The sequence below is a fragment of the Urtica dioica genome, chromosome 5 (assembly GCF_054948205.1).
Source record: "Urtica dioica subsp. dioica isolate 48M chromosome 5, U.dioica_male_clone48M_v1_H2, whole genome shotgun sequence".
NCBI classification, from domain to species: domain Eukaryota; kingdom Viridiplantae; phylum Streptophyta; class Magnoliopsida; order Rosales; family Urticaceae; genus Urtica; species Urtica dioica.
The window spans coordinates 16,012,788-16,084,876 of NC_142760.1; positions in this window are offsets into that span (position 1 = coordinate 16,012,788).

Here is a 72,089-nt window from a genome sequence, read left to right on the forward strand (position 1 = left end):
AGCGAACTGGACTCTAGGAGCGAGCTCGACTCGAGGAGCGAACTGGACTCGAGGAGTGAGCTCGACTCGTGGAGCGAACTGGACTCGAGGAGCGAGCTCGACTGGCGGAGCGAACTGGACTCGAGGAGCGAGCTTGACCCGAGGAGTTACGTGAAGAGTCGGTACGAGGAGTAACAGTCGACTCGCGTACTCGGACCTCGACTCGATGAGCGAACTGGACTCGAGGAGCGAGCTCGACTCGAGGAGCGAACTGGACTCGAGGAGCGAGCTCGACTCGAGGAGCGAACTGGACTCGAGGAGCGAGCTCGACTCGAGGAATTGCGTGAAGTCAACATGAGGAGTATCAGTCGACTCACGGACTCGGAGCTCGACTCGAGGAGCGAACTGGACTCGATGAGCGAGCTTAACTCGAAGAGCGAACTCGACTCGAGGAGTTGTGTGAAGAGTCGGCACGAGTATTAGTCGACTCGCGGACTCGGAGCTCGACACGAGGAGCGAGCTCGACTCGAGGAGCGAACTGGACTCGAGGAGCGAGCTCGACTCGCGGAGCGAACTGGACTCGAGGAGCGAGCTCGACCCGAGGAGGTACGTGAAGAGTCGGTACGAGGAATTTCGTGAAGTCGGCATGAGGAGTATCAGTTGACTCGCGGCCTCGGAGCTCGACTCGAGGAGCGAACTGGACTAGAGGAGCGAGCTCGACTCGAGGGGCGAACTGGGCTCGAGGAGCGAGCTCGACCCGAGGAGCGAACTGGACTCGAGGAGCGAGCTCGACCCGAGGAGTTATGTGAAGAGTCGGTACGAGGAGTAATAGTCGACTCGCGTACTCGGCGCTCGACTCGATGAGCGAACTGGACTCGAGGAGCGAGCTCGACTCGAGGAGCAAACTGGACTCGAGGAGCGAGCTCGACTCGAGGAGCGAACTGGACTCGAGGAGCGAGCTCGACTCGAGGAGCGAACTGGACTCGAGGAGCGAGCTCGACTCGAGGAATTGCGTGAAGTCAGCATGAGGAGTATCAGTCGACTCACGGACTCGAAGAGCGAACTCGACTCGAGGAGTTGTGTGAAGAGTCGGCACGAGTATTAGTCGACTCGCGGACTCGGAGCTCGACACGAGGAGCGAGCTCGACTCGAGGAGCGAACTGGACTCGAGGAGCGAGCTCGACTCGCGGAGCGAACTGGACTCGAGGAGCGAGCTCGACCCGAGGAGGTACGTGAAGAGTCGGTACGAGGAGTAACAGTCGACTCGCGGAGTCGGAGCTCGACTCGAGGAGTGAACTGGACTCGAGGAGCGAGCTCGACTCGAGGAGCGAACTGGACTCGAGGAGCGATCTCGACTCGAGGAGCGAACTGGACTCGAGGAGCGAGTTCGACTCGAGGAATTGCGTGAAGTCAGCATGAGGAGTATCAGTCGACTCACGGACTCGGAGCTCGACTCGAGGAGCGAACTGGACTCGATGAGCGAGCTTAGCTCGAAGAGCGAACTCGACTCGAGGAGTTGTGTGAAGAGTCGGCACGAGTATTAGTCGACTCGTGGACTCGGAGCTCGACACGAGGAGCGAGCTCGACTCGAGGAGCGAACTGGACTCGAGGAGCGAGCTCGACTCGCGGAGCGAACTGGACTCGAGGAGCGAGCTCGACCCGAGGAGTTACGTGAAGAGTCGGTACGAGGAGTAACAGTCGACTCGCGGAGTCGGAGCTCGACTCGAGGAGCGAACTGGACTCGAGGAGCGAACTAGACTCGAGGAGCGAGCTCGACTCGAGGAGCGAACTGGACTCGAGGAGCGAGCTCGCCCCAGGAGCGAACTGGACTCGAGGAGGGAGCTCGACTCGAGGAGCGAACTGGACTCGAGGAGCGAGCTCGACTCGATGAATAGCGTGAAGTCGGCATGAGGAGTATCAGTTGACTCGCGGCCTCGGAGCTCGACTCGAGGAGCGAACTGGACTAGAGGAGCGAGCTCGACTCGAGGGGCGAACTGGGCTCGAGGAGCGAGCTCGACCCGAGAAGCGAACTGGACTCGAGGAACGAGCTCGACCCGAGGAGTTACGTGAAGAGTCGGTACGAGGAGTAACAGTCGACTCGCGTACTCGGAGCTCGACTCGATGAGCGAACTGGACTCGAGGAGCGAGCTCGACTCGAGGAGCGAACTGGACTCGAGGAGCGAGCTCGACTCGAGGAGCGAACTGGACTCGAGGAGCGAGCTCGACTCGTGGAGCGAACTGGACTCGAGGAGCGAGCTCGACCCGATTAGTTACGTTAAGATTCGGTACGAGGAGTAACAGTCGACTCGCGTACTCGGAGCTCGACTCGAGGAGCGAACTGGACTCTAGGAGCGAGCTCGACTCGAGGAGCGAACTGGACTCGAGGACAGAGCTCGACTCGTGGAGCGAACTGGACTCTAGGAGCGAGCTCGACTCGCGGAGCGAACTGGACTCGAGGAGCGAGCTCGACCCGAGGAGTTACGTGAAGAGTCGGTACGAGGAGTAACAATCGACTCGCGGACTCGGAGCTCGACTCGAGGAGCGAACTGGACTCGAGGAGCGAGCTCGACTCGAGGAGCGAACTGGACTCGAGGAGCGAGCTCGACTCGAGGAGCGAACTGGACTCGAGGAGCTAGCTCGCCCCAGGAGCGAACTGGACTCGAAGAGCGAGCTCGACTCGAGGAGCGAACTGGACTCGAGGAGCGAGCTCGACTCGAGGAATTTCGTGAAGTCGGCATGAGGAGTATCAGTTGACTCGCGGCCTCGGAGCTCGACTCGAGGAGCGAACTGGACTAGAGGAGCGAGCTCGACTCGAGGGGCGAACTGGGCTCGAGGAGTGAGCTCGACCCGAGGAGCGAACTGGACTCGAGGAGCGAGCTCGACCCGAGGAGTTACGTGAAGAGTCGGTACGAGGAGTAACAGTCGACTCGCGTACTCGGAGCTCGACTCGATGAGCGAACTGGACTCGAGGAGCGAGGTCGACTCGAGGAGCAAACTGGACTCGAGGAGCGAACTGGACTCGAGGAGCGAGCTCGACTCGAGGAGCGAACTAGACTCGAGGAGCGAGCTCGACTCGAGGAATTGCGTGAAGTCAGCATGAGGAGTATCAGTCGACTCACGGACTCGGAGCTCGACTCGAGGAGCGAACTGGACTAGAGGAGCGAACTGGACTCGAGGAGCGAGCTAGACCCGAGGAGTTACGTGAAGAGTCGGTACGAGGAGTAACAGTCGACTCGCGTACTCGGAGCTCGACTCGATGAGCGAACTGGACTCGAGGAGCGAGCTCGACTCGAGGAGCAAACTGGACTCGAGGAGCGAGCTCGACTCGAGGAGCGAACTGGACTCGAGGAGCGAGCTCGACTCGAGGAGCGAACTGGACTCGAGGACCGAGCTCGACTCGAGGAATTGCGTGAAGTCAGCATGAGGAGTAACAGTCGACTCGCGGACTCGGAGCTCGACTCGAGGAGCGAACTGGACTCGAGGAGCGAGCTCGACCCGAGGAGTTACGTGAAGAGTCGGTACGAGGAGTAACAGTCGACTCGCGGACTCGGAGCTCGACTCGAGGAGCGAACTGGACTCGAGGAGCGAGCTCGACTCGAGGAGCGAACTGGACTCGAGGAGCGAGCTCAACTCGAGGAATTGCGTGAAGTCGGCATGAGGAGTATCAGTTGACTCGCGGCCTCGGAGCTCGACTCGAGGAGCGAACTGGACTAGAGGAGCGAGCTCGACTCGAGGGGCGAATTGGGCTCGAGGAGCTTGCTCGACCCGAAGAGCGAACTGGACTCGAGGAGCGAGCTCGACCTGAGGAGTTACGTGAAGAGTCGGTACGAGGAGTAACAGTCGACTCGCGTACTCGGAGCTCGACTCGATGAGCGAACTAGACTCGAGGAGCGAGCTCGACTCGAGGAACGAACTGGACTCGAGGAGCGAGCTCGACTCGAGGAGCGAACTGGACTCGAGGAGCGAGCTCGACTCGTGGAGCGAACTGGACTCGAGGAGCGAGCTCGACCCGATTAGTTACGTTAAGAGTCGGTACGAGGAGTAACAGTCGACTCACGTACTCGGAGCTCGACTCGAGGAGCGAACTGGACTCTAGGAGCGAGCTCGACTCGAGGAGCGAACTGGACTCGAGGAGCGAGCTCGACTCGAGGAATTGCGTGAAGTCAGTATGAGGAGTATCAGTCGACTCACGGACTCGGAGCTCGACTCGAGGAGCGAACTGGACTCGATGAGCGAGCTTAACTCGAAGAGCGAACTCGACTCGAGGAGTTGTGTGAAGAGTCGGCACGAGAATTAGTCGACTCGCGGACTCGGAACTCGACATGAGGAGCGAGCTCGACTCGAGGAGCGAACTGGACTCGAGGAGCGAGCTCGACTCGCGGAGCGAACTGTACTCGAGGAGCGAGCTCGACCCGAGGAGTTACGTGAAGAGTCGGTACGAGGAGTAACAGTCGACTCGCGGACTCGGAGCTCGACTCGAGGAGCGAACTGGACTCGAGGAGCGAGCTCGACTCGAGGAGCGAACTGGACTCGAGGAGCGAGCTCGACTCGAGGAGCGAACTGGACTCGAGGAGCGAGCTCGACTCGAGGAATTGCGTGAAGTCAACATGAGGAGTATCAGTCGACTCACGGACTCGGAGCTCGACTCGAGGAGCGAACTGGACTCGAGGTGCGAGCTCGACTCGCGGAGCGAACTGGACTCGAGGAGCGAGCTCGACCCGAGGAGTTACGTGAAGAGTCGGTACGAGGAGCAACAGTCGACTCGCGGACTCGGAGCTCGACTCGAGGAGCGAACTGGACTCGAGGAGCGAGCTCGACTCGAGGAGCGAACTGGACTCGAGGAGCGAGCTCGACTCGAGGAGCGAACTGGACTCGAGGAGCGAGCTCGACTCGAGGAATTGCGTGAAGTCAGCATGAGGAGTATCAGTCGACTCACGGACTCGGAGCTCGACTCGAGGAGCGAACTGGACTCGATGAGCGAGCTTAACTCGAAGAGCGAACTCAACTCGAGGAGTTGTGTAAAGAGTCGGCACTAGTATTAGTCGACTCGCGGACTCGGAGCTCGACACGAGGAGCGAGCTCGAGTCGAGGAGCGAACTGGACTCGAGGAGCGAGCTCGACTCGCGGAGCGAACTAGACTCGAGGAGCGAGCTCGACCCGAGGAGTTACGTGAAGAATCGGTACGAGGAGTAACAGTCGACTCGCGGACTCGGAGCTCGACTCGAGGAGCGAACTGGACTCGAGGAGCGAGCTCGACTCGAGGAGCGAACTGGACTCGAGGAGCGAGCTCGACTCGAGGAGCGAACTGGACTCGAGGAGCGAGCTCGACTCGTGGAGTGAACTGGACTCGAGGAGCGAGCTCGACCCGATTAGTTACGTTAAGAGTCGGTACGAGGAGTAACAGTCGACTCACGTACTCGGAGCTCGACTCGAGGAGCGAACTGGACTCTAGGAGCGAGCTCGACTCGAGGAGCGAACTGGACTCGAGGAGCGAGCTCGACTCGAGGAATTGCGTGAAGTCAGCATGAGGAGTATCAGTCGACTCACGGACTCGGAGCTCGACTCGAGGAGCGAACTGGACTCGATGAGCGAGCTTAACTCGAAAAGCGAACTCGACTCGAGGAGTTGTGTGAAGAGTCGGCACGAGAATTAGTCGACTCGCGGACTTGGAACTCGACACGAGGAGCGAGCTCGACTCGAGGAGCGAACTGGACTCGAGGAGCGAGCTCGACTCGCGGAGCGAACTGTACTCGAGGAGCGAGCTCGACCCGAGGAGTTACGTGAAGAGTCGGTACGAGGAGTAACAGTCGACTCGCGGACTCGGAGCTCGACTCGAGGAGCGAACTGGACTCGAGGAGCGAGCTCGACCCGAGGAGTTACGTGAAGAGTCGGTACGAGGAGTAACAGTCGACTCGCGGACTCGGAGCTCGACTCGAGGAGCGAACTGGACTCGAGGAGCGAGCTCGACTCGAGGAGCGAACTGGACTCGAGGAGCGAGCTCGACTCGAGGAATTGCGTGAAGTCGGCATGAGGAGTATCAGTTGACTCGCGGCCTCGGAGCTCGACTCGAGGAGCGAACTGGACTAGAGGAGCGAGCTCGACTCGAGGGGCGAATTGGGCTCGAGGAGCTTGCTCGACCCGAAGAGCGAACTGGACTCGAGGAGCGAGCTCGACCTGAGGAGTTACGTGAAGAGTCGGTACGAGGAGTAACAGTCGACTCGCGTACTCGGAGCTCGACTCGATGAGCGAACTAGACTCGAGGAGCGAGCTCGACTCGAGGAACGAACTGGACTCGAGGAGCGAGCTCGACTCGAGGAGCGAACTGGACTCGAGGAGCGAGCTCGACTCGTGGAGCGAACTGGACTCGAGGACCGAGCTCGACCCGATTAGTTACGTTAAGAGTCGGTACGAGGAGTAACAGTCGACTCACGTACTCGGAGCTCGACTCGAGGAGCGAACTGGACTCTAGGAGCGAGCTCGACTCGAGGAGCGAACTGGACTCGAGGAGCGAGCTCGACTCGAGGAATTGCGTGAAGTCAGCATGAGGAGTATCAGTCGACTCACGGACTCGGAGCTCGACTCGAGGAGCGAACTGGACTCGATGAGCGAGCTTAACTCGAAGAGCGAACTCGACTCGAGGAGTTGTGTGAAGAGTCGGCACGAGAATTAGTCGACTCGCGGACTCGGAACTCGACATGAGGAGCGAGCTCGACTCGAGGAGCGAACTGGACTCGAGGAGCGAGCTCGACTCGCGGAGCGAACTGTACTCGAGGAGCGAGCTCGACCCGAGGAGTTACGTGAAGAGTCGGTACGAGGAGTAACAGTCGACTCGCGGACTCGGAGCTCGACTCGAGGAGCGAACTGGACTCGAGGAGCGAGCTCGACTCGAGGAGCGAACTGGACTCGAGGAGCGAGCTCGACTCGAGGAGCGAACTGGACTCGAGGAGCGAGCTCGACTCGAGGAATTGCGTGAAGTCAACATGAGGAGTATCAGTCGACTCACGGACTCGGAGCTCGACTCGAGGAGCGAACTGGACTCGATGAGCGAGCTTAACTCGAAGAGCGAACTCGACTCGAGGAGTTGTGTGAAGAGTCGGCACGAGTATTAGTCGACTCGCGGACTCGGAGCTCGACACGAGGAGCGAGCTCGACTCGAGGAGCGAACTGGACTCGAGGAGCGAGCTCGACTCGCGGAGCGAACTGGACTCGAGGAGCGAGCTCGACCCGAGGAGTTATGTGAAGAGTCGGTACGAGGAGTAACAGTCGACTCGTGGACTCGGAGCTCGACTCGAGGAGCGAACTGGACTCGAGGAGCGAGCTCGACTCGAGGAATTGCGTGAAGTCGGCATGAGGAGTATCAGTTGACTCGCGGCCTCGGAGCTCTACTCGAGGAGCGAACTGGACTAGAGGAGTGAGCTCGACTCGAGGGGCGAATTGGGCTTGAGGAGCGAGCTCGACCCGAGGATATACGTGAAGAGTCGGTACGAGGAGTAACAGTCGACTCGCGTACTCGGAGATCGACTCGATGAGCGAACTGGACTCGAGGAGCGAGCTCGACTCGAGGAGCGAACTGGACTCGAGGAGCGAGCTCGACTCGTGGAACGAACTGGACTCGAGGAGCGAGCTCGACCCGATTAGTTACGTTAAGAGTCGGTACGAGGAGTAACAGTCGACTCGCGTACTCGGAGCTCGACTCGAGGAGCGAACTGGACTCTAGGAGCGAGCTCGACTCGAGGAGCGAACTGGACTCGAGGAGTGAGCTCGACTCGTGGAGCGAACTGGACTCGAGGAGCGAGCTCGACTGGCGGAGCGAACTGGACTCGAGGAGCGAGCTTGACCCGAGGAGTTACGTGAAGAGTCGGTACGAGGAGTAACAGTCGACTCGCGTACTCGGACCTCGACTCGATGAGCGAACTGGACTCGAGGAGCGAGCTCGACTCGAGGAGCGAACTGGACTCGAGGAGCGAGCTCGACTCGAGGAGCGAACTGGACTCGAGGAGCGAGCTCGACTCGAGGAATTGCGTGAAGTCAACATGAGGAGTATCAGTCGACTCACGGACTCGGAGCTCGACTCGAGGAGCGAACTGGACTCGATGAGCGAGCTTAACTCGAAGAGCGAACTCGACTCGAGGAGTTGTGTGAAGAGTCGGCACGAGTATTAGTCGACTCGCGGACTCGGAGCTCGACACGAGGAGCGAGCTCGACTCGAGGAGCGAACTGGACTCGAGGAGCGAGCTCGACTCGCGGAGCGAACTGGACTCGAGGAGCGAGCTCGACCCGAGGAGTTATGTGAAGAGTCGGTACGAGGAGTAACAGTCGACTCGTGGACTCGGAGCTCGACTCGAGGAGCGAACTGGACTCGAGGAGCGAGCTCGACTCGAGGAATTGCGTGAAGTCGGCATGAGAAGTATCAGTTGACTCGCGTCCTCGGAGCTCTACTCGAGGAGCGAACTGGACTAGAGGAGTGAGCTCGACTCGAGGGGCGAATTGGGCTTGAGGAGCGAGCTCGACCCGAGGATATACGTGAAGAGTCGGTACGAGGAGTAACAGTCGACTCGCGTACTCGGAGCTCGACTCGATGAGCGAACTGGACTCGAGGAGCGAGCTAGACTCGAGGAGCGAATTGGACTCGAGGAGCGAGCTCGACTCGAGGAGCGAACTGGACTCGAGGAGCGAGCTCGACTTGTGGAACGAACTGGACTCGAGGAGCGAGCTCGACCCGATTAGTTACGTTAAGAGTCGGTACGAGGAGTAACAGTCGACTCGCGAACTCGGAGCTCGACTCGAGGAGCGAACTGGACTCTAGGAGCGAGCTCGACTCGAGGAGCGAACTGGACTCGAGGAGTGAGCTCGACTCGTGGAGCGAACTGGACTCGAGGAGCGAGCTCGACTGACGGAGCGAACTGGACTCGAGGAGCGAGCTCAACCCGAGGAGTTACGTGAAGAGTCGGTACGAGGAGTAACAGTCGACTCGCGTACTCGGAGCTCGACTCGATGAGCGAACTGGACTCGAGGAGCGAGCTCGACTCGAGGAGCGAACTGGACTCGAGGAGCGAGCTCGACTCGAGGAGCGAACTAGACTCGAGGAGCGAGCTCGACTCGTGGAATGAACTGGACTCGAGGAGCGAGCTCGACCCGATTAGTTACGTTAAGAGTCGGTACGAGGAGTAACAGTCGACTCGCGTACTCGGAGCTCGACTCGAGGAGCGAACTGGACTCTAGGAGCGAGCTCGACTCGAGGAGCGAACTGGACTCGAGGAGCGAGCTCGACTCGTGGAGCGAACTGGACTCGAGGAGCGAGCTCGACTGGCGGAGCGAACTGGACTCGAGGAGCGAGCTCGACCCGAGGAGTTACGTGAAGAGTCGGTACGAGGAGTAACAGTCGACTCGCGGACTCGGAGCTCGACTCGAGGAGCGAACTGGACTCGAGGAGCGAGCTCGACTCGAGGAGCGAACTGGACTCGAGGAGCGAGCTCGACTCGAGGAATTGCGTGAAGTCGGCATGAGGAGTATCAGTTGACTCGCGGCCTCGGAGCTCGACTCGAGGAGCGAATTGGACTAGAGGAGCGAGCTCGACCTGAGGAGTTACGTGAAGAGTCGGTACGAGGAGTAACAGTCGACTCGCGGACTCGGAGCTCGACTCGATGAGCGAACTGGACTCGAGGAGCGAGCTCGACTCGAGGAACGAACTGGACTCGAGGAGCGAGCTCGACTCGAGGAGCGAACTGGACTCGAGGAGCGAGCTCGACTCGTGGAGCGAACTGGACTCGAGGAGCGAGCTCGACCCGATTAGTTACGTTAAGAGTCGGTACGAGGAGTAACAGTCGACTCACGTACTCGGAGCTCAACTCGAGGAGCGAACTGGACTCTAGGAGCGAGCTCGACTCGAGGAGCGAACTGGACTCGAGGAGCGACCTCGACTCGAGGAATTGCGTGAAGTCAGCATGAGGAGTATCAGTCGACTCACGGACTCGGAGCTCGACTCGAGGAGCGAACTGGACTCGATGAGCGAGCTTAACTCGAAGAGCGAACTCGACTCGAGGAGTTGTGTGAAGAGTCGGCACGAGAATTAGTCGACTCGCGGACTCGGAACTCGACACGAGGAGCGAGCTCGACTCGAGGAGCGAACTGGACTCGAGGAGCGAGCTCGACTCGCGGAGCGAACTGTACTCGAGGAGCGAGCTCGACCCGAGGAGTTACGTGAAGAGTCGGTACGAGGAGTAACAGTCGACTCGCGGACTCGGAGCTCGACTCGAGGAGCGAACTGGACTCGAGGAGCGAGCTCGACTCGAGGAGCGAACTGGACTCGAGGAGCGAGCTCGACTCGAGGAGCGAACTGGACTCGAGGAGCGAGCTCGACTCGAGGAATTGCGTGAAGTCAACATGAGGAGTATCAGTCGACTCACGGACTCGGAGCTCGACTCGAGGAGCGAACTGGACTCGATGAGCGAGCTTAACTCGAAGAGCGAACTCGACTCGAGGAGTTGTGTGAAGAGTCGGCACGAGTATTAGTCGACTCGCGGACTCGGAGCTCGACACGAGGAGCGAGCTCGACTCGAGGAGCGAACTGGACTCGAGGAGCGAGCTCGACTCGCGGAGCGAACTGGACTCGAGGAGCGAGCTCGACCCGAGGAGTTATGTGAAGAGTCGGTACGAGGAGTAACAGTCGACTCGTGGACTCGGAGCTCGACTCGAGGAGCGAACTGGACTCGAGGAGCGAGCTCGACTCGAGGAATTGCGTGAAGTCGGCATGAGGAGTATCAGTTGACTCGCGGCCTCGGAGCTCTACTCGAGGAGCGAACTGGACTAGAGGAGTGAGCTCGACTCGAGGGGCGAATTGGGCTTGAGGAGCGAGCTCGACCCGAGGATATACGTGAAGAGTCGGTACGAGGAGTAACAGTCGACTCGCGTACTCGGAGCTCGACTCGATGAGCGAACTGGACTCGAGGAGCGAGCTCGACTCGAGGAGCGAACTGGACTCGAGGAGCGAGCTCGACTCGTGGAACGAACTGGACTCGAGGAGCGAGCTCGACCCGATTAGTTACGTTAAGAGTCGGTACGAGGAGTAACAGTCGACTCGCGTACTCGGAGCTCGACTCGAGGAGCGAACTGGACTCTAGGAGCGAGCTCGACTCGAGGAGCGAACTGGACTCGAGGAGTGAGCTCGACTCGTGGAGCGAACTGGACTCGAGGAGCGAGCTCGACTGGCGGAGCGAACTGGACTCGAGGAGCGAGCTTGACCCGAGGAGTTACGTGAAGAGTCGGTACGAGGAGTAACAGTCGACTCGCGTACTCGGAGCTCGACTCGATGAGCGAACTGGACTCGAGGAGCGAGCTCGACTCGAGGAGCGAACTGGACTCGAGGAGCGAGCTCGACTCGAGGAGCGAACTAGACTCGAGGAGCGAGCTCGACTCGTGGAACGAACTGGACTCGAGGAGCGAGCTCGACCCGATTAGTTACGTTAAGAGTCGGTACGAGGAGTAACAGTCGACTCGCGTACTCGGAGCTCGACTCGAGGAGCGAACTGGACTCTAGGAGCGAGCTCGACTCGAGGAGCGAACTGGACTCGAGGAGCGAGCTCGACTCGTGGAGCGAACTGGACTCGAGGAGCGAGCTCGACTGGCGGAGCGAACTGGACTCGAGGAGCGAGCTCGACCCGAGGAGTTACGTGAAGAGTCGGTACGAGGAGTAACAGTCGACTCGCGGACTCGGAGCTCGACTCGAGGAGCGAACTGGACTCGAGGAGCGAGCTCGACTCGAGGAGCGAACTGGACTCGAGGAGCAAGCTCGACTCGAGGAGTGAACTGGACTCGAGGAGCGAGCTCGCCCCAGGAGCGAACTGGACTCGAGGAGCGAGCTCGACTCGAGGAATTGCGTGAAGTCAGCATGAGGAGTATCAGTCGACTCACGGACTCGGAGCTCGACTCGAGGAGCGAACTGGACTCGATGAGCGAGCTTAACTCGAAGAGCGAACTCGACTCGAGGAGTTGTGTGAAGAGTCCGCACGAGTATTAGTCGACTCGCGGACTCGGAGCTCGACACGAGGAGCGAGCTCGACTCGAGGAGCGAACTGGACTCGAGGAGCGTGTTGTCAATGGTGCCCACAAGAAGAGTAGTAGTGTCTATTTTTGTACATTTTATGTCATATAGTCTTACGAAGACTCTTGCTTGTAATTGCTTATTCATTTAATAATACAGTTGAAACGTTCATTCATTCTTTCTTTGTTTGAAGCTTTATGATAAAACCTTAGTCTTTTAGTCCATAAACAAACTTAACAACTTACGAAGAGACAAATGTAGATTTGCATGAACAAACTCTTCGTAGTTTGCTTAAAACGATATATTCGCAATCTTAGGGTCAAAGGACTATTAACCTGAGTACGATTGTTAGAAGAATCTATGATGTCTGGTTATGAGGCATTGAGAGTTGGGGACTCTATTGTTCTTCTAGGTATCTTCCGAAGGTACTGAATTGACCAGTGCACTTCTAGAGACAATATAAGAACAAACCATTTAACCTCTTATGTCTCGAAGTCACTATGTATGAATTGCTTCATGCTTACCTTAATCCTGAAATGAGACATGCCATTTCACACCTTAGTATTCTCATTTGAGAAAGTCAAAGTTCGGACTCACTATGTGATTCCGAACAAGGCCTATTGGTGAAGTACTAAGTTGTGAGTCTGTCATGAGTAACTTTGTGAAGTTCTCATAGATATGGAATTCATGTACAAGATTGCTGAAATGCAATGTATGTCACATCATGCTTTGTTCCTTGGAGTGTGAATAAATGAACTGGCCAGTGTCCAAATTGAGTCCTGACTCTTTTGGATGAAACAATGTGACTTGTTAGCTCCTCGTCAATACATTGTTTCTAACTTATTCACAAGCGACAAAGGAGTTGAGGAAATAACAGCTAGAAGGGTAAAATGGTAATTTAATAAATCCCGACTAGCTGATGACATTCATGAAGGGTAAACATAGATAATATTCAGTGGATCCGCTCATCATAATTTGGTTGAATTCTTGAGTAGAAAATAAATTCATTTGAACCGAGAGATTTTCAGTGTCAACTCTTTAGTGGAGTCAGTTGGCATTAAGCTAAACTTGGAAAAGGTTTGTGAAGTTTTGAGTCCAAGTGTTTAGCTCAAGCTTTGTTCATTTGGATCCATGAGGTCACTGTCACGAATCACATCGATTAGGAATAGTTAAACTAGAAGCTAAGTCAAAACAAAAACGAGACAAGTTTTACGAAAATTGTCAAAAGGGTATTTTAGTCTTTTTGGACATAGGACGAAATGAATGTCAATAAATTATTTTTGACATTGTCATATGATGACAAATGAAATAAATATTACTCAGCCAAATTAGTGTAATTGGGCCTTGAGGATTAATTTCATTTCATAGAATTTTACTTGAAAATTCTTAATGGGCTTTTCTTATGTTGTCATGAACAATTGAAGAAACATCTAGAAGCTCCTTCTAGAAGCTCAAATTTCGTCCAACCCAAGGAAAATAAGGCTGAATTTCGTTCATGCCATAATGGGAAAGAGAGTTTATTTTGTGCATTGATGTATGAAGATACTTGCCAAAAGAAAAAGAGGAAACAAATTTCCTTTAGAAGGAATGTGCATTTTCGGCCAACTAAGAGAGAACAAATGAGGAAACAAATCCAAGGACTTGCATGACATGTCATGAACGTCCAACATGGGTAGAAAAGAGGAAATAAGATTTGCTCATGCCTCCCCTATAAATAGAGGCCTCATTCCTCTCATTCTAGTCATCCCACATAAGTTAGAGATTGAGAGCTTCTCTCTCTAGACCTTCTGGCTGATCCTCTCTCTCTCCCTCTAGTTATTTTCGGTTTTTGTTTTGGCACCTAGGTCCTCATTTGACCTAGTGGTTTTAGCTCTTCGACTCTGAGACTTGTTCTCGAGTCGTCGTGTTTAAAAGTGCCCACTCACTAATTCCTTTATTTCGAGTGATTTAGTGATAGAAACTTTCGTGGTTGCTTGAGGTGCCGATGAAAGGAAGAGAGACGTGCTGCGAGGGAGACGAGCGTTGCAACTTTCCAAAAGCTTCTCAAAATTCAAGCTTCAAGAAAGGTTAGTAAACTTCTTAGCTCATATTAGTTTTTAATTACATGTACTTGCACTTGTCTAGGTTAGTAAAACTGTTTTTACTTGAAAAAGAAAATTTTTAAAATTCCGCCGCTTCCCGAAGCGTTAATTATTTTTTTAAACCCTAGATCGATTCCAACAAATGGTATCAGAGCTATGGTCAAAGATTAGCATGTACATGTTTTTAAAATTATGAGCTTGAAAATCGTTTTCGAAAGTTTACTAATTTTGTGACAAGTTAGAATTGTAATCTTACATTTTTTTTAATTTAATGGTCTTGTCTTTAAATTAAGAAGCATGTTGATTTTCTATGAGTTTGGGATGTTTTTAAAACACAATAGAATCAGTTCTAAAAGTTTTTATTTTCTTATATTGAAAAACGTGTTTTAAAGGTTTGAGAAATTTCGAGTAAAATTTTGTGACTAGTTTTGATATCTTGCTAGTTTCTTATTTTTACTTGAATCGTTTTATGCATGTTGTTATTTCTTTTATTCTATGTTATTACCCTGCTAATAAAACACAAATAAAAGCTTTAAACAACATCTTAAAAAGTTCCGTTACACTCGATTCTTTTTCGCATCTAAAAAGGACCAAACTTTAATTTATTTCTTTTTCTTCGAGCTGGATTAAACCCGCATTAAAAGTTGCATAACTCTCTGCTCAGAAATCGAAATTTAATGATTCTTAAATCAAATTAAAGCTCTGTCTATCCTCTGTCCAATGCCACCGGTTTCGGCTCAAAAGGACATAGGAGCCGCTAGATATGGCGATTTTACTCCTAGGTGCGCGGCTGTCTGAAACTCCAGTTTTTTAGAAATCCGGATTTTAAAACCCCACTACCATGAGTTATAGAACTCTAATGAGAAAATTTTCTTGAGTAAAAATGTTTTTCATATGATTATAAACATGATGTGTAAGATTAAAATGTTTTGATTTTTGAAAGTTTAATTGAAATTGAATTTTTACAAAACTAGTTTGAATTTTGAAAAACCGTTTTCACTTTCAAACTTGAAAATATTTTGTCATCCAAATCAAATAAATTTTCAAAATGTTTTCAAAACTATATCTATATCACATATGTTCAAAATCTATATGCTCTTGAAAATTTGAGTGGGAGGTCTCTTTGTAGACAAGCCGAAAAATAAAAAGATGTTTAATCTCAAACTTTCAAGTGTTCGAGTGAGTTGAAGTTCACACTTCCCTCATGCACTTTCCCGAAATAGAAAATAGGAAAAGATCGAGTATGTACCTTGTGCCTTTATGCACTAATACTACTCTGAACATGTCGATCTAGGATTCTCTTCTAGTTGTCCGCTCTGTCGCTCTCTAACTAGGAAATCTGTTTCCGAACTTATAAGAGTCGATGACCCAACTCCAAAAACTAAGTGGGAGGGTTATACTTGTTGTTTGTAACCCACGATCCCCAACACTAATGAAAAGTGCAAGTGTCGCCGGACTAAGAGTCACCCTCGTGGCCCTCTCTTAAATGAGAGTACTCAAGGGCGCTTTGCTCTGATCATTGCTCAATGAGCTACGTCCGTGAGTGAGACGATGATGGCAAGGCCTCCCCTTGGGGGATTGTTTTTCAAAGTCGATCTTTTGGACTAAGTGGTTGGTTACACACTTAGACTCAATCCCTAGTAATCCTCCCTCGAGGCCCTGCGAAAGGATGTGAGTGATCAAACCAATTTACAAGGTGGCTAGTCAAAATAGATGTATTGACATCTTGGCTTAGCATTAATGATGTGTCATTTACTTATAAAAGGAGATTTTTTGCGGCCTTCTCTTGAGGGAGTAAATTATCGTTTGGTTTATAACACCTTTGGATTTTATAAAAGTCTTAATAAAACTTAAATCCTAAACCAAAGACTAATCATAAACTTGTTTCAACTTTTATAAGCAATATGTCTCTCAACCATCTCTCTATCTTTCTTTCCTCGATCAAACTAGAAAACGAAAACTACGTAGATTCGAAACGTAACCTCGACATAATACCTACCGTTAACAAGCACAAATGGGTACTCACCACCCTGTGTCCTCCTCTGACGAATGATGATTCAACTCAAGAGGACAATGACGCCTTAGCGGCCAGGCTTCGATCCGATTAGATTGTGAGGTGCTATATCTTGGCATCTATGAACAATATGCTGAAAGAGCAACATCGTGACATCGAGACTGCCGCTGACATGCTCTACAATCTCCTTGAGATGTTTGGAGGGCAAAGGCATCAAACAAGGCTACAAGCAGTCCGACAGTTTATGAACTGTCATATGCAGGCTAGGACTCCTGTTGGAGACTTCATGATACTGATCATTAGTTTTCTGAATAAAATGGAAAGCCTAGGATCTGAGATTGATGGGAAGAATATCATAGATATGAGCTTAGAAACTCTCCCCGTATCTCTTGATACCTCCAAGATGAACTACTTCATAAACAAGCTAGAGTACACTGTTACCAAGCTTCTGAAGGAACTTCACACTGCTGTAGGTCTCACTAAGAGAAAGAGGAATCAAGGAGAGGCACATGCTACTGAGCAAAAAGCCTCCGCCTCTAGAACTGAGAAAAGACCTTACAAAGTAAAAAAAAAAAGAACTGTCCTGCCAATCTCAAAGCAAAGGAACATAGTATTGTACTAGTTACCGAAGCATGCTTAGTAGCTGATAATGTATCAACGTGGATTCTTGACTCCGCTTCTACTAACCATATTTGTTGTTCCTTGAATGGTTTCAAGAAAACCAAAAGCTTAGAGGAAGGCGAGTTCTGTTTCAAATGGGGTGATGGGAGCCTGGTGTCTGCGAAGGCTGTGGGATCCGTGACGCTGTCTTTTGAAGACCGCACTTTAAACTTGAATAATGTTTATTTTGTTCCTACCTTTGGGAAGAACTTAATACCCGTTGCTCGTCTTCGTGAGCAAGATTATTGTTTAAAGTTCATTAAGAATGGAATTCGTATTTCGTTTCTGTTGGAATCGATCTAGGGTTTAAGAAAATAATTAACGCTTCGGTAAGCGGCGGAATTTTAAAAATTTTCTTTTACAAGTAAAACAGTTTTTACTAACCTAGACAAGTGCAAGTACATGTAATTAAAAACCAATATGAGCTAGAAGTTTACTAACCTTTCTTGAAGCTTGAACTTTGAAGAAGCTTGTGGAAAGTTTGCAACGCTCGTCTCCCCTCGCAGCACGTCTCTCTTTCTTTCCTCGGCACCTCGAGCAACCACGAAAGTTTCTATCACTAAATCACTCGAAAAGAAGGAATCAGTGAGTGGGCACTTTTAAACACTACGACTTAAGAACGAGTCTCGAAGTCGCAGAGCTAAACACTAGGTCGAGTGAGGACCTAGGTGCCAAGACAAGAAAAATCGAAAATAAACTTAGAGAGAGAGAGAAGAGGGGCGGCAACCACAAGTTCTAGAGAGAGAAGCTCTCAATCTCTAACTTATGTGGAATGAGAAAAATGAGAAGAATGAGGCTCCTATTTATAGGAGAGGTCTCACCTTCAATAAGGTAGTTTCCTCTTCTATAGAATATCACATATTCATGAGCCAATTTCCTCTTTTCCTCTATGATGCACTCGGCCAAGGTAGGCTTCATTAAGCTTTGGATTTGTTTCCTTTTTTGTTCCTTGCCTTGCTTCTTTCTCAACTTGGGCGCCTACCTCTTGTTTCCCTTAGAGGAAATTTGTTTCCTCTTTTTCTTTTGGCAAGTGTCTTCATACATTTATGCACAAAATATTCTCTCTATCTCTTGGGTATGTTGGGCGCCTATAGCCTTCTAGAAAAGGCTTCTAGAAGCTTTTCCATTTGTTCATGACAACATGAAAAAGGCCCAATAAGAATTTTCAATAAAATTCTTATGAAATGAAATTAATTCACAAGGCCCAATGATCAAGTCATGGCCGAGTGAAACATGTCATAAAATGACCTTGTCAAAAATTTATTGACATTCATTTCATCCTTTGTCTCAAAAGACAAAAATACCCTTTTAACTATTTTCGTTCTTGTTTTGACTTAGCTTCTAGTTTAACTATTCCTATCGATGTGATTCGTGACAGTGACCTCATGGACCCAAATGAACAAAGCTTGAGCTAAACACTTGGACTCAAAAGTTCACAAACCTTTTCCAAGTTTAGCTTAATGCCAACTGACTCCACTAAAGAGCTGACACTGAAAATCTCTCGGTTCAAATGAATTTATTTTCTACTCAAGAATTCGACCTAATTATGATGAGCGGATCCACTGAATATTATCTATGTTTACCCTTCATGAATGTCATCAGCTAGTCGGGATTTACTAAATTACCATTTTACCCTTCTAGCTGTTATTTCCTCAACTCCTTTGTCGCTTGTGAATAAGTTAGAAACAATGTATTGACGAGGAGCTAACAAGTCACATTGTTTCATCCAAAAGAGTCAGGACTCAATTTGGACACTGGCCAGTTCATTTATTCACACTCCAAGGAACAAAGCATGAGGTGACATACATTGCATTTCAGCAATCTTGTACATGAATTCCATATCTATGAGAACTTCACAAAGTTACTCATGACAGACTCACAACTTAGTACTTCACCAATAGGCCTTGTTCGGAATCACATAGTGAGTCCGAACTTTGACTTTCTCAAATGAGAATACTAAGGTGTGAAATGGTATGTCTCATTTCAGGATTAAGGTAAGCATGATGCAATTCATACATAGTGACTTCGAGACATAAGAGGTTAAATGGTTTGTTCTTATATTGTCTCTAGAAGTGCACTTGTCAATTCAGTACCTTCGGAAGATACCTAGAAGAACTATAGAGTCCCCAACTCTCAATGCCTCATAACCAGACATCATAGATTCTTCAAACAATCATACTGAGGTCAATAGTCCTTTGACCCTAAGATTGCGAATATATCGTTTTAAGCAAACTACGAAGAGTTTGTTCATGCAAATCTACATTTGTCTCTTCGTAAGTTGTTTAGTTTGTTTATGGACTAAAAGACTAAGGTTTTATCATAAAGCTTCAAACAAAGAAAGAATGAATGCACGTTTCAACTTTATTATTAAAGAATAAGCAATTACAAGCAAGAGTCTTCGTAAGACTATATGACATCAAATGTACATAAATAGACACTACTACTCTTCTTGTGCGCACCATTGACAACAAACTCCCACTTGACTCAAAGAAGATGTGAGTAGTCCTACATGCTTAATCCCTCTCGAAGTTGGTCGAAGACCATGTTCGCTAGGGCCTTGGTGAATGGATCTGCCAGAGATCTACTTCACCTCCACGTCTCCGCGTTGCGCGATCTCTCGAATCAAATGGTATTTCCTCTCAATATGCTTAGAGCGCTTATGGCTTCGAGGTTCCTTTGAGTTAGCGACAGCCTCACTATTATCACAATAAAGGGTCATGGGCTCGTCGACGTTTGGAACAACTTCCAAATACTTAAGGAACTTTCTAAGCCATACAGCCTCTTTGGATGCTTCACAAGCAGCCACATATTCTGCTTTCATTGTGGAGTCAGCAATGCAAGATTGCTTAATACTTCTCCACACAACAGCTCCACCATTAAGGATGAACACAGATCCCGAAGTGGATTTCCTGGAATCCTTATCCGCTTGAAAATCGGAGTCGGTATATCCCGTCATAGTCAGGTCAGTACCTGAGTATGTAAGCATCAAGTTCCTAGTTCTTCGAAGATACTTAAGAACATGCTTAACAGCAATCCAGTGCTCGGGTCCAGGGTTTGATTGGAAACGACTAACTACGCTAACGGTGAAACAGATGTTAGGTCTAGTGCAAAGCATGGAATACATGAGGCTTCCTACGGCAGGGCGTAAGGAATTTTCCTCATGTCTTCAATCTCTTGTGCAGTCTTGGGAGACTGGTCCTTAGAGAGTGAAACTCCATGCCTAAAGGGTGTTTGACCCCTCTTGCAGTCTTGCATCGAGAAGCGATCCATCACCTTATCAATATAAGATGCTTGAGAGAGCGACAGGGTCCGGTTTTTCCTATCTCGAAAGATTTGGATTCCCAGAATGTATGCGGCTTCTCCTAGATCCTTCATATCGAATTGCTTTGCTAGCCAGACCTTAACCTCAGATAACTTACCCACGTCATTACCAATGAGTAGTATATCATCGACATATAGTACCAGAAACACAACTTTACCTTCGTGTATTAACTTGTAAACACAAGGCTCATCTATTGACTGTTCAAAGCCAAAGCTCTTTACAGTTTCATCGAATCTAATATTCCATGACCTAGATGCTTGCTTTAGTCCATAAATGGATTTAAGCAACTCACAAACCTTGGTCCCTTGACCTTTTTCCATGAAACCGTCTGGTTGAGCCATGTAAATGCGCTCATCAAGATTGCCATTCAGAAAGGCTGTCTTGACATCCATTTGCCAGATCTCATAGTCGAGAGCTGCAGCTATGGATAGGAGTATGCGGATGGATTTAAGCATCGCGACTGGCGAGAAGGTTTCTTCATAGTCAATCCCTTCTTGTTGGGTATAACCCTTCGCCACAAGTCATGCTTTGAACGTCTCGACGTTCCCATCAGGACCCCTTTTCTTCTTGTATATCCACTTACACCCTATGGGTTTAATCCCTTCAGGAAGGTCTACAAGTTTCCAGACTTTGTTGACATACATCGAACGCATTTCAACTTTCATGGCGTCAAGCCAAAGGTTTGATTCAGAACAAGCCATGGCTTGGCTATAGGAAACAGGGTCATCCATGTCGGAGACGGCTACGAGAGAGTCTCCATAAGACATGTACCTGTCAGGCTGTTGAACAGCCCTCCCACTACGTCGAAGTACTAGTTGACGAGATTCTGATGAGTTAGGTTGTGTTTCAGTTGGGGTAAGAACAGTTCTTACAGATGAGGTAGAAGCTTCCTCACCCAACTTTTCTTCAAGCACAATTTTGCTTCTAGGTTTCGCATCCTTCATAAAGTCCTCCTCGAGGAAACGAGCATTCGTGCCAACGAAAGTCTTATCGTCCTCGGGACTATAGAAAATGAAACCTTTAGTTTCCTTTGGATATCCCACAAACAGGCACAATTCTGACCTACTAGCCAACTTGCTAGTCTTTTGCCTTAGCACATGTGTAGGGCAACCCCAAATTCGGATGTGGCCCAAACTTACTTTACGGCCAGTCCATCTTTCATAAGGAGTACCAGGAACCGTTTTGGACGGAACTTGGTTCAGAATGTAAGCGGCTGTTTCGAGGGCATATCCCCAAAAGGAAAGCGGGAGTGATGAGTAACTCATCATCGATCTAACCATCTCCATAAGAGTTCGGTTTCTTCTCTCTGACACTCCGTTTTGTTGAGGTGTGCCAGGTGCGGTAAGCTGAGAAGCGATACCTTCTTCTTTAAGAAAGTCATCGAACTCTCCAGACATATACTCACCACCTCGATCAGATCGAAGGGTTTTGATCACTTTGCCAGTTTGCTTTTCCACTAAAGCCCTAAAGACCTTAAATACGTTAAAGGTCTCGGATTTGTGTTTGAGCAAATAGACAAACCCATATCGTGAGTAATCATCAGTGAAGGTAACGAAGTATTCGTATCCTCCACGTGCCTGTTGGCTGAGCGGACCACATACATCAGAATGTATTAGTTCCAGCAACTCAGTGGCTCTTCGACCTTTATCAGAGAAAGGTCGCTTAGTCATTTTTCCTTCTATGCAGGATTCACAAGTAGGTAGTGAACCTATTGCAGAGGCTTGGAGTGGACCATCCCTCACAAGTCTCTTAATCCTTTCTAGACTGATATGACCAAGTCTTAAGTGCCATCGGTGTGTTGATTTTGTTACATCGGAGGATTCAGAAAGTTTGATCCTCTTTGGCTCCCTAATTAGATCATTATCTATTTCGGTGTCTAAAAGAGAAGGTTGAGTGGGATAGATGTAGAAAAGAGCATTCTTCATACATGCATCAGTGACAAAAGAATTATCAGGAAACGAAATACGAATTCCATTCTTAATGAACTTTAAACAATAATCTTGCTCACGAAGACGAGCAACGGATATTAAGTTCTTCCCAAAGGTAGGAACAAAATAAACATTATTCAAGTTTAAAGTGCGGTCTTCAAAAGACAGCGTCACGGATCCCACAGCCTTTGCAGACACCAGGCTCCCATCACCCCATTTGAAACAGAACTCGCCTTCCTCTAAGCTTTTGGTTTTCTTGAAACCATTCAAGGAACAGCAAATATGGTTAGTAGCAGCGGAGTCAAGAATCCACGTTGATACATTATCAGCTACTAAGCATGCTTCGGTAACTAGTACAATACTATGTTCCTTTGCTTTGAGATAGGCGGGACAGTTCTTTTTATCGGCCTTGTAAGGTCTCTTCACAGTTCCAGAGGCGGAGGCTTTTTGCTCAGTAGCATGTGCCTCTCCTTGATTCCTCTTTTTCTTAGTGAGACCTACAGCAGTGTGAAGTTCCTCCATAAGCTTGGTAACAGTGTACTCTAGCTTGTTTATTGAGTAGTTCATCTTGGAGGTATCAAGAGATGCGGGGACAGTTTCTAAGATCATATCTATGACATTCTTCCCATCATTCTCAGATCCTAGGATTTCCATCTTATTTAGAAAACTAATGATCAGTATCATAAAGTCTCTAACAGGAGTCCTAGCCTTCATATGACAGTTCATAAACTGTCGGACTGCTTGTTGCCTTGCTTGACGCCTTTGCCCTCCAAACATCTCAAGGAGATTGTAGAGCACGTCAGCGGCAGTCTCGATGTCACGATGTTGCTCTTTCAGCACATTGTTCATAGATGCCAAGATATAGCACCTCACAATCTCATCGGATCGAAGCCAGGCCGCTAAGGCGTCATTGTCCTCTTGAGTTGAATCATCATTCGTCAGAGGGGGACACGGGGTGGTGAGTACCCATTTGTGCTTGTTAACGGTAGGTATTATGTCGAGGTTACGTTTCGAATCTACGTAGTTTTCGTTTTCGAGTTTGTTCGAGGAAAGAATGAAAGAGAAAGAGTTGGGAGACATATTGCCTATAAAAGTTGAAACAAGTTTATGATTAGTCTTTGGTTTAGGATTTAAGTTTGTTTAAGACTTTAGTAAAATCCAAAGGTGTTATAAACAAAACGATAATTTACTCCTTCGAGGGAAGGCCGCAAAAAATCTCCATTTATAAGTAAATGACACATCATTTAATGCTTAGCCACGATGTCAATACATCAACATTGACTAGCCACCTTGTAAATTGGTTTGATCACTCACATCCTTTCGCAAGGCCTCGAGGGAGGATTACTAGGGATTGAGTCTAAGTGTGTAACCAACCACTTAGTCCAAGAGATCGACTTTGAAAAACAATCCGCCGAGCGAAGGCCTTGCCATCATCGTCTCACTCTCGGACGTAGCTCATTGAGCAATGATCAGAGCAAAGCGCCCTTGAGTACTCTCATTTAAGAGAGGGCCACGAGGGTGACTCTTAGTCCGGCGACACTTGCACTTTTCATTAGTGTTGAGGATCGTGGGTTACAAACAACGAATATAACCCTCCCACTTAGTTTTTGGAGTTGGTTCATCGACTCTTATAAGTTCGGAAACAAATTTCCTAGTTAGAGAGCGACAGAGCGGACAACTAGAAGAGAATCCTAGATCGACATGTTCAGAGCAGTATTAGTGCATAAAGGCACAAGGTACATACTCGATCTTTTCCTATTTTCTATTTCGGGAAAGTGCGTGAGGGAAGTGTGAACTTCAACTCACTCGAACACTTGAAAGTTTGAGATTACACATCTTTTTATTTTTCGGCTTGTCTACAAGGAGACCTCCCACTCAAATTTTCAAGAGCATATAGATTTTGAACATATGTGATATAGATATAGTTTTGAAAACATTTTGAAAATTTATTTGATTTGGATGACAAAATATTTTTCAAGTTTGAAAGTGAAAACTGTTTTTCAAAATTCAAACTAGTTTTGCAAAAATTCAATTTCAATTAAACTTTCAAAAATCAAAACATTTTAATCTTACACATCATGTTTATAATCATATGAAAAACATTTTTGCTCAAGAAAGTTTTCTCATTAGAGTTCTATAACTCATGGTAGTGGGGTTTGAAAATCCGGATTTCTAAAAAACTGGAGTTTCAGACAGCCGCGCACCTCGGAGTAAAATCGCCATAACTGCCGGCTCCGATGTCCTTTTCAGCCGAAACCGGTGGCATTGGACAGAGGACAGACAGAGCTTTAATTAGATTCAAAAATCATTAAATTTAGATTTCTGAGCAGAGAGTTATGCCACTTTTAATGCGGGTTTACTCCAGCTCGAAGAAAAAGAAATAAATTAAAGCTTGGTCCTACTTAGGTGCGAAAAAGAATCAAGTGTAACGGAACGTTTTAAGATGTTGTTTAAAGCTTTTATTTGTGTTTTATTAGCAGGGTAATAACATAGAATAAAAGAAATAACAACAAGCATAAAACGAATACGGTAAATAAAAGAAACTAGAAAGACAAACTAACTAGTCACAAAATTTACCGAAATTTCTCAAACCTTTAAAACACGTTTTTCAATATAAAAAATTAAAAACTTTTAGAACTGATTCTAATGTGTTTTAAAAACATCCCAAACTCATAGAAAATCAACATGCTTTTTAATTTAAAGACAAGAGCATTAAATTAAAAAAAATCTAAGATTACAATTCTAACTTGTCACAAAATTAGTAAACTTTCGAAAACGATTTTCAAGCTCATAATTTTAAAAACATGTACATGCTTATCTTTGACCATAGCTCTGATACCATTTGTTGGAATCGATCTAGGGTTTAAGAAAATAATTAACGCTTCGGTAAGCGGCGGAATTTTAAAAATTTTCTTTTACAAGTAAAACAGTTTTTACTAACCTAGACAAGTGCAAGTACATGTAATTAAAAACCAATATGAGCTAGAAGTTTACTAACCTTTCTTGAAGCTTGAACTTTGAAGAAGCTTGTGGAAGGTTTGCAACGCTCGTCTCCCCTCGCAGCACGTCTCTCTTTCTTTCCTCGGCACCTCGAGCAACCACGAAAGTTTCTATCACTAAATCACTCGAAAAGAAGGAATCAGTGAGTGGGCACTTTTAAACACTACGACTTAAGAACGAGTCTCGAAGTCGCAGAGCTAAACACTAGGTCGAGTGAGGACCTAGGTGCCAAGACAAGAAAAATCGAAAATAAACTTAGAGAGAGAGAGAAGAGGGGCGGCAACCACAAGTTCTAGAGAGAGAAACTCTCAATCTCTAACTTATGTGGAATGAGAAAAATGAGAAGAATGAGGCTCCTATTTATAGGAGAGGTCTCACCTTCAATAAGGTAGTTTCCTCTTCTATAGAATATCACATATTCATGAGCTAATTTCCTCTTTTCCTCTATGATGCACTCGGCCAAGGCAGGCTTCATTAAGCTTTGGATTTGTTTCCTTTTTTGTTCCTTGTCTTGCTTCTTTCTCAACTTGGGCGCCTACCTCTTGTTTCCCTTAGAGGAAATTTGTGTTGTCGGTCGTTTTCGGAAAACCCGAGACGCCAAGAAGGCACGTCGCTCAAAGGGCCGATGGTCAGGCCGGAGGTCCTGAAGAGCGGCAAATCTTCAAGCCCTCGCCCAAACTCCTGACTCCTCGAGTCGAGCTTCGCTCCTCGAGTCGAGCCTTGAGTCAATCTCCTCGAGTCAAGCCTTGAATGGTTCCTCGAGTCGAGCCTTTAATTGTTCCTCGAGTCGAGCCTCGAGTCATCCTCGAGTCACTCCTCGATTCAAGTCGCTAGTCGCTCTCGCCGGGCCGAGCCTTGCTCCTCGAATCGAGTCACTCTCATCAAGTAGAAAGCTTCATATTTCACGTGAGAAGAATGACATTCGAAGGCCCGCAAGAACCCGGCCAAGACGAGCCGTCCATCACGCACACAGCGCGCTACGCCGGCCGGCCGTGCAGCAGACGGCGTGCCGCACCATGCAGGCGCGCGCCGCGCCTGGTGACCCTCGCGCCGCGCCCGGTGACACGCGCGTCGCGCGTTGTGCGCCGCTCTTTGTGCGCCGCGCGCGCCGTGCGCCTCCGCTTGATGGCATGCGCGATCCTAGTCCCACATGGACGAAAAAGGGACATTCTAAGGCTCCCAAACACCTATAAATACCCTCTCTCATTGAGGGGAAAATCCATCCCAAGATATCCAATAATTCTCTTCATCTCTTATCGACACGCTCGATTTCTCTGCTTCTCTGGATGCCACATTTGGCCTGAAGCAGGTTCTCTTCTCTCTCCCTCGTTCTCAAAGGTCCCAAAGCACTCACGGGAACTTCCCGGACGTCGCTCCCTTTGACCGAACGTCCTCCGGTGCTCAAGCACGCCCCTAGGGTTCTCAACTAGAGCTACCCTCGCGCGTCTAACACGCTAGACGCATACGCGATCTCCGAAGTTCTGAGACGCTGCCGAGGACTCCTCGCGCCCCGTTTCCTTCGTCGAGCACGCTTCTCCATCAAGGCTCCGCGCCTCACACAGCGTCCTACACGCTTGAACTACGTTCTGACCTGATCCCACGCACGGGTACGTAGGCAGCCGACAACCAAGGCACGGTCACTCATCCTCCTCACCCCCTACCTCTCCCGAGAGGCGGGCTGATCGGAGAGAACCCTAGCTCGAGACTATCGAGTTCACACTCTTGGCCTGGGTGCGATCACTTGGTCCGGCCTTGGATCGAACCGCCCGAGGTTTTAAATAGTTGTTTATTTTCGTGCGACAACATTTTGGCGCTAGAAGGAGGGGACTTCCCGACTTATTCAGCCCGAAATCCCTTCTATTCATCTTCTTCTTTTCTTCTGCGAACTCAACCTTCTCGAACTTGAGAAACGATGAGTAGCCAACCACCCGTACGTTCTGAGGGCGCAAACAACCCCGAAAACCTCGCTAAAACCCCGAGCACATGGTGACGAAGAGTCGCTCCACGAAGAGAGCTCGACCCGCTCACCATCTCCATCTCCTGATAGCAGGGACAACCGCATCGTGGAGTTCGAGGAGAGTATCCGCCGACTGAAGGCGAAGAACGCGAGGTACCACAACCGACTGGCTGCGAAGCAACCTATGCGTGACACGACGATCCCCAACGGGGATCCTGAGAACCTCAACGAGGAAAGCCGCGACCCTGATTATGAGGATACTGGTGACTCGGAGGATGTCGAGACTTCTCTCACAAAGGACGGGGGACTCCCCGCCGTGTTTGAAGCCGGTCCGTCGAATCCCTTACCCCGAACAGGCGATGCGCCGGTAACTTCTCAAGAGGGGAATTCCCGACGTTCGGCCCTCGACCGACTAGGTCCGAGGGAGAATGTTGCGGAAAGTCAGGGCGCGCGGAGAGCGCACCGCCGCAAGCAGAGCCGGCGCCTCCGTACGGCCAGCCCTGATCTTAGGGACCACCTCACTGCTCAACGCATTAGGCGTGGCAATGATCTGAGAGAGCGACTAAGCTCTAGACCCAACATCCCGCTGGCAGCCCCAACTAACGGGAACCGCCGCGCAGGACAGGGGTCTAACGAGAGGCTGCAGGTGACTCCTCCCGATCAAGGGGTTACTCCAACGACCGGTCTCGATGTGGTCACTATGATCCACAACCTTCGAAATGAGGTACGAGATCTCCGAGAATACGGAATAGGTGGAAGTGCCTACGGAGTCGTTGAGGAGAACTCATCGCCTTTCACTACTCAGATATTGGCTGAGGTTTGTACGGGGAATTTCAAGCTCCCGAACCTCGCTCCCTATGATGGGAAAGCAGATCCTGCTTACCACATCCAGCACTATGAAACCTGGATGACGATGCAGGGTGTTTCTCCTGGTGCCATGTGCCAAGCCTTTAGTTTGACCCTCGCCGGACCCGGCTTTGAGTGGTTCAAAAACTTAAGACCAGGAAGCATCCACTCGTTCAAAGACCTGAAGGACATGTTCCTGGCGCGGTTCGCTACATCTATGGTCCAAAAGAAGACCAAGATGTACCTATGGTCAATCAGGCAAGAGAGTGGCGAGTCTCTTAGACGATACCTCGCCCGATTCACAGAAGAGTCAAACAAGGTCGACCGCTTTGACGACAGTGACGCAATTGCCGCTATCATAGAAGGCTTGCGCACGAGTGACTTCCTCAAGTCTGTCGTCGGCCGTGTCCCTTCCACCATGGCCGAGTTAATGACTCGAGCTAAGACCTTCATGGGAGTCGAAGATTACCTCGACGGACGCAAGAGCACTAATCAAAGCTCTCGCCGTCGAGAAGAACCTATCCGCGAGCAGAACGAACCTCGTAAGAGGCGAAACAAGGGGAACCAGGTTTCTAGCAACCAACCCCCTGTACCTCAGAAACTGCGACTTGTGGAAAACTTCAAAGGGTACTCGTCGTTCACGCCGCTGAACACGGCGCCGGAAAGGATCTTGGCTCTGGCACGTGACAAGTTCACGCCCCCGGCTCCAATGAAGAAGGATCCCGCAACTCGCGATCGGTCCAGGTATTGTGAGTTCCATCGGGAATATGGTCATTTGACCTCGGAATGCTACAACCTCAAAAGGCAAATCGAGGCTCTGATCCAACGGGGCGAGCTGAAGGAGTTCGTATTGCGCATGATTGGCGCTGCGGGCCCCACCGCGAACAGACAGCAGTCTGGTCAAGGAGGAGGAGCAGCCGCCTCTGCCAACCAAACCCCGGCTACTGCCAACGCCAACCCACAACTGCACGTGGTAACCACCATACTGGGAGGTCCACAAGATGGGGATTCAGCCCGTCAACGGAAGAAATTCCTTAGGGCCGTGTCTCAAGAAGACGCTGCTATGCACGTCAACTTCACATATGAAGAACCTCCGTCCGTGCCTCACGAGACGATGTATTTCACCAATGAAGAGGCCAAGCGAGTTGTGCATCCGCACAATGACGCGATCGTGCTCAAAGCCCAAGTGGCCAATAACTTGGTGAAAAGGGTTCTCATCGATAACGGCAGCGCTGCCGACATAATTTTCAAGTCCACTCTAGAGCGCATGAAGCTCGGGGGGCTGCGCCCGCTCCGACCCAAACGCCATTGTTTGGGTTCACTGGGGAAAAGGTTATGACCGAGGGCATCATCGACCTGCCGGTCACCTTTGGGACCCCTGGAGGAATCGAAGCCGTTCACATGGTCCCATTCCTAGTGGTCGATCAAAAATCGCCCTACAACTTAATCATCGGGCGACCCACGTTGAACCGGCTAAGGGCAATAACTTCAACGTATCACCTACTGGTGAAGTTCCCCACCGAAGGGGGGATTGGCATCATGGCTGGAGACCAATCCCAAGCCAGAATATGCTACGTGCAAGGAGTTGATGGCAAGTCCGCGGGAAAAGCGGTCAACACAATCTTCCAACTGGAAGACGATTACCCATGCAACCTAAGGGATGCAAGGAAGTTCGGAGAACTTGAACCCCGTGATGACATCTGTTATCGGCCCGACGAGGTCCGACGGCTCGATCGACACTTCGGGCGGCCGAGCAAGCTCACTCGGCCATTGGCCGAGTGAAACCCTACTTCCAGCCCACACTCGGCCGGCCCATCAACTCACTCGGCCAATGGCCGAGTGAGCCTTCTCTCGGTCCAAGCCCATCACTCGGCCAATGGCCGAGTGAACTTCTCCATATGTTCACTCGGCCAATGGCCGGACGAGGCCCACCATGCTCACTCGGCCCATGGCCGAATGAAGCCTCAGACGTCCCAGCGTGTTCGCCCGGCCAAGGGCCGAATGAAGTCTCCAGCCGGCCCACCATGCTCGCTCGGCCGATGGCCGAGTGAGGCCCCGAGCGGCCCAGCACGCTCGGTCGGCCGAAGGCCGAATGAAGACCCCTGCCGGCCCAACAGCTCACTCGGTCAACAGCCGAGTGAGTCTTCTCTCGGCCCAGACTCTTCGCTCGGCCATCACTCGGCCGATGGCCGAGTCAAGCTCACCCGGCGTCCAGTCCTTCACTCGGCCATTGGCCGAGTGAACCTCCCTCGGCGACCATCATCTCACTCGGCCATCGGCCGGCCCAACCTCACTCGGCCGATGGCCGACTCAGCCTCACTCGGCCAAGGGACCCTCAACACGTCTCTTGGTCGCCTATAAATAGAGGAGTCCATTCTCTTGTCCAGGTAATCCGAATTTGAGTACTGAAACGCTGTCGAACTCGTACCTCGCTCGTTTCTCTCAAGTCTCGACCTCTAAACACTAAACCCTCTACAAACCACCTCAATCCTACTAATGTTGAGCGTCGGAGAGGTAAACAGAGGCAACCCCTCTGTTTCCCCTTTGTAGTTCACACCTTTTTGTTCACGTTTCAGGTGTTTGGACGAGATAGAGATCACCTACAGCTAAGGGACGGCTTGGGACACCAAGCCCGACACGCTCGAGTCGAGACGAGACCACTTGGTCCGGCCTTGGGTCTAACCGTCTACGACTCCTAAATCGTTGTCCGAAAAACTGCGACAACATTTTGGCGCTAGAAGGAGGGGATCTCTCGACCTTGGCGACGCATTCCCTCTACCAGTTTTCTCCCTTTGTTCTCACGACTCTCGAGAGATGAGTCACATTCCCACTACCTCCGCGGGTACCCGAGCGACGAGCTTGAGGTACGGTCTTCGACGCCTCGCACATCGTCTTGAAGGGCAACCTCGCGATAGCGAGAGCCAGCCCCAAGACCCGATGATTGACCCCGAGGCCGTGCTCCGAGAGGACACGGCCCGGCGGCTTGCGGAGCTCCTTGACCGCCCCGGCGTCGACGGTTCGCTCATAGCCGACCTCCTCGGCTATGACGTTGAAGATAGGTCCGCCAGAGACTACTCCGACTCCGAATATGTGGGGGAGTCGAGGACCAACGAGGCAACGCCTAGCCTCGCCCCTTCACGGCCCGAGAGGCCCAACGACGCTTTGGCCGGGCCGTCGCACCTAGCGCGGCAGCAGGCACGGTCACATTCCCGGGGACTCGCCCCCTCGGTTTCAAGAGGAGGCCGGACACGGCCCCTCGCCGAGGAGAGAGCGACTCTGGTAGACGATGGGGCCGACAGCCGAAGCGCCCGCCGGACGGCCCGACCAAGGGCGACCTCGCCTCGCCCCGCACCGAGTGCGGACCTTAGAGAGCGCTTGACGGCGCAGAGAAACTCCCGAGGGGAGGATCTCCGCCAAAGGCTAAACTCTCGAAGGGACGCGCTCGCCGCCGCAACTCTCGGCCGGCCGCAGGCCAATGTCGTGGACCAAGCGTCCAACGAACGCCAACCGGTGACTCCCGTGGCCCCGACGGTCGGCCCCGCTAACGGGCTCGACATGGTCACGATGATTCAAAGCCTCCAGAATCAAATCATCGAAATGAGGGAGTCGGGGAGGCAAAGGCCGTACGGAGGGATCGAGGAATCATACTCTCCCTTCGCCGCGCAAATCCTCGCGCAACCATGCGTGGGGAACTTCAAGTTACCGTCCATTCCCCCCTACGATGGACGTACGGACCCCCACTTCCACGTCCAACACTATGAGACGTGGATGGCTATGCAAGGGCAGGCGGACGCCACCCTCTGACAAGCCTTCAGCCTGACCCTCACAGGCTCGGGGTTTGAATGGTTCCGAAGCTTGAGGCCGGGAAGCATCCCGTCTTTCCGGGCCTTGTGAGAGGCTTTTCTCGCCCGATTCGCCACCCTCGTGGCGCAAAAGAAGCCAAAGACCCACCTCCTCTCTATCCGGAAAGGAAGAGACGAGACGTTGAGACAATACCTCGCTCGCTTCACCGAGGAGTCTCACAAGGTCGAAGGGTTCGACGACAGGGATGCCATCACGGTGATCACCAAGGGAGTGCGCACGAGCGACTTCCTCAAGTCTATTGTTGGCCAAGTCCCGCGTGACATGGCGGAGCTGATGACAAGAGCCCGCACATACATGGGAGTCGAGGACTATCTCGATGGTCGAGATGGCCGAAAGTCAGGAGGACAGGGGAGTCGCCGCCGTGACGATCGAGACGAAGATCGTCCCGACCCCCGAAAGAGGAGGAATAAGGGAAGCCAGGCCCCTAACGGCCGTTCCCTCCCCGGGCCGAAGCCGTCGCATGTCGACAGTTTCCGGAGGTTCTCGCCATTCACTCCACTGAACACTCCGCCGGAGCAAATCCTAGCTCTGCACCGTGACAAGTTGGGGAGCCCAACCCCGCTCACGAAGGATCCCGCCAAGAGGGATCAAAGCAAGTACTGTGACTACCATCAAGATCACGGGCACCTGACATCCGAATGCTATCAACTCAAGCGTCAGATTGAGGCCCTGATTCAAGATGGGAAGCTGAAAGAGTACGTCCTGAGAACACTATCGGGACGGCCGCGGCGCACGGAGGTCGCCCGCGGCAAGGGAAGAAAGGCCCGGCGACGGTGACTGTCACGGACCGCGCGACAAACGAAGAGCCGGAGAGCTCGCAACTTCACGTCGTGGGTGCAATCTTGGGTGGCCCGGAGTTCGGAGACTCGGCTACGCAAAGGAAGAAGTACGTGCGCGAAGTTTCCCAAGGGAAAATAGCGCACTACATCAACCACACGTACGAGGTCCCTCCTCCGGCCCCCTTCGAGTCCATGTTCTTCACCGGACAAGAAGCAACACGAGTTCTCCATCCACACAACGACGCGATAGTCGTCTCTGCCCCGGTCGCCAACAACCTCGTCCGGAGAATCCTGATCGACAATGGGAGCTCCGCCGACATAATCTTCAAATCTGCGTTGGACAGGATGAAGCTATCCGTGGTAAGACCGACCCCGATCTCAACCCCGCTCTTCGGTTTCTCTGGGGAGAGGGTTATGACGGAGGGAACTATCGACCTCCCGGTTACCTTCGGTACGCCGGGGGGGCTCGAGGTTACCCACATCGTGTCGTTCCTAGTGGTGGATCAGCCCTCGGCTTACAACATCATCGTCGGCCGCCCGACTCTCAATCGGTTGAAGGCCATAACGTCCACGTACCACCTGATGATGAAGTTCCTGACCGAGAAAGGGATCGCCGTGATGTTGGGAGACCAATCCATGGCGAGGATGTGCTACATCCAGGGCGTGGACGGAAAAGGGAAAGCGAAGGTGGTGAGCACCGTCTTCCAACTCGGAGACAAATTCCCGTGCAAGTTAGAGGAAGGAGGCACCTTCGGAGAGCTAGACCAAAGGGATGAAGTCGAGCGTCGAAAGGTGGAGACACCGGACGACCTCGTTCCCGTCGTGTTGGACGACGCCAAACCTGACCAAGTAGTCAAGGTGGGCGCCCAACTCCCGTCCGAGACCCGAATCGAGCTCGCCGCTTTCCTCCGAGAGCACAAAGATGTCTTTGCGTGGACACACGGTGACATGCCGGGGATCGACCCCGAGATCATGGTTCATCGTCTCAACGACGACAAGAGGGTGGCCGAGCGCGTTCAACCGCGATGGGCCTTCAGTGGGGAGAGGTACCAAGCCATTGGTGAAGAAGTTGACAAACTTCTCGCCGCCGACTTCATCAGGGAGGCGGAGCACCCCAAGTGGGTGTCCAACGTGGTGATGGTCAAGAAGCCAAACGGGAAGTGGCGGATCTGTATCGATTACAAAGATCTCAACAAAGCCTGCCCGAAAGACAGCTTCCCTCTCCCGAGGATCGAGCAGCTCGTGGACGCCACGGCGGGCCACGAGTTACTGAGCTTCATGGACGCCTATTCAGGCTACAACCAAATCCGCATGCATGAGCCGGATCAGATCAAGACCACCTTTGTTACGAACCGCGGACTCTACTGTTACAAGGTCATGCCCTTTGGCCTCAAAAACGCGGGAGCGACGTATCAAAGGTTGGTGAACCGTATGTTCGCCAATCAAATTGGCAAGACTATGGAGGTCTACGTGGATGACATGCTGGTCAAAAGCCTGAAAGCCCGCGACCACGTTCGAGACCTTAGGGATGAAGCTTAACCCCAACAAGTGCGCTTTCGGGGTCGAGTCTGGAAAATTTCTGGGGTACATGGTGAGTCGCCGCGGGATCGAGGCCAATCCTGAGAAGATTAAGGCGATCTTAGAAATGAGGTCGCCACAAAAGGTCAAAGAAGTTCAAAGCTTGACGGGAAGGATCGCCGCCCTGACGCGATTTGTTTCCAAAGCCACTGACAGGTGCCAACCGTTCTTCAAGGCACTGAAGAAGACCGACGGGTTCGTGTGGACGGAGGAGTGCGAGGAAGCATTCCGCGATATGAAAGCCTATTTCACCTCCCCCCCGTTCCTCGCAAAGCCGAAGAATGGCGAAACCTTATTCCTCTACCTCGCGGTTTCCGATAGGGCCGTGAGCGCGGTTCTCATACGTGAAGAAGACAAGGTGCAATGGCCAGTCTACTACGTTAGCAAGGCGCTCCTCGACGCCGAAACCCGATACCCCGAGATCGAGAGACTGTTCCTCGCTCTCGTCATGAGCGCGAGAAAGCTCCGGCCCTACTTCCAGGCGCACCCCATCGTGGTCCGCTCGGGGCATCCCATCGAGAAGGCCCTTCAAAAAGGGACCTCCTCTCGAATGGCGATATGGTCCCAAGAGCTAAGCGAATACGGGGTCGAGTTCCAACCGAGAACCGCCATTAAGGGTCAGGCCCTCGCCGACTTCATCGCCGAGTTCACAAGCGCGCCCCCAACCAACGAGGGCGACGAAAGAAGTAGGACCACGGAAGACAAGGAGGACGACCATAGCGAGTCGTCGAGGAAGAGAACCAACGACCCAATAGGGCCGGTCTGGGACTTGCACGTGGATGGCGCGTCAAACGCCCGGGGGGCTGGCGCCGGCGTTGTGCTCACAAATCCCGATAGGGAAAAGCTGAGGTACGCCCTGCGGTTCGAGTTCAAGGCTTCCAACAACGAGGCAGAGTACGAGGCTCTGATTGTTGGCTTGGAGCTAGCGAACAAGTTGGGCGCCCAAAACCTGCGCATCCATTGCGACTCGCAATTGATCGTGAATCAGGTTAAGGGCGACTACGCCGCGAAGGAGCCACACATGATCGCCTACTTGTCCAAGGCCCAAAAGAACTTGGAGGCCCTGTCGTGGTTCGAGATCGTCCAGGTCCCTCAAGAGGCGAACGTTGACGCCGACGCCCTAGCTCGCCTCGCGTCTGGGATAGACGAGGAAGGCGAGGGCAGCGTCCCAATCGAAGTGTTGACCCGACCCTACGTCTCGAGAGGCGACGTGGGGGTCATTGACGAGACTCCGCCTCCCTCATGGATGACCCCGCTCGTGGAATTCCTTAAACAAGGAGTCGTCCCCGAGAATAAAGAAGAAGCTAGAAAGCTGAAAAGCCTAGCCCCAAAGTACACGATGAGGGAGGATAGTTTGTTCAAGAGAGGCTACTCCATGCCCCTTCTCCGTTGCCTGACCGAGGTGGAAGCGAGGAAAGCACTCCACGAGGTGCACGAGGGGGTGTGCGGTAACCACGCCGCCGGGCAATCTTTGGCATTGAAGTTGTTAAGACTTGGATATTTCTGGCCAACCTTGAAAAAGGACTCCCACGAGTGGGCCAAGAAGTGTGACAAGTGCCAAAGGTTCGCCCACATTCTGCGCCAAGCACCGGCCCCTTTGTGTCCGATTATCGTGCCGCGACCTTTCGCGAAGTGGGGAATCGACCTCATCGGCGAGCTACCTACGGCCCCGAGACAATACAAGCACGCGATCGTGGCTATCGATTACTTCACGAAGTGGGTAGAGGCCGAACCGCTAGCAAAGATCACCGAGGCGAACACGACAAGCTTCATTTGGAGAAACATCATCTGCCGCTTCGGGATCCCTGCGTCAATTGTAACCGACAACGGAAAACAATTCGACAACGCGCGCCTCCGAGAGATGTGCGAACAGCTTGGCATTAGCAAGACTTTCTCATCTCCCCGCCATCCCCAAGCCAACGGTCAGGTCGAGGCGGTGAATAAGACGATCAAGGAGAACCTGAAGAAGAAGCTGGAGGCAAGAAAGGGGGCTTGGGCTGACGAGCTCCCCATGGTCTTATGGGCATACCGCACCACCGCCCGAAATGCGACCGGCGAAACCCCTTTCGCTCTCGCGTTCGGCGTCGAGGCTGTGGTACCCATCGAGATCAAGTTGCCAACCTTGCGCATCGAGGAGTACGACGAAGCCGCCAACGATGACGCGATCAGGCTCGAGCTAGACCTCATAGACGAAAGGAGGGCGGACGCACTTACCCGGCTTGCTGCGCAGAAGAGGAAGGTCGAGAAGTACTACAACTCGAAGATCAAGCTGCGGAAGTTCGCCGACGGAAGCCTCGTCCTTCGAAGGGTGTTCCAAAACACCAAAGTGCAAGGTGCGGGAGTTCTAGGCCCCACCTTGGAAGGCCCATACCGCGTGCGCCGAGCCATCCACAATGGCACATACGAGCTCGAGAACATGGAGGGACTCGTGTTCACACACCCGTGGAATGCGGAGCATCTCCGGCAATATTATCAATAAATGTTCACTCGTCCATTTTTACGCTTTGTTGTTTTCGTGTAACTTTCGATTCTAGCAAAGTCAATTTTAAATTTCAAGTTTGGCCAAAGGCCTGGGATGTAATTTTTGAACCATTTCGATAATTTAATAAATTACATTTCGCTTCAAAACACTTGGTATCTTAGTTTCTAGCCTCCTCTACGAGCACCCAAGAAACTCGGGGGGCTAAGGAGGATAAGGCGAGAGCAACAAGCTCGCTTACTCCACTTTCCACGCGCCAAGCGGTAACAAAACACCCATAAATCGGATCCGCGCTCCGGACCTCCGACTTCGTACCCTCCTCGTGCGACGCTCTCGCACGGGTTGAGGCCGTATTCCGAGAGATAGCGAAACGTCGATGAGTTGGATCCGCGCACCGGACCTCCGGCCTCGCACGTCTTTTGCTGCGACCCTCTCGTGCACCGATGCACCTTGCGCACCGATAGGCGACAAGTCATCGATGGATCACGTCCGCGCACCGGATTGTCGATCTCGGCAGTCAAAACCCAAAACGTGACACGCGTACCAACGAGTACCACGCTCACTGGGAGCTGCAAACCCATCCCGATACGCACGCCGATAGGTAGCGTACTCGCCGGAGGATGAGCGCGACGGCCGCCCAGCTCGCGCGCGCCGATAGGCAGCGAGTCACAAATGGATGGCCGGAAATCGCACCTCTCGGTTGAAACTGGTCTAGCCTGCGTCCGCGGGGAACTTCGCCGCCAAATGCGGCAGTAAGCCGTGCCAACCGGTTACGCTAAGCATAGTAAGCCGGGCTCGTAAGACACGCACCATTCAAATTGCGCAAATCGATTACACTAAGCGTAGCAAGTCGAGAAAATAAGACGCCCGATGAAAAGAAAGCTTCAATTAAAGCAAAACGATATTGCGCAAACAACCCAATAAGAAAGGTACGAAAGTACGACGGAAGCATAACAATAATCCGAAAGAAAGCATAAAGCGAGCGCTAAACAAGTGCGCGAAAAACCAAGGAAAACTCAACTAGTCCGAGCCAAAGTCGACTTGCTCTTCATCTCCTTCGGGGTCAGGGGCGCCAAACCCGCCAACGGCTTCTCCGTCAGGCTGGTGGGTCGTCGACTGAGCAGCCTCGGCGGGGATTTGTGGATGCGAGTCGTCCTCCGGCGGCTCGTCATCGTAAGGAGGGAACATGGTGTTGAAAAAGGAAAACGTGGTCCCGCGAGACGCGTTCTCCTTCTCGGTCGCTTCCCGAACTCGCCGGGCCGCCTCGTAACGAGCCGCCTCCAACGCCAAGTCCCAGTCGTCCTCCAAGTCGGTCTTGGATCGCACGGCGTCTTCCTTCTCCTCAACAAGGGTCCGCACCTCCGTCCGGAGGGTATCCCTCTCCCTCTCGACCTTAACCCGAGCGATCTCGCTCGCCGATAGTCTAGCGTGAACGATGCTCAGCTCTGCATCCCGGCTCGTAAGCGCCGCCTGAAGCTTCTTCGTTTCCCCCAGGAAGGTGTCGGCTGCCTGCTCCGCCTTCTCACGAAGCGCCTTCTCGGTGGCCAATTCCCCGCGAGCTCGCTCCAGCTCCCCCTCGAGCGCCTCAAACTCTCGGGCGGTGCGAGCCCCTGCTAGGGCGGCAGCGTGCGCAGCCGCCATGCTCGTCTTCTCCTTCTCCATGATTTGCATGCGTCGTAGCATGTCTCGGAGAATGCGATCGCTCCGCTCTTGGCGCGCGAGCATCTGCAAGCAAGCGAAACACGGATAATTACGATAAGCACGACAGTCGTACATAACACAAGCAAACGAGCCATACCTTTCGGGCATCGCCGATCCCGTTCTGGAAGTGCTCAAGATCGCTCGTCGTCAGCAGGCCTTTGAAATCCCGCAAGGAGGTCTCAAGGATCCCTCGGGAGCACTGGTCCCTCAACTCTGCCGCCTCCGCTAGGAGCATAGAGTCCAGGCTGTCTGACACTGTCGATGTGTGAGCGCGTTTGTGGCAGGACGGTGACCCGAGAGAAGCCGACGATGATGGTCGCTTGTTGGAGGAGATCGTTTCATTCCTCGACCGCGATGGCGACCCCCCGCGACGGGCCTCGGCTGGAGGGCGAGCCACGATCGTAGCATCATCGGTGGGCGTTGCTCTCGGCATTTGGATGCGCGGTCGGTGACGTCGAGCCATGGCACCTGCAGAGAAGAAAAGCGCGTTTGTCAGTTAAAACGTAATGGTAAGCGTAAATAATGGAAAAACAACGATAACGCGACGACGCATGTTCTATCAGTACCCCCCGCGTCGGGTGGGGGAGCAGACGAACCCCCCGCCTCGGATTCCGGGCCAGTCTCCACTCCAGGTCCGGAACATGAGGAGTCTTCGTCAGCAGGCACGAACCATCCGGTGGTTGCCATAAGATCCGGGGACTCGAAAAGCGATCCTTGCCGCCTCGAGTCGGGAACCGCTCCGATCACGAGCGCAAGTTCGGAGCTCTCGATGCCATAGTCGGCCGGGAATTCAGCAACGGGGCCAAAGGTGAGAGGTGCCGTCCCGAAGGCAGATTCGGACGCCCACACCCAAGGATATCGGTGTTTCGAGGTCAGCTTGGTGAGGATGGTGAATCGCTTCCGGTGCTGGACCTTGTAGAAGCCGGGTTTCCCGGGAACATCGAAGACGGCCACGAGATTCCTGATGTCGTCGGCCGTCACGGCTCGACCCTTCGCTCGGTGCAGCATCATGTGGCAGGCCGCCACCATACGGTAGAAGGATGGGGACATCTAGGCCGCATGAACACCGAGCCGAGCTAGAAGATCCTGGATCACGGGCTGAAAAGGCAGTCGTAACCCTCCCCGGAGGCTCGCCTTGTGAACGGCGGCGTACCCCTTCCGAGGGCGAGTCGGCAGATCGTCGGGCAGCGGTCGCAAAAGCGATACGGCCGACGGGATGTGGAACCGCTTCCTCAAACCGCTAAAGCTAGCAAATGAGAGCGAACTCGGGAAATCGATGCCAGAACAGTCAAAGCTATCTCGAATCGCCGTTTCCCCGAGGGGAAACGACGAGGTTCGTTCTTCTTCCTGCGCAGTCGAGCTTGTTGGGGTGGCCGATAGGATGCGACGACCCGACGTCTCGCCCGAACCCTCGTGGTGCCCGCTACGATAGCTCGCTCGGGCCGTGGTATGCGCGCTCGGCCCATTGGGGCCCGTTTCCCGGTTGTTGACCACGAGGGGCGGCTCCGTCGGCGCGTCCGGCCCGTTCGTGAGCCCGTGGTGCGCGTCAAGCGATGGGATGGCCGTGTGGCCCCCATAGGATGCGTCCGGCCCAAGCTCGCGATTCGGCCCGAAGTCCGATGAGGGGTCAAGCTCTCTCTCGCCCAGGCCCGGCCCAATGGGTCCTAGGGTTTGAGCACGCTCCAAGCTTTCCCCACCTAGGCCCGGCCCAATGGGCCCTAGGGTTTGGGAAGGGTCCAAGCTGGCCGCCCCCTCTCCTCCAACAATGGATGGCCGGCGCGTCCCGTCTCCGGCGCCGGCTCCTCCGCCCATGACGCCGGCCGCCACCGGCGGCGTCTCCTCGTCGCGCGCGCGCCCCGGCCTGGTTGGGCCTGGTCCACCCGGGCCACCATGGTCTCCGGCCACCTGCAACACGGCCCCACCCGCGTGGGAAGAGCCTTCCACGAAGCCGACCCGGCCAGGCGCGGCCTCTCCAGCGCCGGCGCCGCCTCCACCAGCCCGAGCGGCGTGCCCCTCGCCTGGGTTCGTCGCGCGCGCCTCCACCAGCGCCCCCCCGGGGTTGGGCTCGCCACAGACGGCGCCGACACAGCCGGCCGAGGCCTCCCCGGCAGCAACGCGGCCTCGCTCGACCCCGCCTGCGCTGTCCCCAGCCGCGTCGACCCCGCCGGCGCTGTCCCCGGCCGACCCGGCCTCGTCTGCGCGCTCGTCCACCTCGGCCCGCTCGGCCGACCCGGCCACGCCACAGCGCGACCCAGCCCCGGCAGCGTGCGCCCCGGCTGCTTCCTCGCTCGCCTCAGCCACACCAGCGCTCGCCTCGGCCTCGCCGGCGTCGCCCTCGGCCGCTAGGTGTTCTCCCTCGCCCGCCAACCAAGCATCCACCGTGGGGAGGTCTTGGCCGTCCAAATTCATTGTCATTCGATCTAGGAAAACCAAACCTAGAGTGGGGAGAGAGTTGTGATCGACTGGGGGCGGTGAAATTCGATCAAGAAGATCGTCCAAAGTCTCGTAAGGGTCGTCAAAGAGGAACGAAACGAAGTCCTCGGGGGGCCCACTGGCCGACGTGTGGTTGGGGGACCCCATGGGCGCGAATAACGACAAACACGTCAGCAAAAACATTAAAATAATACCTAAGATGAGCGGGCTTACCAATTGTTGACGAGACGGTTCGGCGAGACGACGGAAGGCGGAGCTGCTTGAGTTTACCACACGGGCTACGCCCGGTGCCAAACTCGGGGGGCTAATGTTATCGGCCCGACGAGGTCCGACGGCTCGATCGACACTTCGGGCGGCCGAGCAAGCTCACTTGGCCATTGGCCGAGTGAAACCCTACTTCCAGCCCACACTCGGTCGGCCCATCAACTCACTCGGCCAATGGCCGAGTGAGCCTTCTCTCGGTCCAAGCCCATCACTCGGCCAATGGCCGGACGAGGCCCACCATGCTCACTCGGCCCACGGCCGAATGAAGCCTCAGACGTCCCAGCGTGTTCGCCCGGCCAAGGGCCGAATGAAGTCTCCAGCCGGCCCACCATGCTCGCTCGGCCGATGGCCGAGTGAGGCCCCGAGCGGCCCAGCACGCTCGGTCGGCCGAAGGCCGAATGAAGACCCCTGCCGGCCCAACAGCTCACTCGGTCAACAGCCGAGTGAGTCTTCTCTCGGCCCAGACTCTTCGCTCGGCCATCACTCGGCCGATGGCCGAGTCAAGCTCACCCGGCGTCCAGTCCTTCACTCGGCCATTGGCCGAGTGAACCTCCCCCGGCGTCCATTCCTTCACTCGGCCATTGGCCGAGTGAATCTCCCTCGGCGACCATCATCTCACTCGGCCATCGGCCGGCCCAACCTCACTCGGCCGATGGCCGACTCAGCCTCACTCGGCCAAGGGACCCTCAACACGTCTCTTGGTCGCCTATAAATAGAGGAGTCCATTCTCTAGTCCAGGTAATCCGAATTTGAGTACTGAAACGCTGTCGAACTCGTACCTCGCTCGTTTCTCTCAAGTCTCGACCTCTAAACACTAAACCCTCTACAAACCACCTCAATCCTACTAATGTTGAGCGTCGGAGAGGTAAACAGAGGCAACCCCTCTATTTCCCCTTTGTAGTTCACACCTTTTTGTTCACGTTTCAGGTGTTTGGACGAGATAGAGATCACCTACAGCTAAGGGACGGCTTGGGACACCAAGCCCGACACGCTCGAGTCGAGACGAGACCACTTGGTTCGGCCTTGGGTCTAACCGTCTACGACTCCTAAATCGTTGTCCGAAAAACTGCGACAACAACATCGAAAGACTTAAAGTGGAAACCTCTGATGATCTTGTGCCAATCGTCCTGGACGAGTCGAAGCCTGATCAAGTTGTAAAAATCGGCACCCGACTTCCACTCGCCATCAAAACTCAGCTTACCGCCTTCCTTAGGGAGTTCAAGGATGTTTTTGCATGGACTCATGCAGACATGCCCGGAATCGATCCCGAGGTAATAGTGCACCGACTGAACGATGACCCAAAGGTCGCCGAAAAAGTGCAGGCTAGACGAACGTTCAACCCAGAACGATACCTGGCCATAAATGAAGAGGTCGAGAAACTCCTCACCGCAAACTTCATTCGAGAGGCTAAGTACCCCAAGTGGGTCGCCAACGTGGTAATGGTAAAAAAGCCCAACGGGAAGTGGCGAATTTGTATAGACTACAAAGATCTTAACAAAGCCTGCCCTAAGGATTGCTTTCCACTCCCGCGCATCGAACAACTAGTGGACGCCACGGCCGGCCATGAACTCCTAAGCTTCATGGACGCCTATTCAGGCTACAACCAAATTCGAATGCACGAGCCCGATCAAATTAAGACGACCTTTGTCACTGATCGAGGTCTCTACTGTTACAAGGTCATGCCTTTCGGCCTTAAGAACGCGGGAGCAACATACCAACGCTTGGTAAATCGGATCTTCGCCGATCAAATCGGCAAGACGATGGAAGTGTACGTGGACGACATGCTCATTAAAAGCCTACTGGCAACTAATCACGTATGCGACCTTAGGGAGATGTTCACAATCCTCCGCCGATATAAAATGAAGCTCAACCCCAACAAATGCGTATTCGGGGTTGAATCCGGAAAGTTCCTCGGTTATATCGTCGGCCGACGAGGCATAGAAGCGAACCCGGAAAAAATCAAGGCACTCCTTGAAATGAAGTCGCCAAGACGAGTCAAAGAAGTGCAAAGCCTGACCGGTCGGATTGCCGCTCTGACACGCTTCGTGTCTAAAGCCACCGACAAGTGTCAACTGTTCTTCAAAGCTCTGAAGAAGACGGACGGCTTTGAGTGGACGGACGAATGCGAAAGTGCCTTCCAAGAAATGAAGGCTTACTTTGGGTCCCCACCATTCCTCTCTAAACCGAAAGAGGGCGAGACGATGTACGTGTATCTCGCCGTCTCTGAAAGAGCTGTAAGCGCCGTCCTTGTCCGCGAGGAGAACAAGGTCCAATGGCCAATCTACTACGTAAGCAAAGCCTTACTCGACGCGGAAACACGCTATACCGAGATTGAGAAACTTTCTCTGGCTCTCGTAACGGCAGCTAAGAAGCTACGACCGTACTTCCAAGCTCACCCAATTGCGGTGCGAACTGAGCATCCAATCGGTAAAGCTCTTAAAAAGGGAACGTCGACTCGCATGGTGATCTGGTCCCAAGAATTGAGCGAGTACGGGATTGAGTTCCACCCAAGAACGGCTATAAAGGGGCAGGCCTTAGCCGACTTCGTGGCAGAATTCTCCTACGCTCCCGATATGGGAAGAGCGGAAACTGACTTAAACGATAACGAGCTAACTCGGAAAAGGAAGGTAGACCCAACGGGTCCCATCTGGGAGTTATACGTAGACGGAGCATCTAATGCTCGGGGGGCTGGCGCCGGAATAATCCTGATTAACCCCGATGGGGAAAAGCTGCGATATGCCCTTCACTACGGCTTCCAAGCCTCCAACAATGAAGCTGAATACGAAGCGCTCATTGTAGGGATAGAGCTAGCACAGAAGCTCGGCTCCCATAACCTGCGAATACACTGCGACTCGCAGTTGATCGTAAACCAGGTTAAGGGAGATTACATCGCCAAGGAGCCCAACATGGTCGCGTACCTGGCTAAGACGAATTCCAAACTCGATGCCTTCTCTTGGTTCGAGATTCACCAAATCCCGAGAGAACAAAATTCGGAGGCTGACGCGCTTGCTCGCCTCGGATCTGGCATCGACGAAGACGGATTGGGGACCGTGCCCATTGAATCGCTCCCACGACCATCCGTCTCCCGAGACGAAGTCGGGACCATAGAAGTGGCATCTCAGCCCACTTGGATGGACTCAATTGTCGAGTTTTTGCGAAGAGGGGAACTCCCCGAAGACCGCAAGGAAGCCGATAAACTGAAGGCCTTAGCATCCAAATACACGCTCCGTGAGGGCACGCTCTATAAGCGCGGTTACTCGACACCGCTGCTCCGATGCCTCGATAGCGTTGAGTCGACCAAGGTCCTCCACGAAATCCATGAGGGCATCTGCGGAAACCACGCCGCTGGAACTTCCCTTGCGCTCAAAGCGCTTAAGCAAGGCTATTTCTGGCCTTCCATGAAGCGAGATGCTTGCGAATGGGCAAGGCGTTGCGATAAATGCCAGCGCTTCGCGGAAATTCCGCGACAGCCCCCGACCCCGTTAAGCAGCATCGTTGTCCCACGTCCCTTTGCTAGGTGGGGCGTGGACATCATTGGCAAGCTCCCTAGAGCGCCAAGGCAATACGAGTACGCCATTATCGCCATCGACTACTTCACTAAGTGGGTAGAGGCCGAGCCGCTTGCCAGAATAACTGAAGCAAACACGACGAACTTCATCTGGAAGAACATCATATGCAGGCACGGTATCCCCGCCTCGATTGTGACCGACAACGGGGCACAATTTGACAACGCGCGAGTAAGAGATATCTGCGATCAACTGAAAATCAGCAAGACCTTCTCCTCGCCGTGACATCCTCAGGCCAACGGCCAAGTCGAGGCAGTCAACAAGACTATCAAGAGTAACCTGAAAAAGAAGCTCGAAGACAAGAAAGGCGCCTGGGCCTATGAATTACCATTCGTCCTATGGGCGTATAGGACAACCACACGAAACGCCACCGGCGAGACGCCATTCTCCCTTGCATATGGGGTCGAGGCCGTGGTTCCGATTGAAACCGAGATACCCACGTTCCGAGTCGACACGTTCGATGAAGCGGACAACAACGAGGCCATGCGCCTTGAGTTGGACCTGATCGACGAAAAGAGGGCGGAAGCATTCAGACGCCTCGCCACACAGAAGCGCAAGGTCGAAAGATACTACAACTCCAAAATCAAAAGGCGAACCTTTGCCGTCGGAAGCCTTGTCCTCAGACGAGTGTTCCAAAACACACAAGTCCAAGGCGCCGGCGTCCTAGGCCCAAACTGGGAAGGCCCTTACAGAGTCCGCAAAGTCATTCACGACGGGACATATTAAATCGAGCACACGGACGGGACTCCGATTCGCCACCCGTGGAACGCGGAGCACTTGAGGCAGTATTATCAGTAGCTAGCGTCCCCCGCTTTTTTATCGCTTTTATTTCCATTTTCAATAAGGCCTACGAGCCAATGTTTTAGGATTTAAATTTTCTCGCAAGTTTTTTTTCGCAAAAGTAATAAAACTTAAGTTCTCCGTTTCAATTTTGTCTACGCAAGTTTTCTGGTTTTCGAATAATTAATTTATAACCCAAAAACTTGGGGGGGCTAGCTATGGTAAGGAAACTCTCAAAAGAACACGCTCCACCAAAAAAAAAAACCCAAGACGCCTACATGGCGCACGTAAGTCGCGTAAAGGCGCAACCCAAGACGCCTACATGGCGCACGTAAGTCGCGTAAAGGCGCAGCTCGCAAGACGCCTACATGGTGCAACCTAAGACGCCTACATGGCGCAACCTAAGACGCCTACATGGCGCACGTAAGTCGCTTACATGGCGCAACCCAAGATGCCTACATGGCGCGATCTGAGACGCCCACGTGGCACAATCCGGCACACGAAAGACACCTACGTAGCATGGCTGACTCGCAGTTGAAAATACTTAAGAACGTAAACCATCCAAGTGAGTGGCGTGTTTGAAAAAGTATCCTGCCGAGATAAAAGGATGGACAAAATCATTGACACAAACAAGTGACCGTCCATGCATGCCATAGAAGATAAATGTGCGAAAACACTCATAAAAATAAATGAATAACTCCTCATAAAAGAAAGGGGCAACTGCCTCAAAACCAAGAAGGCATGCGCTAAGACAAGTGCGCTAAAGGGAAATATCCTAGTAAGCAAGCGCTAAGACAAGTGCGCCGAACGGAAAAACCTAAAAAGCATGCGCTAAAACATTTGCGCAGGAAAAATAAAGAAAGAAAACGGTCACTCGGCGGGATCGTCACCCCCAGGGTCGGCCCCGTCGAGTGGTGGGAAAAGCGAGTCGAAGAAGTCGAAGGTGACCCCCCGAGAAACATTCTTGGTAGCTGTGGCGTCCCGACACTCCACCGCCGCTGCGTGCCTTGCCTCCTCGACTCCGACATCAAAGTCGTCCTGAAGGTCGGACGCAAGCTGCTCCGCCGCGGCTTTCTCCTCGGTGACCCGAACCACCTCCTCCGCCAAGGAATCGCGCTTACGCTCCGAACGAACACGGGCAGCCTCACTCGATGTAAGCTGGCCCTGAAGAATGCCAACTTCTTCCGTGCGCGATTCCAACTGACGTCGAAGGTCCCGCGCTTCGCTCCGGAAAACCTCCGTCGATCGAGTCGCCACTTCAAGGGCTTGACGTTCCGTCGTTAACTCCTCAGCCATCTTCGCCACCGCTGCCTGAGCACGGTCGCACTTGCCGCGGGTAACTCCCAATTCCACGCGAGCCTCCTGAAGCTGCTCGCGGAGACTCGAAAACTCCGCCTTTGAGTGAGAACCTCGCTCGGCGTGGGCCAGCTGAGACTTCGCTTGAGCAAGCTCCTCCTGGGCGCGACTCATCCGCCTGATGAGGTCGTGAAGGATCTTCTCGCCCCGGGTCGCTCGAGGAAGCACCTGAGAAGGCAAAAAGACAGTTTAGCAAAAGACAGTTTCATCGCAAACGAGGCAAGGGAAACTCACTCTCTGTGCATCGGAAACGCCGTGACGAAAGAACTCTACGTCACTGCTGGCCACAACGCTCTTCCACATCTTCATCGAAGATTGAGCAAGGCCCAGGGAACATTCCCCCCTAACCTCCGCGGCCTCCACGTCGACCATCGAGTTCACGCGCTTAGAGTCCGAAGACGTGTCTGGCAAAGCCGAGGAGGAAGGTCGCTTCAAAGAAGCGCGAGGACCGTTCTCCGCCCGATGATCGGTATCGAGCCTCTCCCGGCCATCCCGCGCAGCAATCCGACGACGAACCGCTGCCAACGACTTCGGGTCTCGAGAAGCCTTCGCTAGACGAGCCCGAGCCCTCGCCCTAGCCGAGGAGACTGCAAAAGCGACAAAGTCAAAACCCTAAGCTAAAAACAAAAGCAAGAAGTACGAAACGTCAACGTACCTTGAGGATCGCCGCTCGAGAGAGATGATGTGGCACTCGGGGCACCCTCGGTCTGCTGAGGAAACGGCGGGAACCACCCAGTGGAAGCCATCAGCTCAGGAGAGCGAAATCGTTCAACGGCTTTCCGAGCCTCCGACATTCCCCGGATCTCCTTCACAAAGTCGAGATCGTCGGCCCCCTCGTTAGCGGGAAACTCGGACAAGGGGCCGAACCGGAGCGGCGCGTCGCCAAAAGCCTCAGCCGAGACCCACACCCACGGTCGTCGATTATACTTCTCTGAATCGATGATCAGCTTAGTATTCCGTCGATCGCGGGCCACGAAGAAACTGGGTTGCCCAGGCGCAGGGAAGACCGCGATGAGATTGCGAAAATCACTCACGGTCATCACGCGCTCGGTCTGGCAATGCCACTCCATATGGCACATCGCCACTATGCGGTAGAATGCCGGGCTCATCTGACATGCGTGCACCCCCAGACGGGCGAGAAGCTGCTGAACGATGGGATGAAACGGCAGCCGCAACCCGCAGTTAAGACTCGCAACTGAAACTGCGGCGAAACCACGACGAGGCCGGAAAGGACGGTCGTCCTTTAAAGGACGGAGAAGCGCCACGGATGACGGAATGGCAAAAGCCTCCCGGAGACCGACGAATGTCCGATAGGTAAGCGTGCTCGAAGCATCGACCCCCGAACAATCGAAGTCCTCGGGAGCAGCAACGCCCTCCTCGGGATACCACTCCGTCCTAGCAAGCGACCTCGCCGATACCAACGCCTCCGCGTCAGGGGTCTCGGGCTGAGAATCCCCTGGCTCCACGGAAGGGTCCCTGCCCTCCGACACGACCGCGGCAGCTCCCGACGGTACCTCGGGACACTCCGATGCGAGGCCTTCGGCCCCCGGACATGTCTTTGACTCACCTCCGGGATCTTCAGACTCGGGACCAAAGTCGTCCACGCAGTCTATCTCGTCGAGAACCGACTCTAGCGGAGTCACCGCATCCGCGTCCGTAACATCTCCCGGCACGCCTTGAAAGCCCAAGTCGGACTGCGGCACGTCGAGGCAAACTTTGTCACGGACCCCCCCGCCAACTAAGTTGATCACGAGGCGAGGGGCAGGCTCCCTGGACGCGGGACGATCAAACTCCCCGCCTGTACCGCGCCCAGTTGGCGCGCACTCTTCGAGAGGCTGAGCAGCGGGCACGGTCGCACCCAGCTCGCCTTCCTCCAACCACTGCTCTACTCCGCTTGGATTTTTTTCCACGTGCAGAGGAACTTCCCTTAATCACGCGAAGAGATCGTCCTCTGCGTGTTCAGAACCCTGAAACAAGAGAGAGAAATCAATCTCGGGACTCTCAGCTGAGAAAAGGGGAGGGACACCCATAATGCAAACGTAAAAAAAAGAAAACAAGCGTAAGAAAAGAGAAAAAATAAAGTGAGGAATAAAGGGAAGGGAGGAGGTCTATTTATAGACTTCTAGGGGGGTAGGAGTCGAAATCCTACTCCCACAAGGAGCAAAATCGGAGTAGAAACTCCAAAAAGTCGGAGTTCTCCCGCGCGAAGCGAACCAGCCCCGCGCACGGGGCGCGCCGCGCGCCAAGCCCGCTCGCCGCGCGGGTCATGCAGCACAGACCGTGCGCCGCGCCGCGCGGCCACCCCCTAAAAAAAAAAGAAGAAAAAAAAAAGAGAAGAGGAAAAAACTTTCCTCGGGGCCACAAGGCACGGGAAACATTTTCCTCAAACACCCAACTAGAAGAACAAAAAGTTCATCGCTGGGGCGCCTCCCGAACGACGAACTTGGGGGGCTAATGTTGTCGGTCGTTTTCGGAAAACCCGAGACGCCAAGAAGGCACGTCGCTCAAAGGGCCGATGGTCAGGCCGGAGGTCCTGAAGAGCGGCAAATCTTCAAGCCCTCGCCCAAACTCCTGACTCCTCGAGTCGAGCTTCGCTCCTCGAGTCGAGCCTTGAGTCAATCTCCTCGAGTCGAGCCTTGAATGGTTCCTCGAGTCGAGCCTTTAATTGTTCCTCGAGTCGAGCCTCGAGTCATTTTCGAGTCGAGCCTCGAGTCATCCTCGAGTCACTCCTCGATTCAAGTCGCTAGTCGCTCTCGCCGGGCCGAGCCTTGCTCCTCGAATCGAGTCACTCTCATCAAGTAGAAAGCTTCATATTTCACGTGAGAAGAATGACATTCGAAGGCCCGCAAGAACCCGGCCAAGACGAGCCGTCCATCACGCACACAGCGCGCTACGCCGGCCGGCCGTGCAGCAGACGGCGCGCCGCGCGCTCCATGCGCCGCGCGACCTGCGCCGCGCCTGGTGACCCTCGCGCCGCGCCCGGTGACACGCGCGCCGCGCCCCTTGCGCCGCACGCCGCGCGCCGCGCGTTGTGCGCCGCTCTTTGTGCGCCGCGCGCGCCGTGCGCCTCCGCTTGATGGCATGCGCGATCCTAGTCCCACATGGACGAAAAATGGACCTTCTAAGGCTCCCAAACACCTATAAATACCCTCTCTCATTGAGGGGAAAATCCATCCCAACATATCCAATAATTCTCTTCATCTCTTATCGACACGCTCGATTTCTCTGCTTCTCTGGATGCCACATTTGGCCTGAAGCAGGTTCTCTTCTCTCTCCCTCGTTCTCAAAGGTCCCAAAGCACTCACGGGAACTTCCCGGACGTCGCTCCCTTTGACCGAACGTCCTCCGGTGCTCAAGCACGCCCCTAGGGTTCTCAACTAGAGCTACCCTCGCGCGTCTAACACGCTAGACGCATACGCGATCTCCGAAGTTCTGAGACGCTGCCGAGGACTCCTCGCGCCCCGTTTCCTTCGTCGAGCACGCTTCTCCATCAAGGCTTCGTGCCTCACACAGCGTCCTACACGCTTGAACTACGTTCTGACCTGATCCCACGCACGGGTACGTAGGCAGTCGACAACCAAGGCACGGTCACTCATCCTCCTCACCCCCTACCTCTCCCGAGAGGCGGGTTGATCGGAGAGAACCCTAGCTCGAGACTATCGAGTTCACACTCTTGGCCCGGGTGCGATCACTTGGTCCGGCCTTGGATCGAACCGCCCGAGGTTTTAAATAGTTGTTCATTTTCGTGCGACAACAATTTGTTTCCTCTTTTTCTTTTGGCAAGTGTCTTCATACATTTATGCACAAAATATTCTCTCTATCTCTTGGGTATGTTGGGCGCCTATAGCCTTCTAGAAAAGGCTTCTAGAAGCTTTTCCAATTTGTTCATGACAACATGAAAAAGGCCCAATAAGAATTTTCAATAAAATTCTTATGAAATGAAATTAATTCACAAGGCCCAATGATCAAGTCATGGCCGAGTGAAACATGTCATAAAATGACCTTGTCAAAAATTTATTGACATTCATTTCATCCTTTGTCTCAAAAGACAAAAATACCCTTTTAACTATTTTCGTTCTTGTTTTGACTTAGCTTCCAGTTTAACTATTCCTATCGATGTGATTCGTGACAGTGACCTCATGGACCCAAATGAACAAAGCTTGAGCTAAACACTTGGACTCAAAAGTTCACAAACCTTTTCCAAGTTTAGCTTAATGCCAACTGACTCCACTCAAAAGTTACTCATGACAGACTCACAACTTAGTACTTCACCAATAGGCCTTGTTCGGAATCACATAGTGAGTCCGAACTTTGACTTTCTCAAATGAGAATACTAAGGTGTGAAATGGCATGTCTCATTTCAGGATTAAGGTAAGCATGATGCAATTCATACATAGTGACTTCGAGACATAAGAGGTTAAATGGTTTGTTCTTATATTGTCTCTAGAAGTGCACTGGTCAATTCAGTACCTTCGGAAGATACCTAGAAGAACTATAGAGTCCCCAACTCTCAATGCCTCATAACCAGACATCATAGATTCTTCTAACAATCATACTGAGGTCAATAGTCCTTTGACCCTAAGATTGCGAATATATCGTTTTAAGCAAACTACGAAGAGTTTGTTCATGCAAATCTACATTTGTCTCTTCGTAAGTTGTTTAGTTTGTTTATGGACTAAAAGACTAAGGTTTTATCATAAAGCTTCAAACAAAGAAAGAATGAATGAACATTTCAACTTTATTATTAAAGAATAAGCAATTACAAGCAAGAGTCTTCGTAAGACTATATGACATCAAATGTACATAAATAGACACTACTACTCTTCTTGTGGGCACCATTGACAACAGTTTCCTGATAATTCTTTTGTCATTGATGCATGTATGAAGAATGCTCTTTTCTACATCTATCCCACTCAACCTTCTCTTTTAGACACCGAAATAGATAACGATCTAATTAGGGAGCCAAAGAGGATCAAACTTTCTTAATCCTCCGATCTAACAAAATCAACATACCTATGGCACTTAAGACTTGGTCATATCAGTCTAGATAGGATTAAGAGACTTGTGAGGGACGGTCCACTCCAAGACTCTGCAATAGGTTCACTACCTACTTGTGAATCCTGCATAGAAGGAAAAATGACTAAGCGACCTTTCTCCGATAAGGGTCGAAGAGCCACTGAGTTGCTGGAACTAATACATTCTGATGTATGTGGTCCGCTCAGCCAACAGGCCCGTGGAGGATACGAATACTTCGTTACCTTCACCGATGATTACTCGCGATATGGGTTTGTCCATTTGCTAAAACACAAATCCGAGACCTTTAACATATTTAAGGTCTTTAGGGCTTTAGTGGAAAAGCAAACTGGCAAAGTGATCAAAACCCTTCGATCTGATCGAGGTGGTGAGTATATATCTGGAGAGTTCGATGACTTTCTTAAAGAAGAAGGTATCGCTTCTTAGCTTACCGCACCTGGCACACCTCAACAAAATGGAGTGTCAGAGAGAAGAAACCGAACTCTTATGGAGATGGTTAGATCAATGATGAGTTACTCATCACTCCCGCTTTCCTTTTGGGGATATGCCCTTGAAACAGCCGCCTACATTCTGAACCAAGTTCCGTCCAAAACGGTTCCTGGTACTCCTTATGAACGATGGACTGGCCGTAAAGTGAATCTTGGCCGCATCCGAATTTGGGGTTGCCCTGCACACGTGCTGAGGCAAAAGACTAGCAAGTTGGCTAGTAGGTCAGAATTGTGCTTGTTTGTGGTATATCCAAAGGAAACCAAGGGTTTCATCTTCTATAGTCCCAAGGACGATAAGACTTTCGTTAGCACGAATGCTCGTTTCCTTGAGGAGGACTTTATGAAGGATGCAAAACCTAGAAGTAAAATTGTGCTTGAAGAAAAGTTGGGTGAGGAAGCTTCTACCTCATCTGTAAGAACTGTTCTTACCCCAACTGAAACACAACCTAACTCATCAGAATCTCGTCAAGTAGTACTTCGACGTAGTGGGAGGGCTACTCAAAAGCCTGACAGGTACATGTCTTATGGAGACTCTCTTGTAGCCGTCTCTGACATGGATGATCCTGTTTCCTATAGCCAAGCGATGGCTTGTTCTGAATCAAACCTTTGGCTTGACGCCATGAAAGTTGAAATGCACTCGATGTATGTCAACAATGTCTGGAAACTTGTAGACCTTCCTGAAGGGATTAAACCCGTATGGTGTAAGTGGATATACAAGAAGAAAATGGGTCCTGATGGGAACGTCGAGACGTTCAAAGCACGACTTGTGACGAAGGGTTATACCCAACAAGAAGGGATTGACTATGAAGAAACCTTCTCGCCAGTCGCGATGCTTAAATCCATCCGCATACTCCTATCCATAGCAACAGCTCTCGACTATGAGATCTGGCAAATGGATGTCAAGACAGCCTTTCTGAATGGCAATCTTGACGAGCGCATTTACATGGCTCAACCAGACGGTTTCATGGATAAAGGTCAAGAGACCAAGGTTTGTGAGTTGCTTAAATCCATTTATGGACTAAAGCAAGCATCTAGGTCATGGAATATTAGATTCGATGAAACTGTAAAGAGCTTCGGCTTTGAACAGTCAATAGATGAGGCCTGTGTCTACAAGTTAATACACGAAGGAAAAGTTGTGTTTCTGGTACTATATGTCGATGATATACTACTCATTGGTAATGACGTGGGTAAGTTATCTGAGGTTAAGGTCTGGCTGGCAAAGCAATTCGATATGAAAGATCTAGGAGAAGCTGCGTACATTCTGGGGATCCAAATCTTTCGAGATAGGAAAAACCGGACCCTGGCGCTCTCTCAAGCATCTTATATTGATAAGATAATGGATCGCTACTCGATGCAAGACTCCAAGAAGGGCCAAACACCCTTTAGGCATGGAGTTTCACTCTCTAAGGACCAGTCTCCCAAGACTGCACAAGAGATTGAAGACATGAGGAAAATTCCTTACTCCTCTGCCGTAGGAAGCCTCATGTATGCTATGCTTTGCACTAGACCTGACATCTGTTTCGCCGTTGGCGTAGTTAGCCGTTTCCAATCCAACCCTGGACCCGAGCACTGGATTGCTGTTAAGCATGTTCTTAAGTATCTTCGAAGAACTAGGAACTTGATGCTTACATACTCAGGTACTGACCTGACTATGACGGGATATACCGACTCCGATTTTCAAGCGGATAAGGATTCCAGGAAATCCACTTCTGGATCTGTGTTCATCCTTAATGGTGGAGCTGTTGTGTGGAGAAGTATTAAGCATTTGGAAGTTGTTTCAAACGTCGACGAGCCCATGACCCTTTATTGTGATAATAGTGGGGCTGTCGCTAACTCAAAGGAACCTAGAAGCCATAAGCGCTCTAAAAATATTGAGAGGAAATACCATTTGATTCGAGAGATCGCGCAGCGCGGAGACGTGGAGGTGAAGTAGATCTCTGGTAGATCCATTCACCAAGGCCCTAGCGAACATGGTCTTCGACCAACTTCGAGAGGGATTAGGCATGTAGGACTACTCACATCTTCTTTGAGTCAAGTGGGAGTTTGTTGTCAATGGTGCCCACAAGAAGAGTAGTAGTGTCTATTTATGTACATTTGATGTCATATAGTCTTACGAAGACTCTTGCTTGTAATTGCTTATTCATTTAATAATAAAGTAGAAACGTTCATTCATTCTTTCTTTGTTTGAATCTTTATGATAAAACCTTAGTCTTTTAGTCCATAAACAAACTTAACAACTTACGAAGAGACAAATGTAGATTTGCATGAACAAACTCTTCGTAGTTTGCTTAAAACGATATATTCGCAATCTTAGGGTCAAAGGACTATTGACCTCAGTACGATTGTTAGAAGAATCTATGATGTCTGGTTATGAGGCATTGAGAGTTGGGGACTCTATAGTTCTTCTAGGTATCTTCCGAAGGTACTGAATTGACCAGTGCACTTCTAGAGACAATATAAGAACAAACCATTTAACCTCTTATGTCTCGAAGTCACTATGTATGAATTGCATCATGCTTACCTTAATCCTGAAATGAGACATGCCATTTCACACCTTAGTATTCTCATTTGAGAAAGTCAAAGTTCGGACTCACTATGTGATTCCGAACAAGGCCTATTGGTGAAGTACTAAGTTGTGAGTCTGTCATGAGTAACTTTGTGAAGTTCTCATAGATATGGAATTCATGTACAAGATTGCTGAAATGCAATGTATGTCACCTCATGCTTTGTTCCTTGGAGTGTGAATAAATGAACTGGCCAGTGTCCAAATTGAGTCCTGACTCTTTTGGATGAAACAATGTGACTTGTTAGCTCCTCGTCAATACATTGTTTCTAACTTATTCACAAGCGACAAAGGAGTTGAGGAAATAACAGCTAGAAGGGTAAAATGGTAATTTAGTAAATCCCGACTAGCTGATGACATTCATGAAGGGTAAACATAGATAATATTCAGTGGATCCACTCATCATAATTTGGTTGAATTCTTGAGTAGAAAATAAATTCATTTGAACCGAGAGATTTTCAGTGTCAACTCTTTAGTGGAGTCAGTTGGCATTAAGCTAAACTTGGAAAAGGTTTGTGAACTTTTGAGTCCAAGTGTTTAGCTCAAGCTTTGTTCATTTGGATCCATGAGGTCACTGTCACGAATCGCATCGATTAGGAATAGTTAAACTAGAAGCTAAGTCAAAACAAAAACGAGACAAGTTTTACGAAAATTGTCAAAAGGGTATTTTAGTCTTTTTGGACATAGGACGAAATGAATGTCAATAAATTATTTTTGACATTGTCATATGATGACAAATGAAATAAATATTACTCAGCCAAATTAGTGTAATTGGGCCTTGAGGATTAATTTCATTTCATAGAATTTTACTTGAAAATTCTTAATGGGCTTTTCTTATGTTGTCATGAACAATTGCAGAAACATCTAGAAGCTCCTTCTAGAAGCTCAAATTTCGTCCAACCCAAGGAAAATAAGGCTGAATTTCGTTCATGCCATAGTGGGAAAGAGAGTTTATTTTGTGCATTGATGTATGAAGATACTTGCCAAAAGAAAAAGAGGAAACAAATTTCCTTTAGAAGGAAAGTGCATTTTCGGCCAACTAAGAGAGAACAAATGAGGAAACAAATCCAAGGACTTCCATGACATGTCATGAACGTCCAACATGGGTAGAAAAGAGGAAATAAGATTTGCTCATGCCTCCCCTATAAATAGAGGCCTCATTCCTCTCATTCTAGTCATCCCACATAAGTTAGAGATTGAGAGCTTCTCTCTCTAGACCTTGTGGCCGATCCTCTCTCTCTCCCTCTAGTTATTTTCGGTTTTTGTTTTGGCACCTAGGTCCTCATTTGACCTAGTGGTTTTAGCTCTTCGACTCTGAGACTTGTTCTCGAGTCGTCGTGTTTAAAAGTGCCCACTCACTAATTCCTTTATTTCGAGTAATTTAGTGATAGAAACTTTCGTGGTTGCTTGAGGTGCCGATGAAAGGAAGAGAGACGTGCTGCGAGGGAGACGAGCGTTGCAACTTTCCAAAAGCTTCTCAAAATTCAAGCTTCAAGAAAGGTTAGTAAACTTCTTAGCTCATATTAGTTTTTAATTACATGTACTTGCACTTGTCTAGGTTAGTAAAAACTGTTTTTACTTGAAAAAGAAAATTTTTAAAATTCCGCCGCTTCCCGAAGCGTTAATTATTTTCTTAAACCCTAGATCGATTCCAACAGAGCGAACTCGACTCGCGGAGCAAACTGGACTCGAGGAGCGAGCTCGACCCGAGGAGTTACGTGAAGAGTCGGTACGAGGAGTAACAATCGACTCGCGGACTCGGAGCTCGACTCGAGGAGCGAACTGGACTCGAGGAGCGAGCTCGACTCGAGGAGCGAACTGGACTCGAGGAGCGAGCTCGCCCCAGGAGCGAACTGGACTCGAGGAGCGAGCTCGACTCGAGGAGCGAACTGGACTCGAGGAGCGAGCTCGACTCGAGGAATTGCGTGAAGTCGGCATGAGGAGTATCAGTTGACTCGCGGCCTCGGAGCTCGACTCGAGGAGCGAACTGGACTAGAGGACCGAGCTCGACTCGAGGGGCGAACTGGGCTCGAGGAGCGAGCTCAACCCGAGGAGCGAACTGGACTCGAGGAGCCAGCTCGACCCGAGGAGTTACGTGAAGAGTCGGTACGAGGAGTAACAGTCGACTCACGTACTCGGAGCTCGAGTCGATGAGCGAACTGGACTCGAGGAGCGAGCTCGACTCGAGGAGCGAACTGGACTCGCGGAGTGAGCTCGACTCGAGGAGCGAACTGGACTCGAGGAGCGATCTCGACTCGTGGAGCGAACTGGACTCGAGGAGCGAGCTCGACCCGATTAGTTACGTTAAGAATCGGTACGAGGAGTAACAGTCGACTCGCGTACTCGGAGGTCGACTCGAGGAGCGAACTGGACTCGTGGAGCGAACTGGACTCGAGGAGCAAGCTCGACTCGAGGAGCGAGCTCGACTCGTGGAGCGAACTGGACTCGAGGAGCGAGCTCGACTCGCGGAGCGAACTGGACTCGAGGAGCGAGCTCGACTCGAGGAATTGCGTGAAGTCAGCATGAGGAGTATCAGTCGACTCACGGACTCGGAGCTCGACTCGAGCAGCGAACTGGACTCGATGAGTGAGCTTAACTCGAAGAGCGAACTCGACTCGAGGAGTTGTGTGAAGAGTCGGCACGAGTATTAGTCGACTCGCGGACTCGGAGCGAGCTCGACTCGAGGAGCGAACTGGACTCGAGGAGCGACCTCGACTCGCGGAGCGAACTGGACTCGAGGAGCGAGCTCGACCCGAGGAGTTACGTGAAGAGTCGGTACGAGGAGTAACAGTCGACTCGCGGACTCGGAGCTCGACTCGAGGAGCGAACTGGACTCGAGGAGCGAACTGGACTCGAGGAGCGAACTGGACTCGAGGAGCGAGCTCGACTCGAGGAGCGAACTGGACTCGAGGAGCGAGCTCGCCCCAAGAGCGAACTGGACTCGAGGAGCGAGCTCGACTCGAGGAGCGAACTCGACTCGAGGAGCGAGCTCGACTCGAGGAATTGCGCGAAGTCGGCATGAGGAGTATCAGTTGACTCGCGGCCTCGGAGCTCGACTCGAGGAGCGAACTGGACTAGAGGAGCGAGCTCGACTCGAAGGTCGAACTGGGCTCGAGGAGCGAGCTCGACCCGAGGAGCGAACTGGACTCGAGGAGCGAGCTCGACCCGAGGAGTTACGTGAAGAGTCGGTACGAGGAGTAACAGTCGACTCGCGTACTCGGAGCTCGACTCGATGAGCGAACTGGACTCGAGGAGCGAGCTCGACTCGAGGAGCGAACTGGACTCGAGGAGCGAGCTCGACTCGTGGAGCGAACTGGACTCGAGGAGCGAGCTCGACTCGTGGAGCGAACTGGACTCGAGGAGCGACCTCGACCCGATTAGTTACGTTAAGAGTCGGTACGAGGAGTAACAGTCGACTCGCGTACTCGGAGCTCGACTCGAGGAGCGAACTGGACTCTAGGAGCGAGCTCGACTCGAGGAGCGAACTGGACTCGAGGAGCGAGCTCGACTCGTGGAGCGAACTGGACACGAGGAGCGAGCTCGACCAGAGGAGTTACGTGAAGAGTCGGTATGAGGAGTATCAGTCGACTCGCGGACTCGGAGCTCGACTCGAGGAGCGAACTGGACTCGAGGAGCGAGCTCGACTCGAGGAGTGAACTGGACTCGAGGAGCGAGCTCGACTCGAGGAGCGAACTAGACTCGAGGAGCGAGCTCGCCCCAGGAGCGAACTGGACTCGAGGAGCGACCTCGACTCGAGGAGCGAACTGGACTCGAGGAGCGAGCTCGACTCTAGGAATTGCGTGAAGTCGGCATGAGGAGTATCAGTTGACTCGCGGCCTCGGAGCTCGACTCGAGGAGCGAACTAGACTAGAGGAGCGAGCTCGACTCGAGGGGCGAACTGGGCTCGAGGAGCGAGCTCGACCCGAGGAGCGAACTGGACTCGAGGAGCGAGCTCGACCCGAGGAGTTACGTGAAGAGTCGGTACGAGGAGTAACAGTCGACTCGCGTACTCGGAGCTCGACTCGATGAGCGAACTGGACTCGAGGAGCGAGCTCGACTCGAGGAGCGAACTGGACTCGAGGAGCGAGCTCGACTCGAGGAGCGAACTGAACTCGAGGAGTGAGCTCGACTCGAGGAGCGAACTGGACTCGAGGAGCGAGCTCGACTCGAGGAATTGCGTGAAGTCAGCATGAGGAGTATCAGTCGACTCACGGACTCGGAGCTCGACTCGAGGAGCGAACTGGACTCGATGAGCGAGCTTAACTCGAAGAGCGAACTCGACTCGAGGAGTTGTGTGAAGAGTCGGCACGAGAATTAGTCGACTCGCGGACTCGGAGCTCGACACGAGGAGCGAGCTGGACTCGAGGAGCGAGCTCGACCCGAGGAGCAAACTGGACTCGAGGAGCGAGCTCGACCCGAGGAGTTACGTGAAGAGTCGGTACGAGGAGTAACAGTCGACTCGCGTACTCGGAGCTCGACTCGATGAGCGAACTCGACTCGAGGAGCGAGCTCGACTCGAGGAGCAAACTGGACTCGAGGAGCGAGCTCGACTCGAGGAGCGAACTGGACTCGAGGAGCGAGCTCGACTCGAGGAATTGCGTGAAGTCGGCATGAGGAGTATCAGTTGACTCGCGGCCTCGGAGCTCGACTCGAGGAGCGAACTGCACTAGAGGACCGAGCTCGACTCGAGGGGCGAACTGGGCTCGAGGAGTGAGCTCAACCTGAGGAGCGAACTGGACTCGAGGAGCCAGCTCGACCCGAGGAGTTACGTGAAGAGTCGGTACGAGGAGTAACAGTCGACTCGCGTACTCGGAGCTCGAGTCGATGAGCGAACTGGACTCGAGGAGCGAGCTCGACTCGAGGAGCGAACTGGACTCGAGGAGCGAGCTCGACTCGAGGAGCGAACTGGACTCGAGGAGCGATCTCGACTCGTGGAGCGAACTGGACTCGAGGAGCGAGCTCGACCCGATTAGTTACGTTAAGAGTCGGTACGAGGAGTAACAGTCGACTCGAGTACTCGGAGCTCGACTCGAGGAGCGAACTGGACTCTAGGAGCGAGCTCGACTCGAGGAGCGAACTGGACTCGAGGAGCGAGCTCGACTCGTGGAGCGAAATGGAGTCGAGGAGCGAGCTCGACCCGAGGAGTTACGTGAAGAGTCGGTACGAGGAGTAACAGTCGACTCGCGTACTCGGAGCTCGACTCGAGGAGCGAACTGGACTCGAGGAGTGAGCTCGACTCGAGGAATTGCGTGAAGTCGGCATGAGGAGTATCAGTTGACTCGCGGCCTCGGAGCTCGACTCGAGGAGCGAACTGGACTAGAGGACCGAGCTCGACTCGAGGGGCGAACTGGGCTCGAGGAGCGAGCTCAACCCGAGGAGCGAACTGGACTCGAGGAGCTAGCTCGACCCGAGGAGTTACGTGAAGAGTCGGTACGAGGAGTAACAGTCGACTCGCGTACTCGGAGCTCGACTCGAGGAGCGAACTGGACTCGAGGAGCGAGCTCGACTCGAGGAGCGAACTGGAGTCGAGGAGCGAGCTCGACTCGAGGAGCGAACTGGACTCGAGGAGCGAGCTCGCCCCAGGAGCGAACTAGACTCGAGGAGCGAGCTTGACCCAAGGAGCGAGCTCGACTCGAGGAGCGAACTGGACTCGAGGAGCGAGCTCGACTTGAGGAATTGCATGAAGTCGGCACGAGGAGTATCAGTCGACTCGCGGCCTCGGAGTTCGACTCGAGGAGCGAACTGGACTAGAGGAGCGATCTCGACTCGAGGGGCGAACTGGGCTCGAGGAGCGAGCTCGACCCGAGGAGCGAACTGGACTCGAGGAGCGAGCTCGACCCGAGGAGTTACGTGAAGAGTCGGTACGAGGAGTAACAGTCGACTCGCGTACTCGGAGCTCGACTCGATGAGCGAACTGGACTCGAGGAGTGAGCTCGACTCGAGGAGCGAACTGGACTCGAGGAGCGAGGTCGACTCGAGGAGCGAACTGGACTCGAGGAGTGAGCTCGACTCGAGGAGCGAACTGGACTCGAGGAGCGAGCTCGACTCGAGGAATTGCGTGAAGTCAGCATGAGGAGTATCAGTCGACTCACGGACTCGGAGCTCGACTCGAGGAGCGAACTGGACTCGATGAGCGAGCTTAACTCGAAGAGCGAACTCGACTCGAGGAGTTGTGTGAAGAGTCGGCACGAGAATTAGTCGACTCGATGAGCGAACTGGACTCGAGGAGCGAGCTCGACTCGAGGAGCGAACTGGACTCGAGGAGCGAGCTCGACTCGAGGAGCGAACTGGACTCGAGGAGTGAGCTCGACTCGAGGAGCGAACTGGACTCGAGGAGCGAGCTCGACTCGAGGAATTGCGTGAAGTCGGCATGAGGAGTATCAGTTGACTCGCGGCCTCGGAGCTCGACTCGAGGAGCGAACTGCACTAGAGGACCGAGCTCGACTCGATTGGCGAACTGGGCTCGAGGAGTGAGCTCAACCCGAGGAGGGAACTGGACTCGAGGAGCCAGCTCGACCCGAGGAGTTACGTGAAGATTCAGTACGAGGAGTAACAGTCGACTCGCGTACTCGGAGCTCGAGTCGATGAGCGAACTGGACTCGAGGAGCGAGCTCGACTCGAGGAGCGAACTGGACTCGAGGAGCGAGCTCGACTCGAGGAGCGAACTGGACTCGAGGAGCGATCTCGACTCGTGGAGCGAACTGGACTCGAGGAGCGAGCTCGACCCGATTAGTTACGTTAAGAGTCGGTACGAGGAGTAACAGTCGACTCGCGTACTCGGAGCTCGACTCGAGGAGCGAACTGGACTCTAGGAGCGAGCTCGACTCGAGGAGCGAACTGGACTCGAGGAGCGAGCTCGACTCGTGGAGCGAACTGGACTCGAGGAGCGAGCTCGACCCGAGGAGTTACGTGAAGAGTCGGTACGAGGAGTAACAGTCGACTCGCGTACTCGGAGCTCGACTCGAGGAGCGAACTGGACTCTAGGAGCGAGCTCGACTCGAGGAGCGAACTGGACTCCAGGTGCGAGCTTGACTCGAGGAATTGCGTGAAGTCGGCACGAGGAGTATCAGTCGACTCACGGACTCGGAGCTCGACTCGAGGAGCGAACTGGACTCGATGAGCGAGTTTGACTCGAAGAGCGAACTGGACTCGAGGAGCGAGCTCGACTCGAGGAGTTGTGTGAAGAGTCGGCACGAGTATTAGTCGACTCGCGGACTCGGAGCTCGACACGAGGAGCGAGCTCGACTCGAGGAGCGAACTGGACTCGAGGAGTTACGTGAACAGTCGGTACGAGGAGTAACAGTCGACTCGCGGACTCGGAGCTCGACTCGAGGAGCGAACTGGACTCGAGGAGCGAGCTCGACTCGAGGAGCGAACTGGACTCGAGGAGCGAGCTCGACTCGAGGAGCGAACTGGACTCGAGGAGCGAGCTCGCCCCAGGAGCGAACTAGACTCGAGGAGCGAGCTCGACCCAAGGAGCGAGCTCGACTCGATGAGCGAACTGGACTCGAGGAGCGAGCTCGACTTGAGGAATTGCATGAAGTCGGCACGAGGAGTATCAGTCGACTCGCGGCCTCGGAGCTCGACTCGAGGAGCGAACTGGGCTTGAGGACCGAGCTCGACTCGAGGGGCGAACTGGGCTCGAGGAGTGAGCTCAACCTGAGGAGCGAACTGGACTCGAGGAGCCAGCTCGACCCGAGGAGTTACGTGAAGAGTCGGTACGAGGAGTAACAGTCGACTCGCGTACTCGGAGCTCGAGTCGATGAGCGAACTGGACTCGAGGAGCGAGCTCGACTCGAGGAGCGAACTGGACTCGAGGAGCGAGCTCGACTCGAGGAGCGAACTGGACTCGAGGAGCGATCTCGACTCGTGGAGCGAACTGGACTCGAGGAGCGAGCTCGACCCGATTAGTTACGTTAAGAGTCGGTACGAGGAGTAACAGTCGACTCGAGTACTCGGAGCTCGACTCGAGGAGCGAACTGGACTCTAGGAGCGAGCTCGACTCGAGGAGCGAACTGGACTCGAGGAGCGAGCTCGACTCGTGGAGCGAAATGGACTCGAGGAGCGAGCTCGACCCGAGGAGTTACGTGAAGAGTCGGTACGAGGAGTAACAGTCGACTCGCGTACTCGGAGCTCGACTCGAGGAGCGAACTGGACTCGAGGAGTGAGCTCGACTCGAGGAATTGCGTGAAGTCGGCATGAGGAGTATCAGTTGACTCGCGGCCTCGGAGCTCGACTCGAGGAGCGAACTGGACTAGAGGACCGAGCTCGACTCGAGGGGCGAACTGGGCTCGAGGAGCGAGCTCAACCCGAGGAGCGAACTGGACTCGAGGAGCTAGCTCGACCCGAGGAGTTACGTGAAGAGTCGGTACGAGGAGTAACAGTCGACTCGCGTACTCGGAGCTCGACTCGAGGAGCGAACTGGACTCGAGGAGCGAGCTCGACTCGAGGAGCGAACTGGAGTCGAGGAGCGAGCTCGACTCGAGGAGCGAACTGGACTCGAGGAGCGAGCTCGCCCCAGGAGCGAACTAGACTCGAGGAGCGAGCTTGACCCAAGGAGCGAGCTCGACTCGAGGAGCGAACTGGACTCGAGGAGCGAGCTCGACTTGAGGAATTGCATGAAGTCGGCACGAGGAGTATCAGTCGACTCGCGGCCTCGGAGTTCGACTCGAGGAGCGAACTGGACTAGAGGAGCGATCTCGACTCGAGGGGCGAACTGGGCTCGAGGAGCGAGCTCGACCCGAGGAGCGAACTGGACTCGAGGAGCGAGCTCGACCCGAGGAGTTACGTGAAGAGTCGGTACGAGGAGTAACAGTCGACTCGCGTACTCGGAGCTCGACTCGATGAGCGAACTGGACTCGAGGAGTGAGCTCGACTCGAGGAGCGAACTGGACTCGAGCAGCGAGGTCGACTCGAGGAGCGAACTGGACTCGAGGAGTGAGCTCGACTCGAGGAGCGAACTGGACTCGAGGAGCGAGCTCGACTCGAGGAATTGCGTGAAGTCAGCATGAGGAGTATCAGTCGACTCACGGACTCGGAGCTCGACTCGAGGAGCGAACTGGACTCGATGAGCGAGCTTAACTCGAAGAGCGAACTCGACTCGAGGAGTTGTGTGAAGAGTCGGCACGAGAATTAGTCGACTCGATGAGCGAACTGGACTCGAGGAGCGAGCTCGACTCGAGGAGCGAACTGGACTCGAGGAGCGAGCTCGACTCGAGGAGCGAACTGGACTCGAGGAGTGAGCTCGACTCGAGGAGCGAACTGGACTCGAGGAGCGAGCTCGACTCGAGGAATTGCGTGAAGTCGGCATGAGGAGTATCAGTTGACTCGCGGCCTCGGAGCTCGACTCGAGGAGCGAACTGCACTAGAGGACCGAGCTCGACTCGATTGGCGAACTGGGCTCGAGGAGTGAGCTCAACCCGAGGAGGGAACTGGACTCGAGGAGCCAGCTCGACCCGAGGAGTTACGTGAAGATTCAGTACGAGGAGTAACAGTCGACTCGCGTACTCGGAGCTCGAGTCGATGAGCGAACTGGACTCGAGGAGCGAGCTCGACTCGAGGAGCGAACTGGACTCGAGGAGCGAGCTCGACTCGAGGAGCGAACTGGACTCGAGGAGCGATCTCGACTCGTGGAGCGAACTGGACTCGAGGAGCGAGCTCGACCCGATTAGTTACGTTAAGAGTCGGTACGAGGAGTAACAGTCGACTCGCGTACTCGGAGCTCGACTCGAGGAGCGAACTGGACTCTAGGAGCGAGCTCGACTCGAGGAGCGAACTGGACTCGAGGAGCGAGCTCGACTCGTGGAGCGAACTGGACTCGAGGAGCGAGCTCGACCCGAGGAGTTACGTGAAGAGTCGGTACGAGGAGTAACAGTCGACTCGCGTACTCGGAGCTCGACTCGAGGAGCGAACTGGACTCTAGGAGCGAGCTCGACTCGAGGAGCGAACTGGACTCCAGGTGCGAGCTTGACTCGAGGAATTGCGTGAAGTCGGCACGAGGAGTATCAGTCGACTCACGGACTCGGAGCTCGACTCGAGGAGCGAACTGGACTCGATGAGCGAGTTTGACTCGAAGAGCGAACTGGACTCGAGGAGCGAGCTCGACTCGAGGAGTTGTGTGAAGAGTCGGCACGAGTATTAGTCGACTCGCGGACTCGGAGCTCGACACGAGGAGCGAGCTCGACTCGAGGAGCGAACTGGACTCGAGGAGTTACGTGAACAGTCGGTACGAGGAGTAACAGTCGACTCGCGGACTCGGAGCTCGACTCGAGGAGCGAACTGGACTCGAGGAGCGAGCTCGACTCGAGGAGCGAACTGGACTCGAGGAGCGAGCTCGACTCGAGGAGCGAACTGGACTCGAGGAGCGAGCTCGCCCCAGGAGCGAACTAGACTCGAGGAGCGAGCTCGACCCAAGGAGCGAGCTCGACTCGATGAGCGAACTGGACTCGAGGAGCGAGCTCGACTTGAGGAATTGCATGAAGTCGGCACGAGGAGTATCAGTCGACTCGCGGCCTCGGAGCTCGACTCGAGGAGCGAACTGGACTAGAGGAGCGATCTCGACTCGAGGGGCGAACTGGGCTTGAGGAGCGAGCTCGACCCGAGGAGCGAACTAGACTCGAGGAGCGAGCTCGACCCGAGGAGTTACGTGAAGAGTCGGTACGAGGAGTAACAGTCGACTCGCGTACTCGGAGCTCGACTCGATGAGCGAACTGGACTCGAGGAGCGAGCTCGACTCGAGGAGCGAACTGGACTCGAGGAGCGAGCTCGACTCGAGGAGCGAACTAGACTCGAGGAGCGAGCTCGACTCGTGGAGCGAACTTGACTCGAGGAGCGAGCTCGACCCGTTTAGTTATGTGAAGAGTCGGTACGAGGAGTAACAGTCGACTCGCGTACTCGGAGCTCGACTCGAGGAGCGAACTGGACTCTAGGAGCGAGCTCGACTCGAGGAGCGAACTGGACTCGAGGAGCGAGCTCGACTCGTGGAGAGAACTGGACTCGAGGAGCGAGCTCGACCCGAGGAGTTACGTGAAGAGTCGGTACGAGGAGTAACAGTCGACTCGCGTACTCGGAGCTCGACTCGAGGAGCGAACTGGACTCTAGGAGCGAGCTCGACTCGAGGAGCGAACTGGACTCGAGGAGCGAGCTCGACTCGAGGAGCGAACTGGACTCGAGGAGCGAGCTTGACTCGAGGAATTGCGTGAAGTCGGCACGAGGAGTATCAGTCGACTCACGGACTCGGAGCTCGACTCGAGGAGCGAACTGGACTCGATGAGCGAGCTTAACTCGAAGAGCGAACTAGACTCGAGGAGCGAGCTCGACTCGAGGAGTTGTGTGAAGAGTCGGCATGAGTATTAATTGACTCGCGGACTCGGAGCTCGACACGAGGAGCGAGCTCGACTCGAGGAGCGAACTGGACTCGAGGAGTTACGTGAACAGTCGGTACGAGGAGTAACAGTCGACTCGCGGACTTGGAGCTTGACTCGAGGAGCGAACTGGACTCGTGGAGCGAGCTCGACTCGAGGAGCGAACTGGACTCGAGGTGCGAGCTCGACTCGAGGAGCGAACTGGACTCGAGGAGCGAGCTCGCCCCAGGAGCGAACTAGACTCGAGTAGCGAGCTCGACCCAAGGAGCGAGCTCGACTCGAGGAGCGAACTGGACTCGAGGAGCGAGCTCGACTCGAGGAATTGCATGAAGTCGGCACGAGGAGTATCAGTTGACTCGTGGCCTCGGAGCTCGACTCGAGTAGCGAACTGGACTAGAGGAGCGAATTCGAATCGAGGGGCGAACTGGGCTTGAGGAGAGAGCTCGACCCGAGGAGCGAATTGGACTCGAGGAGCGAGCTCGACCCGAGGAGTTACGTGAAGAGTCGGTACGAGGAGTAAAAGTCGACTCGCGTACTCGGAGCTCGACTCGATGAGCGAACTGGACTCGAGGAGCGAGCTCGACTCGTGGAGCGAACTGGACTCGAGGAGCGAGTTCGACTCGAGGAGCGAACTGGACTCGAGGAGCGAGCTCGACTCGTGGAGCGAACTTGACTCGAGGAGCGAGCTCGACCCGATTAGTTATGTGAAGAGTCGGTACGAGGAGTAACAGTCGACTCGCGTACTCGGAGCTCGACTCGAGGAGCGAACTGGACTCTAGGAGCGAGCTCGACTCGAGGAGCGAACTAGACTCGAGGAGCGAGCTCGACCCGTGGAGCGAACTGGACTCGAGGAGCGAGCTCAACCCGAGGAGTTACGTGAAGAGTCGGTACGAGGAGTAACAGTCGACTCGCATACTCGGAGCTCGACTCGAGGAGCGAACTGGACTCGAGGAGCGAGCTCGACCCGATTAGTTACGTTAAGAGTCGGTACGAGGAGTAACAGTCGACTCGCGTACTCGGAGCTCGACTCGAGCAGCGAACTGGACTCTAGGAGCGAGCTCGACTCGAGGAGCGAACTGGACTCGAGGAGCAAGCTCGACTCGTGGAGCGAACTGGACTCGAGGAGCGAGCTCGACTCGCGGAGCGAACTGGACTCGAGGAGCGAGCTCGACCAGAGGAGTTACGTGAAGAGTCGGTACGAGGAGTAACAGTCGACTCGCGGACTCGGAACTCGACTCGAGGAGCGAACTGGACTCGAGGAGCGAGCTCGACTCGAGGAGCGAACTGGACTCGAGGAGCGAGCTCGACTCGAGGAGCGAACTGGACTCGAGGAGTGAGCTCGACTCGAGGAGCGAACTGGACTCGAGGAGCGAGCTCGACTCGAGGAATTGCGTGAAGTCGGCATGAGGAGTATCAGTTGACTCGCGGCCTCGGAGCTCGACTCGAGGAGCGAACTGCACTAGAGGACCGAGCTCGACTCGATTGGCGAACTGGGCTCGAGGAGTGAGCTCAACCCGAGGAGGGAACTGGACTCGAGGAGCCAGCTCGACCCGAGGAGTTACGTGAAGATTCAGTACGAGGAGTAACAGTCGACTCGCGTACTCGGAGCTCGAGTCGATGAGCGAACTGGACTCGAGGAGCGAGCTCGACTCGAGGAGCGAACTGGACTCGAGGAGCGAGCTCGACTCGAGGAGCGAACTGGACTCGAGGAGCGATCTCGACTCGTGGAGCGAACTGGACTCGAGGAGCGAGCTCGACCCGATTAGTTACGTTAAGAGTCGGTACGAGGAGTAACAGTCGACTCGCGTACTCGGAGCTCGACTCGAGGAGCGAACTGGACTCTAGGAGCGAGCTCGACTCGAGGAGCGAACTGGACTCGAGGAGCGAGCTCGACTCGTGGAGCGAACTGGACTCGAGGAGCGAGCTCGACCCGAGGAGTTACGTGAAGAGTCGGTACGAGGAGTAACAGTCGACTCGCGTACTCGGAGCTCGACTCGAGGAGCGAACTGGACTCTAGGAGCGAGCTCGACTCGAGGAGCGAACTGGACTCCAGGTGCGAGCTTGACTCGAGGAATTGCGTGAAGTCGGCACGAGGAGTATCAGTCGACTCACGGACTCGGAGCTCGACTCGAGGAGCGAACTGGACTCGATGAGCGAGTTTAACTCGAAGAGCGAACTGGACTCGAGGAGCGAGCTCGACTCGAGGAGTTGTGTGAAGAGTCGGCACGAGTATTAGTCGACTCGCGGACTCGGAGCTCGACACGAGGAGCGAGCTCGACTCGAGGAGCGAACTGGACTCGAGGAGTTACGTGAACAGTCGGTACGAGGAGTAACAGTCGACTCGCGGACTTGGAGCTTGACTCGAGGAGCGAACTGGACTCGAGGAGCGAGCTCGACTCGAGGAGCGAACTGGACTCGAGGTGCGAGCTCGACTCGAGGAGCGAACTGGACTCGAGGAGCGAGCTCGCCCCAGGAGCGAACTAGACTCGAGTAGCGAGCTCGACCCAAGGAGCGAGCTCGACTCGAGGAGCGAACTGGACTCGAGGAGCGAGCTCGACTCGAGGAATTGCATGAAGTCGGCACGAGGAGTATCAGTTGACTCGTGGCCTCGGAGCTCGACTCGAGTAGCGAACTGGACTAGAGGAGCGAATTCGAATCGAGGGGCGAACTGGGCTTGAGGAGAGAGCTCGACCCGAGGAGCGAATTGGACTCGAGGAGCGAGCTCGACCCGAGGAGTTACGTGAAGAGTCGGTACGAGGAGTAAAAGTCGACTCGCGTACTCGGAGCTCGACTCGATGAGCGAACTGGACTCGAGGAGCGAGCTCGACTCGTGGAGCGAACTGGACTCGAGGAGCGAGTTCGACTCGAGGAGCGAACTGGACTCGAGGAGCGAGCTCGACTCGTGGAGCGAACTTGACTCGAGGAGCGAGCTCGACCCGATTAGTTATGTGAAGAGTCGGTACGAGGAGTAACAGTCGACTCGCGTACTCGGAGCTCGACTCGAGGAGCGAACTGGACTCTAGGAGCGAGCTCGACTCGAGGAGCGAACTAGACTCGAGGAGCGAGCTCGACCCGTGGAGCGAACTGGACTCGAGGAGCGAGCTCGACCCGAGGAGTTACGTGAAGAGTCGGTACGAGGAGTAACAGTCGACTCGCATACTCGGAGCTCGACTCGAGGAGCGAACTGGACTCGAGGAGCGAGCTCGACCCGATTAGTTACGTTAAGAGTCGGTACGAGGAGTAACAGTCGACTCGCGTACTCGGAGCTCGACTCGAGCAGCGAACTGGACTCTAGGAGCGAGCTCGACTCGAGGAGCGAACTGGACTCGAGGAGCAAGCTCGACTCGTGGAGCGAACTGGACTCGAGGAGCGAGCTCGACTCGCGGAGCGAACTGGACTCGAGGAGCGAGCTCGACCAGAGGAGTTACGTGAAGAGTCGGTACGAGGAGTAACAGTCGACTCGCGGACTCGGAACTCGACTCGAGGAGCGAACTGGACTCGAGGAGCGAGCTCGACTCGAGGAGCGAACTGGACTCGAGGAGCGAGCTCGACTCGAGGAGCGAACTGGACTCGAGGAGTGAGCTCGACTCGAGGAGCGAACTGGACTCGAGGAGCGAGCTCGACTCGAGGAATTGCGTGAAGTCGGCATGAGGAGTATCAGTTGACTCGCGGCCTCGGAGCTCGACTCGAGGAGCGAACTGCACTAGAGGACCGAGCTCGACTCGATTGGCGAACTGGGCTCGAGGAGTGAGCTCAACCCGAGGAGGGAACTGGACTCGAGGAGCCAGCTCGACCCGAGGAGTTACGTGAAGATTCAGTACGAGGAGTAACAGTCGACTCGCGTACTCGGAGCTCGAGTCGATGAGCGAACTGGACTCGAGGAGCGAGCTCGACTCGAGGAGCGAACTGGACTCGAGGAGCGAGCTCGACTCGAGGAGCGAACTGGACTCGAGGAGCGATCTCGACTCGTGGAGCGAACTGGACTCGAGGAGCGAGCTCGACCCGATTAGTTACGTTAAGAGTCGGTACGAGGAGTAACAGTCGACTCGCGTACTCGGAGCTCGACTCGAGGAGCGAACTGGACTCTAGGAGCGAGCTCGACTCGAGGAGCGAACTGGACTCGAGGAGCGAGCTCGACTCGTGGAGCGAACTGGACTCGAGGAGCGAGCTCGACCCGAGGAGTTACGTGAAGAGTCGGTACGAGGAGTAACAGTCGACTCGCGTACTCGGAGCTCGACTCGAGGAGCGAACTGGACTCTAGGAGCGAGCTCGACTCGAGGAGCGAACTGGACTCCAGGTGCGAGCTTGACTCGAGGAATTGCGTGAAGTCGGCACGAGGAGTATCAGTCGACTCACGGACTCGGAGCTCGACTCGAGGAGCGAACTGGACTCGATGAGCGAGTTTAACTCGAAGAGCGAACTGGACTCGAGGAGCGAGCTCGACTCGAGGAGTTGTGTGAAGAGTCGGCACGAGTATTAGTCGACTCGCGGACTCGGAGCTCGACACGAGGAGCGAGCTCGACTCGAGGAGCGAACTGGACTCGAGGAGTTACGTGAACAGTCGGTACGAGGAGTAACAGTCGACTCGCGGACTCGGAGCTCGACTCGAGGAGCGAACTGGACTCGAGGAGCGAGCTCGACTCGAGGAGCGAACTGGACTCGAGGAGCGAGCTCGACTCGAGGAGCGAACTGGACTCGAGGAGCGAGCTCGCCCCAGGAGCGAACTAGACTCGAGGAGCGAGCTCGACCCAAGGAGCGAGCTCGACTCGAGGAGCGAACTGGACTCGAGGAGCGAGCTCGACTTGAGGAATTGCATGAAGTCGGCACGAGGAGTAACAGTCGACTCGCGGCCTCGGAGCTCGACTCGAGGAGCGAACTGGACTAGAGGAGCGATCTCGACTCGAGGGGCGAACTGGGCTTGAGGAGCGAGCTCGACCCGAGGAGCGAACTGGACTCGAGGAGCGAGCTCGACTCGAGGAGCGAACTGGACTCGAGGAGCGAACTGGACTCGAGGAGCGAGCTCGACTCGTGGAGCGAACTTGACTCGAGGAGCGAGCTCGACCCGTTTAGTTATGTGAAGAGTCGGTACGAGGAGTAACAGTCGACTCGCGTACTCGGAGCTCGACTCGAGGAGCGAACTGGACTCTAGGAGCGAGCTCGACTCGAGGAGCGAACTGGACTCGAGGAGCGAGCTCGACTCGTGGAGAAAACTGGACTCGAGGAGCGAGCTCGACCCGAGGAGTTACGTGAAGAGTCGGTACGAGGAGTAACAGTCGACTCGCGTACTCGGAGCTCGACTCGAGGAGCGAACTGGACTCTAGGAGCGAGCTCGACTCGAGGAGCGAACTGGACTCGAGGAGCGAGCTCGACTCGAGGAGCGAACTGGACTCGAGGAGCGAGCTTGACTCGAGGAATTGCGTGAAGTCGGCACGAGGAGTATCAGTCGACTCACGGACTCGGAGCTCGACTCGAGGAGCGAACTGGACTCGATGAGCGAGCTTAACTCGAAGAGCGAACTAGACTCGAGGAGCGAGCTCGACTCGAGGAGTTGTGTGAAGAGTCGGCATGAGTATTAATTGACTCGCGGACTCGGAGCTCGACACGAGGAGCGAGCTCGACTCGAGGAGCGAACTGGACTCGAGGAGTTACGTGAACAGTCGGTACGAGGAGTAACAGTCGACTCGCGGACTTGGAGCTTGACTCGAGGAGCGAACTGGACTCGAGGAGCGAGCTCGACTCGAGGAGCGAACTGGACTCGAGGTGCGAGTTGACTCGAGGAGCGAACTGGACTCGAGGAGCGAGCTCGCCCCAGGAGCGAACTAGACTCGAGTAGCGAGCTCGACCCAAGGAGCGAGCTCGACGCGAGGAGCGAACTGGACTCGAGGAGCGAGCTCGACTCGAGGAATTGCATGAAGTCGGCACGAGGAGTATCAGTTGACTCGTGGCCTCGGAGCTCGACTCGAGGAGCGAACTGGACTCGAGGAGCGAATTCGAATCGAGGGGCGAACTGGGCT